Source organism: Pristis pectinata, chromosome 14 (genome assembly GCF_009764475.1).
Source record: "Pristis pectinata isolate sPriPec2 chromosome 14, sPriPec2.1.pri, whole genome shotgun sequence".
Lineage (NCBI taxonomy): Eukaryota > Metazoa > Chordata > Chondrichthyes > Rhinopristiformes > Pristidae > Pristis > Pristis pectinata.
Genome location: NC_067418.1, coordinates 40,345,939 through 40,418,027, shown reverse-complemented (window position 1 = coordinate 40,418,027; position 72,089 = coordinate 40,345,939). Strand labels below are relative to the sequence as shown.

Here is a 72,089-nt window from a genome sequence, read left to right as displayed (position 1 = left end):
GGTCTGCAAAAGTTCAAGAAGGCAGCTCACCCTTGTCAACGGCAATGAACAACAGGCAAGAAATGCTGGCTAAATCCGACAAATAAATTTAAAAAAATTACATACCACTAAACAATCCCTGGGAGTGACCAATATCACCGCAATAAGAAAATGCCTAAGGGAATATCCAAATTTGTTGTGTGGTTTTCCCAAAAAAAGGATGAATATGCATCTGATACAGAAACAGAAAATGCTGAAAACACTCAGCAGATCAGGCACCATCTGTGGAAAGAGAAACGGAGTTGATTTTTCAGGTTGAAGGTCTCAGTTCTGAAGTAAGGTCTTCAACCTGAAACATTATGTCTGTTTCTCTTTCCACGGAGGGTGCCTTAGCTGCTGAGTATGTCCAGCATTTTCTGTTTTTATGCAAATAAAAGGATATTTCAAACACTTATTTGCCAGAAATGTACGAATGCACTCAAGCTAGGTTTTTTAACTGACAAAATTTCTTCATTAGAATAAATCCTTTCACTTCCCATTAAAGATGTAAAAAATAGCCTCTCTTTTAATGCACAATACCTATGATGTTTTTAATTGCCCTTATCCTTGTCTTTGAATGTGACAAGCTAAAAGTGATTGTGTAAGATCCTGTGCAAGACATTTGTAAAATACTGTTTAAGATACCTGCACTGCTGCCTGCAAATCACTGCTTGGAGGATGACTCATCCACAATCCCAGAAATCAACTGGGATATAACTGCACTTCTGCAGTCTTGTAACTATACACTGTGACCTTGAAAAATTACAAACAGAGGCCCAAAATAAAGATCCATACATTAGTTGAAAGTAGCTGTCAATTTGAATAATGTTCATTATTCTTGATCATTATATACTTAATATTCACAATGACATAATTATATATTTTATTAATAAAATTGGTAGGTGTTGTAATCACCCACACAAGTCTGAAAATGGTAGGTTCCAGTTTTCCAGCACATAGCTGGCTCTCCAATATACTGCCTCCTTCCTATCTTGACGATATTGGTGCTGCAGCATCTTCAGATGTTAGGCCAGCTTTTTTTGCAGTGAGGTAGAACAACTGTGGACGTCACAGGGTTGCAGCAGAGAACAAGCCGAATGGTTTGATTCCAGAGAGCCTGAAGGAAAGGCTAAGCAGAAACTAGCAGGTAGGATGACTTAATTAGAAATAATTGGCAAAAGTATTTGATCTGCTGGTGCCTGGCGATGTGGGAAACTGCACTACATTGTCTTCAAATTTAAATGGATGCGATCTAGCTAGCAGAGGTCAGGCTGCCTTATTTCCACACAGAAGCAGTCGGACTGTGGGGGAGGCATTTAGTGGATTAAGCTTCAAATAAAAGGTAAAATCACTCTGTATAATGACAGCGAGAAGCAAGGTCCTCCAGGACAATGGTTACAATGCAATTCATTCTTCAAATGATTTACTTGTTCAAGATGAGTTTGTGGCAACCTTATCTTTTTCCACTGTGCAGATTTTAAGGCAGTTTTATTTAAACAATGTGATTATTTTTGGGAGGATGCTCAGCTGATTTCATTTGAAGTAAAAGATAATTCATTTCCCTTTGTAACATTCAGAGAGGAAGCTCTTCAGAATATGTTTAAAAGAAATGAGCTGTCAATAGACCTTCAAAGCTGCTGAGGTGTTTGTCCCCACTGTTTCTGGACTTGACCTTGAATGTCTGAGCTGCATTATTAAGGGCAATTTCAGATCAATATTGTTGCCCAGAACCATTTTCCCTAATGGAGATTTGGGGATTGCTGGAAGTGAGGATAAGAGGAAAAAAGATAATGCAGGAGATCCTTTCGTTTTTGCTCATTGAATAATGAAATGTCAATCGTCACAGGAGGGACTCTATATCCCTTGCAGATGTTTGAAGGTTGTTGCTCATGGGGAGAATTGCTTAATGGACCACACTGGAATCTTACGTTTGCAGTTTCTCAGACAGTTAGGCAAACATTAGCACATTAGCAGATTATGTAATGTGAATGAGATTTTGGAATCATGGCTTTTGTGTGGCCCTGATTCCAGTGCCGTGCAGATAAATTTGGGAAAGGCAGATGATATCTCAAATGATCAACTTATTTCAAAATATTCTTGTGAGTTCCTTGCCTGTCCCCATTGTGCAGGTCTTAAATTGCATTTAATTAATGAATGCTCACCCTGCAAATCTCAAATGTTGTCCCCTGCAAACTGGTGCATTCACGGATAGGCTGACACTAGCCTTGTCAGCTGGCTTATTGTACTCCTCCACCAGCTATCGCCTTTGTTAAGAGGGGCTGCTTGCAAGCAGTAAACAGCCAAAGTGGTATTGGTTGCTAGGGACCAGGAGGGTTTTATTTCGCAATCTCTAATTATCTCACAGTCCCCTGTGCTATGAGCATTGACACGTTACGTACCTGATTCCATGGAAGAAGCAGATTTTGGTTGATGCCCCAAGTATTTATTTATTCAGCACAAAATTTTTTGCGTCCATGGACATTGTTCACCCTTCAGTTTAGATGGAAGTGGCTCATCCCTTATTATGTTCCCAGTTCGAGACCTCAGTTCCCCTCTGAGTTGAGGTGAAGGTTATGGTTGGAGATAGAGCAGAACCACCCAAAGGGAATAAGGTTCCGATTCCAATTATCAGACCAGAGATCAGAGTGGACCTAGGACTGGATACTGAGGGGGAATCTGATCCTGTCTGGTGGGAAACGCCCTAGATTACCTGCAAATGCTGCTGGTTGCAGTGGTGGTGAGTATTATGCAATAGAACTGGTGTTATCAGCATTAAATGCCGGTAGCAGTTAACTAGCCAGCCAGGATTCACATGTAGGCAAGAGGCTGTATTCCTGCGGGGGAAGTAAGTGAGGAATTTTTGATGACATGTATGGCAAGGGGAGACTGGAACTGAGTTAATCCATTAGTAGGCCTGGAATTTCAGTCCAATACCCCCATTGTTTTTGATAATAACACTGGGACCAGTTCACCTCAGCGTTCACTGGGTTGTGCCTTGCAAGCTCCATTTTATACATTCCAAGAACTCCACTAAGCATTTTAGCTGACTGCATATCATATGATCCTTGAGTATCTTGTGGGATGTGAATAACTTAGCATTAGTCACTCTTATTAGAAGCCTTGTTAGAAAGCAGGAGCCTGGACGCATAATTCGAGTTACACCCACAGTGAATGTTGACAAGCTCTCATTTCACTTCATTGAGTGAAGAGCTGCTATTCCAGTCAGTAGGAGTTTAGTTCCCAAGGCCATTTGGCAGATCCATAGTCGGATAATGTTGAGTATTCAGCAAAGAGGGCCAGATGAAAGTCACATTGCACATTCCCTTGCTTTTACCCAGATCTTTTGCATAAATTATACTTACTTTTAATAGTCTAAGGCCTGCAAATTGTTCCAAGCCATTTCCTTGGGATTAAAACAGCATTGTGGGTCACAGCAACGCTGTTTGTGAAAGTCCTTAATGAGCAAGAATTTAAATTATTGGTTTCCCCTGTGTAATGCCACATTCAAACTGATATTGCTGGTTTTGGCACAGTGCTCCTTGTTGACAGTTCTCCCATATGTAACAATGTAGCAGCACTGACAGGGACATCTCGTGGTACAAGTGACCCTCTGCCAGCTACAAGGGAGTGCTGTGACTAAAGAACGAATGTTGCAGTGAATGGAGGGGTTGGGAGCATCAAAGGGACCCCATGAAATGGGTGAAGAATTGCTCCTGCAGAAAGCATGTTCTTTGTGGGGGGAAACACAGAGGTCCTTCAGAGCCACAGCCAGGGACTCATTGTAAGTAGTTGCCAGGGAGTCTCTGTAAGGATGTGATCGAAGCTGCTAAATACCTGCACTTTGGCGAAGCCTGCCATGCTGGAGAATCCCCGTGCTCACTCTGCTTACTGCTGCAGGCTAAAGAGAATGAGTCTTCTCTCCTTGAGTATAGAGATTTGCTGACCTCTCCAACGTAGTAGTGAGCAGTAGACTGTGTGATACGGCTGAGGTCAGCACCAGCTGGAATGGCCCAACTGCGAGGAAACTGAGGGTGACCCTGACTCTGACCTCCAGGAGCAAAGCATACTGATGAGGTAGTATTTGGTACTGGAGGAGGTCACAAACCTCAGTGAGGGTAAAAACTGCAGTTTAAATGCTGTTCCTTTAAATAGCACAATTTCAGGGGGAATGGCACGTGCCAGGTCAATAAGAACAGTCATTTTTCAGCCCAGTGAAGTTGACAGTCTTTGTACAAATGAAAGTTGTGTGTTGAATTACTATTGACACCAAATGAGGGAGTTTATGCTGCAAATAGAATGGGAGGGAGAACAGAATTCATGTTGAAGAATGATGAAATGAAGTTCTTGGTTGATTCTAAGGCATCCATAAATGTGTGCAATATTATTCTATACCAGTTTAACCCCAACTGTGTGAAAATTTGTTTAGATCTACATTCCTTGTCAATTTGAGGAATTCAGTTGACTCTTTCGTAGACTCTGGTTAGAAAATTCATCTTCATATAAGATGAGGTGGGTAAGAGTAAAACTGAGCTGTAAAGACCAGGAAAAGAAAGAGGAAGGTTTTGCGATGTCTGAAAAATACTTACAATCACTAAAATATACATAATCCAGGATAGTCACCCTCCATATCATGAGGTAGTTAAATGCTCTCATCTTGAACAATGAACAATGATCAAGACATTGCAAATGAAAGAGAGGAAATTGATCAGAGTTCTGGTTCTTATTGATCCGGGTGAGTGAATGTTGATTGATTAGTTGGCCATAACATCAGTCCCAAGACTTAATATGAAGAACAGCCATTGGCAATGCTGAGGGGTGTCTGCCAGCAGGTGTCAGCACCTTTTAAGGGAGGAAGGGGGACCATTTCGAGGACTAATGGAGAATTCTAGTGTGGTAACCAAAGGTGAAAGTATGGCTTTCCTCTGAAAATGTGTGGACAATTTAACCATTCGGATCATGAGGACCTTCGATTCAAAGCGGTTCTCATAAAGTAGAGATCTGTCAATGATCTACTTTAGAAATCAGTCACTTGCAAATGAGTTTGCATTTCTTCCCTGCCTCTTTTTGTTGATAGTTTTCAATGCTTTTATCTAAACGGTTAAAGAATAGGCGTGCATACAAAATAAAAAAAACAGCAAGTGCTGAAAATACTCAAAAAGTCGGGCAGCATTGTGGAGAGAGAAACTAAGTCAACATTTCAGCTCTATGGCCCTTTGTCAGAACTGCACACAAAAGTGGATCCCTTAAGATATGTATTAGAGTACATTTTATTGTAGATAAATAATTTTATTATTAATGTTGCTATTAAGTATGTAGAAAAACAAAATAGCTGATGTAAAACTTGGTTGTCTAATTAGTAAACACAGATAATCTGGGCTACATTAATATTTACAGTAACTGTTAGTATTGCAGTACTGGTGAACTTATAAGTTTTCACCATAGATTTTTCCTACTAAAAACAGGAAGAGTCCATTCAGCCTTCAGTCCCTGTGCTAATCCTTTTAAGACTCTTTTCCAATAGTCCAGCAAAACTTTCCTTTTTAAATTTGTATGCAATTCCCCTTAATACACTTACTGTGTAAATAAATTGCTCTCCAACTCAGTTTGCTTCTTTAACCATTTTTTAAAAGTCTATATCCTCTGGTTACTGATCCTCTTGCTTTTGGAAATAAACGCTTCTTATCAGCTCTCTCAACACCCAACTCCACCTCCCCCCACCCCATAACTTTGAACACTTCTATTATTATGTTATATATCAAAGAATTTTACACCACTTAGCACTTCCTACCTATGCCAGCTCTCTAAAAGAGCTATCCATTCACTCCAATTCACCTTTTCTGTACTCTCATTATTTTCTACTTTACATGTCCATTTACTTGCCTTTTGAAAGCTTTTTTGGATTCTGCTTCCAATATTGTTTGTGGTAGTATATTCCATCACTTCAGAACCACTTTAGTAAAATAAGTTTTTTTCTAAACTTCCACTTTGATTTTTTGATGCTGATCTTAGTTGTACCCTCTCGTCAGACTATTTAAAAGCTTTGGTTTGAAAACAATGTCAAATTTAAAGGCTGGGGAGAAGCTGTTCATACATAATGTGGGCTGTGGTGATTCACTTTTTGACAAGGCCTTTTTGTCTGACTTGCACAGTGTGCTCTGTAGATAAATGTAGTGTGTGGTGTGATATACAAATCAGATGAGCTCTTAGCTCGTTTCCTGGTCTGTGCTGAATATCCATCAGTTTAATAAACTTCAACATCCCTGTAAGTAAAATCATTTACAGTTCCTGTTGTTGATTTATCTCTGATAATTCCAGTCGGGAGGTGTACAAGTGCAACTTCATTGTGTTTAGGTCAATTGGTCAGCTGCTATTCAATGTTTCGGTTTGCATCCGGTGCTAGAAATATACAGCAGTTTGGGAAGCATCTGCAGAGGAAGAAACAGAGCCAATGTTTCAGTGAGACAGTCTTAGAACTGCATGCAAAAATTGGTTCCTTAATATATGCATTGGATGGTTACTGGTGCCCACAGAGTGCACACTGGTGCTTTGGACTTAGACAGAATTGGAGACTATTTAAAATCCATTATGATTAGTGTAATGAAATCATCAATAAAAATTACACTTGATTGCCAAAAATGTTTAGCCATAGTATCAGAGAAATATACACCACACAAAGAGGCCATTCAGCCCATAATCCTGGCGCTGAATCTTTTCAGAAACTTTCCAATTAATCCTACTCTTTCCTAATTGCCCTGAAACTATTTCCTTTTTAAAGCTATGCCTTATTCCCTTTTGAAAGTCACTATTAAGTATGCTTTCACCATCCTCTCGGGCAATATTCAAGAATTCAATGCAAAGATGTTCCTCAGCTATACGTGGTTCTTTTGCCAATGTCTTAAATATATCCTCTGATAACCAGCACTCCTGACATGGCGTATGCTGCCTGCTCTATAAATCACTCCCTTGTAATTTTGAACCTCTCTATTAAAACTTCCCTGCTTTCTCTTCTTAGAAGACTCATGTGCTGATTGATTGTTCTGTCTTCTCTTCTCTCAAGGTTGTTCCATCAAGACAATGGAATATGAGAATTGAAGAGATAACAGAAAAGGAGACCTGTTCATTTACAATGAATACATTTTAAAAAGACCATCTGATAATTTTGCCTTTGTAGATTGGAAAATACTGGGAAGCACACTAGGAAGCTTGAAGGCCAGCCATGGAAACAAGAAACAGATCCAAAGCAGAAGCTAAAGAATCCCCCAAGTCTACCATGACAAAGGCAAATGCTGGTGCTGGGGATAAGAAGGAATTTCCCAGCAAGCAGCCTGAGCCCACCAATGTTCCCAAGAAGCCAGCCGCTGAGGCCACTGCAGTGGGTGAGCCGAAGCCTGCAGGGGATAGCTCAGTGACACTACCCGCCGCCGGCTTGGAAAGCAGCAAGGCAGCAGAGCCCCAGCCGGACACCCAGGGCATCAAGGAAGACGCATCCGACGGGCAGTCCAGCAACTTGTTTGAGAATATGAAGCCCTATATACTGGGAGGGGCTGCCATCACAGCTCTTGCAGTCCTAGTAGGTGTGTTCTTCATCCTACACAAGAAATAAAGAAAATGTATAAAACTGTATATTGATATTGGTTATTTTATGCATGTGTGTACATTGGAGGAATATCTTCTGAACCAGTACTTGTACAACTGTGCTCACCACTATAATCTTGGGTTAACGTGATTGTATTTAACTCACAGTGTCCATGCGCATTGCAAAACATCTGGATTAACTTGTATATTGTAAAAGTTGACTCTCCACCCCCACCCCTCCATCCCCCACCTTTCTGCAGAACTTATGCCGGTGTTACATGAGCCACACTTGTTCCCTTGCTAGCTTCCCACTGAAAATTTTCACACACTGTAGATCTCCCCCCTCTAAGCGTTGAGTGTTTATCTAGTAGGAGGCCTTGTAAAGCTATTCATTTCTCTTGTAGCGAATACAATAAGATGCATTTCAGCAGCATGTAAGACAAATTTTTATCCCCTGGGCCCATCTTGCGTACACACATGCCTCTTTCGCTCGACTTTGCTACAATCATCAGTCTCAGCAACCACAACAAACAAAATAACTTTAATTGGATCGAGGTGATGAACAGAAGCTTCAACACTGTCGGTAAAAAGAAAACAACAAGGCGAAAGCAATAAAACCAAGTTCACCCTGGACTCCCATTCCTTCTAGAATTTACTAGTAGATTCTCTGTGTGATTTGTTCTTGGGCCCACAATAGTATTTAATTCAAATGATGATGTCACATTTACTTTGACTTAAAACAAGCGTATACATGCAATAAAAGTTATGTTTAAAAAAAAACAAATTACTAGTTGAAAGTTGATAATAGGTAGAGTAGCTGTGACCCAGGCTGCTGCTAATGTACCCATCCCTCCTTTATTCATATACTCTGGACACTGCTTGTTATTTTAAGTGTTGTATCAGCTTTTATGTGAACAGTAAGGTTGCCTAACAGATGTGTTGTATGTGTATTATGTATTCTTTATTCTGTACATAATAAACTATCGGTCAGATTTTAATGTCTGGCTACCCAATTGCTCCAAGGAATGTGATTAAATAAAATAACATTTCTGAAAGTTAAATGTCATGTGCTGCTTCCAGGTTTGGGCTGATGTGCAACAACAACAGAAAATGCTGGAAACACTCAGCAGTTCAGGCAGCATCTGTGGACATTTGGAGCATTGCAAGTAGTTTTGGGCCCCACACCTAAGGAAGGATGTGCTGGCATTGAAGAGGGTCCAGAGGAGGTTTATGAGAATGATCCCAGGAATGAAAGGGTTAATGTGTGAGGAGCATTTAATGGCTCCGGGCCTGTACTTGCCAGAGTTTAGAGGGATGAGGGGGGGATCTCATTGAAACCTACTGATTATTGAAAGGCCTGGATAGAGAGGACATGGAGAGGGTGTTTCCAGTAGTGGGAGAGTCTAGGACCAGAGGACACAGCCTCAGAATAGAAGGATGTCCTTTAGAACAGAGATGAGGAGGAATTTTTTTCAGCCAGAGGGTGGTGAATCTGTGGAAATTGTTGCCACAGACTGTTGTGGAGGCCAAATCATTGGGTATATTTAAAGCGGAGGTTGATAGGTTCTTGATTAGTAAGGGCATCAAAGGTTACGGGGAGAAGGCAGGATCATGGGGTTGAGAGGGAAAAATAAATCAGCCATGATCGAATGGCGGAGAAGACCTGATGGGCTGAATGGCCTAATTCTGCTCCTATGTCTTCTGATCTTATGGAAAGGGCAGTAATTCATGTTTCAGGGCTGGGACCCTTCAACTGTTTTTGTTTCAGAGTTCTGGTATCTTTTGTTTTTTTTTTGATTTTGACTTTCATTTATTGAGCTGATATGTGGCAAGTAACCTTAGCATCATACGAGTGCCAGGCAGCGACTGTTTCTCTCTAATCACCTCCTCTTTATATTCATTGACATTGCCATTATTGAATTCATCACCATTAGCTTTATTGAATTCATCACCATTAGCTTTCTGGAAGTAATAAATCATCAGAATTTTAACAGGAACAGCCCCATAAATACCAGGGGAAATGGTACACTGAGTATTCTGCAGCAGTTGACTCACTTCCTGACTCCCTGAAACTTCCTGAACATTCACGAGGAGTGTGATGATTAGATGAGGCCAACTTCACCGACACGGCTGCTTCATAATTCCGCGGACCCAGGTTTGAACCAGACCTCGGGTGCTGTCTTTGTGGAGTTTGCATGTTCTTTCCGTGCCCACAGGGATATGTGCCAGTTGTTCCACTTTCTCCCTGCACTCCAAGGATGTGCTGGTAGGTTATTTAGCTACTGGTAGGTGTAGGTAAGCAGCAAAACATTCAAAAGGGGGTGTTGCTTGGCAGATGAGGGAGCATCAGTTGCAGGGGGAACCAGGAAATAAGGAGAGGGGGAATGAGATCAATGGAGTTGCTCTGCTGGGAGCTGGCATGGACAAGACAGGCCAAGTGGTCTCCTTCTGTGTCATAAGTATGTAAGATCAACACCATGCAGAACAGAACATACCGCTTAATTGGCGCCCTTTCCACCATTAAACATCAACCAAAATACCACGTGGTACACTCAGTGCGTAAACAGTACAAACCATCTGCAGGGTGCACTGCAGCAGCTCACTAGAACTTCTTTGCTGGTAACTCCCAAACCCACAACATCAAAATCTCAGAAGGAAAGAGGCAGCAGATACATGCAAGTATCACCAGCTCCCCTTCAAAGTCCACACTGCATTCCAACCTGTAAATATACTGCTGTTCTTCCATCTTCATTGGTCTTGTATTAGTACTGTGGGAAGACCCTTACAACAGGGATGACAGTGGTTCAAAAAAATGACTCAAACCACCTTCTCAAGAAGATACAACAGAGAACAGTACAGCACAGGAGCAGGCCCTTCAGCTCACAATGAAGGAAAAGTGTTCACTTGCCAGTAATGTCTGAGTCTCATTAATGAATAATAAAAGAAACTGAAATTCACAATCAGAAACCAGTATATGACAGCTGTAAATTAGAAAAATACAGTGGTTCTGAAAATCTGAAATGAAAATGCTAGAAATATGTAGCAGGTAATGTGGCATCTGTGGAAATAGATTTAATATTTCTGGTCAATGACCTTTCTATAGTGCACTATAGAGGGAGTGCCGCACTGCGGAGAGAATGTCATTTTTCAGTCCCATTGCAGAGTTTCGACCCGAAACGTCAACAGTTCCTTTCACCCCACAGATGCTGCTCGACCTGCTGAGTTTCTCCAGCAGTTTGTTTTTCACTCCAGATTCCAGCATCTGCAGTCTCTTGTGTTGCCATTTTTCAAACACTAATTTAAACTGTGGCCTCATTTGGGTGGCAATAAACAATTACTTCAGAGAAGAGCAGGAGAATCCTCCATAGAATCTGGTTCGTGTTCACTCCCCAAAGATCAGGTTATCCGAGTGCTCTCGCGTTGCTGTTTGTGGGACCTTGCTGTGGCTGGCCCAGCTGACACCAGCCCTCATGGGCAGCTGCGGATCATTGCTTCAGTGGCTCGCTCCACACCAGACCGCAACAGCAATGACATCAGTGTTTTGTCGCAGTTGGAGCGCCGGATTGTTGGGACAACAGAGTGCACGATGACAGGATGTCTTTTTTTAAAGTGCATGGGCTTACATACAGTAGCTGTAGGACCAAGAGCACTTTAGCAGATCAGTGCTTTGCAGGGCGGCGCTGGGAGGAGTACCAGTTTATTCAAAAGAAGGAAGGAGACAGAAATGAGGAATCTACAGACTGTTTATCCTAATACCAGCAGTAGGGAAAATATACGGTCTGTTATAAAGAATATAACAGGACATTTAGAAAATATCAATGGGATTAGACAACATGGACTTATGAAAGGGGCATCATGTTTCACGCACCTGCTGGAGTTTTCTGAGGATGTGAGTGATAGAAAAGATAGAGAAGAGCCAATGCGTGTGGTGTCTTTAGTTTTCCTGAAGCGTAGCAACATGTCACGGAGCAAAGAGGCGAGGCGGCAGGCTGCCTGTTCGCCCACAGCCGAGGCCCTGTGCCTTGACAGGCTGCGGCCTGGAGTCGAGGAACAGCACAGCTCCGTGCCGGAAGTCATCTCTACTCTTTTTTAATCCCTCTCTCAGAGCTTCCCTGCACAGCGCTGATTTGTTATGGTGCTCTTGGTCCTTCGGCAGGGAGAGCAGGGAGGCAAAAAATTATTTAGATGCGAAACGCTGGCAAATGTTAGTGCGGAAAAAGGCCTGTCACCGAAAGCAAACATGCAAGTGTAACAACACACAAAGGCACTGGAGGAACTCAGCGGGTCAGGCGGCATCTGTGGAGGGAAATGGACAGTCGACGTTTCGGGCCAAGACCTTTCCTCTGGACTGCTAAGACGCTTCTTCTGGCATCTTTGTATGTGGCTCCAGATTTCCAGCATCTGCAGTCCCTCCTGTCTCCATGCAGGCATAATAAGCAGTTACGATAGCAAATGGTATGGTGGCCTTCATTTCAAGAGGCTTTGAGTACGGGATCAATGATGTCTTGCTGCATTGTACCGGGCCTTAGTTAGACCACACCTAAGATAAGATAAGATATCGTTATTAGTCACATGTACATCGAAACACACAGTGAAATACATCTTTTGCGTAGAGTGTTCTGGGGTCAGCCAGCAAGTGTCGCCACGCTTCCGGCGCCAACATAGCATGCCCACAACTTCCTAACCTGTATGTCTTTGGAATGTGGGAGGAAACCGGAGCACCTGGAGGAAACCCACGCAGACACGGGGAGAATGTACAAACTCCTTACAGGCAGCGGCCAGAATTGAACCGGAGTCACTGGCGCTGTAATAGTGTTATGCTAACCGCTAGGCTCTGGTGAGACGGCATGTAGAATATAGTGTATGGCTCTGTTCTCCCTCCCTTAGGATGGATCTATGCGATGGAAGGAATGCAATGGAGGTTTACCAGTTTAATTCTGGAATGGGGGGGGATGGGTAATTCATTGTATGAGAAGGAATTATGCAGACTGAGCCTAAACTCTCTTGAGTTTAGCAAAATAAGAGGTGATATCAGTGAAATGTATAAAATTCAAACACTCTTGATAGAGTAGATGCAGGAATTATGTTCCTCCTGGCTGGGTTCTCTGGAAAGAGAGGGCATATCCTTAAGATAAGGGTTTAGCTATTCAGGACAGAGATAAGAACAAATTCCTTCAACTGGGGGTAGTGAATCTTTATAATTTTCTGTCGAAGAAGGCAGTGAAAGCTTAGGTGCTGAGTGTATTCAAGACAAGAGTCCAATAGATTTTTGGTTATTATGGGATGTGGGGTTAGTGCAGGAAAGTAGTGCTGAAGTAAAAGGAAAGTCATGCTGAGGTAAAAGATCAGCCATGATCTTCTTGAATGACAGAGCGTGAGGAACAGAGTGGCCTACTCCTGGTTCTAATTCTCATGTCTTAACATTATTGTCAACTCATTTACTGAAGCATGCAAGAGAATGGACCTTGCACTAAACATCTGCCAAATTAAGGTCTTCTACCAACCTGTTCCCACTGTACAACATCATTCCCAACAATAAAGGACCACAATGAGAGACTGGAAAATGTGGAGCAGTTACTACATTTGGGAACCAACTCTCAATGAAGGCATACATCAATGACGTAATTCACCTTTGCCTTCAGTGTACTAGTGCGCCCTTTGGCTGTCTGAAGGTAAGAGAGTACATAGATCAAATTTTGCTTAAAACTCATGGTCTACCAATGATGTCTGCCCTCCTGTATGCTTTTGAGACATGGACTACCTACATCAGGCACCTCTAAATGTTGGTACCACAAACATTATCTCTGCAAATTCCTCTAAACCCACCGTCAGGAAAGTAAGCCAACATCAATATACTTTCCCAGGTGAACACCCCCATCATTGAGGCTGTAACCATGCTCAGTCAACTCCAATGGGCAGGCCAAATCACTCACACGCCTGATACCAGACTCTTGAACAGACACTCGATGCCACAGCATGAAATTACCTGTTAGACAGAGAAAATGATTGAAGGATGTTCTTAAAAGCTTCTGGAGAAAGTGTAAGATCCCAACCAACTTGTGGGAATCCCTGACCCATTACTACTTAGAATGGAGAAGGGCCATTTGGGATGGCACAGAGAACCTTGAGTACTTTTGTTAGGAGCATGAAGAAGCCCAGTATAAATAGCAGAAGAAGTTTACCACTTCCCTTTCAACTGCCATCAAGAACCTTTGGCCTCCCTCTGGTCCCACATTTGCCCCATCATCGACCCAGGAATCAACAGAACTGGTGTGGATGGAAGTCTTCCATGGCCCATGGGAGCGGAAGTTTGAGTGTGACTTCCCTACTCTTAAATTGTATGTCTTGGCCAATAAGGTGTTCTGTTTCTTCTTAATCACATTATTTTCATGCCCCATTTTATTGAGGGATCCATGGACGTATACTCCATGCGCCTGCTGTCTTTCTACACTTCTCAGCATCCTGACATTTGCTCTCTTTGAAGCTTGTGAAGTGCTTTGCTTTATCTTGATGTTATGAAAGGGCCATACATAAATGCATGACTTTTCTTTAGGACACCCTTTTGCATGATCACGTTCTTAAATCCATTTATGAGACGTGGGCTTTGTTGGCAAGGACAATGTTTATTACTCGTCCTTACTTGCCCTTGAGAAGTGGTGAGAGCCTTCTAGTGATGGCACACCTATTGTTTTGCTGGGGAAGGTAGTGTTGTTGGGGAGGGAGTTCCAGGATGGTGAAACAAAAGTCATGCATTTCCAAGTCAGGATGATGTGTGACTTGGAGGGGAACCTCAAGGAACCTGTTCCCTATGTCCTTCTAGGTGGTAGAGTTGCTGTTTCACTAATCTATGTGAATAACTGCAGTGTATTTTATAGAAGCAACACACTGCAGCCAAGGTGCACAGATGAATGCGGAGATGGATGGGACACCGATCAATAGGATGCTATCTAGTAGTGAAGGAAATCACCAAGTTCACAAATTTGTTTAATAACACTGAAACACCATGAACAATGCCCAGCTAACCCTTTATCATTGCTCAATGCCAAGCTAACCCTTTATCATTACTCATTGCCCAGCTAACCCTTTATCATTACTCAATGCCCAGCTAACCCTTTATCATTACTCATTGCCCAACTAACTCTTTATCATTACTCAATGCCCAGCTAACCCTTTATCATTACTCAATGCCCAGCTAACCCTTTATCATTACTCAATGCCCAGCTAACCCTTTGTCATTACTCAATGCCCAGCTAACCCTTTATCATTACTCATTGCCCAGCTAACCCTTTGTCATTACTCAATGCCCAGCTAACCCTTTGTCATTACTCATTGCCCAGCTAACCCTTTGTCATTACTCAATGCCCAGATAACCCTTTGTCATTATTCAATGCCCAGCTAACCCTTTGTCATTACTCAATGCCCAGCTAACCCTTTATCATTGCTCAATGCCCAGCTAACCCTTTATCATTACTCAAACAACTCTGAACCTCCACCTCCAAAAGCTGGGCAAAATACCATATTATGTGACCTCAGACTCACTAAGAACATTTATAACTCAAAGTGACTCCTTTCATTCGTACATTTAAACACCCATCAAAACTGCTTTCTACAATATGAAATATATTGACATTTCATTTGGTCTGAATTTGAAGTTGACTGTCATCATCATGGAACAAATAAAATTAGAGGATGATTTCATCCTTCTGTATAGGTGCTGAGCAATATATGTTTAAATTTAGTTCTTATTTTCTGACTGGGACTTGCAAAGTTGACAAGCAGCGGACTAATTGACTGAAGTGGTAAGATGCCCTTTCTTTCCATTTTATATGGACTACTGGTAGTCTGGAACAGAATTAGATCTTGGAGTATGAAGTTATCAATGCAGACTCCAATATCTAGGCCTAGAGGTTCATTGGCAACATCCCTTTTTCTCAGATGAATACCAAAGTAAGCAATCTGCCATATTTGTTTGGGAGGTTTCAAAGGGATCTTACATGTGTGTTGGACATATGGTAAATGCTGATTAAAATAATTAAATAAGTCAAGTCTCTTTGGAATTCTTTTGTGGTACTAGTCATGAAGTGATAAACTCGCACTCGGTGTTATCAGGTTGCAAGAACCCTTCAGCAGGGTTTATTCACCACATACCAGTAAGTTGTTGGTTTGTTTTTCACTTTAGGCAGTCAGTTACTAGTTGGGCAGGTCTTGGCCTATTTTCTGATTCCTAAAACAATCCTGTTCTTTTTCTAGTGTTGTCCTTTAAACAGTTTTGCTGTGGTCATGTCTGTTACGGCAGTGCTGCCGTTATGGCGAGAGGACGAGGGTGATTATCACATTGAAATGAATGAGGCTGCAATGGCGTGGAACAACACATGAGACAGGAAAGTACAATGTGATCCATGAGAAGAAAGAATGCATTGCACAGCAGACTATACCCACGACAGGGGGTACTTCAGTCACCGAACTTCTCCACTGACCATCAAAGCATCTTCCCTTCACAAAGGGGGCTACCATTAAGCTATGTTAACTGCTGCAGGCATAACTTGGGCCATGACTGTTGAAGACACTGGAGGTATTGAGTCAGAGTGTGGTAATGCCCAGCTAGATATTCTGCAGAGAAATGCTGTTAGCTGCAATGCATGCGTCAACACATTCTGGACTTCCCTGCTGAGCACCGCAGTGTGGAAGGGTGGAACGCACTGGAGGTGACTGACCTGTCACCCTGCTCCTGCGGCCACCGCTGAATGCAGCCCCATTTATTTCAGTGGGGTCAGCAACCTTCATTAAGAAGTAATGTTAGCTAAGCTTATCATTCATTAGTTCATCTTTCCAATTAGCCAACTTTTTAGAATGTTTCAAGTAATCGTATTTTTTAAAGAATTATTCACATTAATTTCAACTGTTGCTAAGATCTGACTATCAGAAGCATTTAAAAACAGTGAAGCAAGCCTTTGACAGGACGACCAGTGCTGGGCCCAAAGCTTCACAATGAGAATCCAGAGGCCTGGTTGATTCTGGCAGCCCAATTTCCTCACAAAATCATCATGGAACCAAGGCCTTGAGTTTGCTGGGAGCTGTGCTTCCACTCAGGATTGGTATTGGGGAGGAAGGGGTGGGGGGGGATGGTGGAGTGTGCGGGGCAGGTCGGATCAAGCGTGACCCAGCCCATTAACTTGTCACAGGCTCCTGTCACATGCAGCAGCAAGTGACATCTGGGAAAGCTAACAGTTTACAGTCCGTTGTGTTGGGGAGATTATCATCCGTAGAATCAGGCAAAGCCGGACAAGAAAGCAATGGGCTTTCATTGCTTTGTGCTGCAGTTTCCCAAGTGTGGAAGTTGTCATTTGAGATTTTCGAGTCTGTTCCCTCTAAAATGCAGATGATTTGCCATCTCAGGCAGAAATGACATGCCTGTTTGACCCATGCAAACAGAACAGCAGATGCCTCTCCTATGTAGCCAGAGTCACCCTCTGGGGGGGTCTGCTTCATTTTCCCTCCAACTCCAGACAAGGACTGGATAAATGGACGATGCAATACGTTATAAGCACCTGACAATGTTGGCCTCCAAGCTGTTGCTAAGCATCCATAGCAACACGGTGAGCTGCCATGGAAACCGTTAAAGACGTCAGGAGAAGATCCATCATGGTGGGTAGATGGAGCGGATGGTTTGTCCCACAAAGGACAAAAAAATGTCCATTATCTGTGCAAAGTCCCAATATAAATTTCAACTGGATTGTTTTATGCTCTTAGCCGTTGTTAACAGCATTTCAGGTGTCAGTCCCTGAGTTTATAGAGGCTAGGATTAGATTATTTGTTGTCACTCACCATGGTCATCACTCATCCCTGGACACTTTTCTGATGCTACAATGATGACAACACTTTAACGGGATGAGGCAGTAAAACACATTGGGTATCCTAAGAGGGTGAAAGGTGATGTGTAATTTCAGGCTTATCTCTGACTGTCAAAATGGATGGCTCCAAAATTGTCTTTTAACCTTCCACATGTCATTCCCTGATGCGTGGAAACAAAATGTTCAGCGACTTCACCTGTTGGTGAGAAAGCACAACAGGAGTGGGAAGGGTTCAGGAGGGAGGGAGGGGAAGGAGTGAGGAGAGAAATTGGGAGTTAGAGGGAAAGAAAGGGGTGAGAGATGGAGGAGGGATGGGGGAAAAGGGAAGGTGGAAGGGGAAACCGGAAGATGAGAAGGGAAGTGGAAGGGTGCAGGCAAGTAGGGAGTTTCCTTGCTCACGTTTGACCTGATGCCATGAGAGTGTACGGGGTCTAAAGTTACTGTTGAGCACTCTGAAGGGTACTCCCTCTCACCTGTTGAGTGGTAAAATGCACCAGGCTCCTTCATCCCAATCCCTGAAGACTCTCTGTCCCACTTGCTGGACAGACCCACCAAAGGTACTGGCACAATAGTATACATAACACCATAAGATATAGGAGCAGAATTAGGCCATTCAGCCCATCCAGCCAGCTCCACCATTCAATCATGGCTGAGTTTTTTCAACCCCATTCTCCCACCTTCCCCCTTACCAATCAAGAACCTATCAATCTCTGCCCTAAATACACCAAATGACTTGGACTCCACAGCCCTCTGTGACAACTAATTCCACAGCTTCATCACTTTGTAGCTGGAGAAATTCCTCCTCATCTCAGTTTTAAAGGGACGTTCCTTTATTCTAAAGCTGAGCCCCCAGATCCTAGACTCTCCTACTAATAGAAACAATCATTGCCACGTCCACTCTATTCAAGCCTTTCTGTATCTGGTAGGTTTCAATGAGATCTCCCCTCATCCTGAACTCCATCGAGTACAGGCCCAGAACCATCAAACGCTCCTCATACATTAAACCTTTCATTCCTGGGATCATTCTTGTGAATGCTGGACCCTCTCCAGGGCCAGCACATCCTTCCTTAGATATGGGGCCCAACATTGATCAGAATATTCCAAGTGTGGAATATACAGGTGAGAGGGGAGTACCCCTGGAGTAGTCAACGTTACTGTCAGACCCCATACATTCTCATGGCATCAAGTCAAACATGAGCAAAGAAACTTCCTCCTAATTATCACCTGCCTTGTTGCTGCAGCAGATTAATCAGTGCTTCCCCATGTAAACAATGTCTTAAAGGATTTCCCGCGGGTGCTCTAGATTCCTCCCACATCCCAAAGAGGTGGGTTACTTGGCTACTGTAAATTACCCCTAGTGTCAGTGGCTGACAGGAGAATCAAGGACGGAGGGTGTTAATGGGCATGTGTGAGAGAATAGATTGTGTGGAAAAAAGTGAGGGAATGGAACTGATGGGATTGCACTGAGAGCCAGCATAGACTTGATGGGCTGAATGGCCTCCTTCTGCGTTGCAAGGGAATATGATGGGCTCCATATGCCACATGCGCATACTGCACCATAGCGCTGTCTGATGACGAAGGTTCACAGTGAAACTCTGGAAAACACGGACCACTTCCCATAACTCAGCAGCCACTCCTCGGTGAAAGCAGACGTTGCAGCTGAAATTCAACATCACCTTCAATGAGTCAGCACAGTCTTTGGTTGACTGAGGAAAAACATGCTTGAAGATTGAGACTTTAGACCTGGCACTAAACACATGGTCAATTGGCTATCAGCAATTCTGCTCTTCTCTATGCTTTTGACACCTGGATCACCCAGGGCAGGCACCTCAAGGCCATAGAAGAATACCAATATGACCCCTGCAAATTTCCTCCTCTTGAAGAATAAGTGAACCATCGTCAAAGTCCTTTCTCAGACCAAGATCCCAGTATTGAGGCCATAGTTAGACTCATTTGGCTTGTTGGGAAAAACATGTTGCTCTCATGCCTGACACCAGACTTTTAAAACACGCACTTTGTTCTTCTCAGAGGAAAAGATTCAAGGATGTTCTCAAAGCCTCCTTGAAGAATTGCCATATCCCCACTGACTCCTGGGAATCTCTGGCCCATAACTGTTCAAGGGAACGCTTAGGACATTACTGAGAACATTGAGTGCACACAGAAACTCTGTGTAAGTGTGGGGAAGAAGCATACCATCTCACAAACTATCCTCCTGCCCTCCTCATCACTCTGACCCTGGCCTATGTATGGAAGAGTCTGTGGTTCCCACAATAGCCTCACATCACCTCAGAACTGGGCTGTACAGTGGCACTAGTGACTCATAGCACCAGAGACTGGGGCTCAATTCTGACCTCGGATGTTGTCTGTGCAGATTTTGCATGTTCTCCTTGTGGCCATGTGGATTTCCTTTGGGTGCTCTGGTTTCCTCCTACATCTGAAAGACCTGCGGGTTGGTACGTTAATTGGCCACTGTAAATTTTCCCTTATGCAGGTGAATGGTAGATTCTGGGGGGAGTTGATGAGCATTGATGGGAGTGGGGAGAATGGGACAAATGTAAAGAGGTGGTTGATGATCGGCATGGACTTGGTAAATTGGTTTATTATTGTCACACGTACCGGGGTACAGTGAAAAATCTGTCTTGCATACCATTCATACAGATCAAATCATTACAACAGTGCATTGAGGTAGTACAAAGTAAAACAATGACAGAGTGCAGAATAGAGTGTTACAGTTACAGAGAAAGTGCAGTGCAGGTAGACAATAAGGTGCAAGGTCATAATGAGGTAGACTGTGAGGTCAAGAGTCCATCTTATTATATTAGGGAACCGTTCAATAGTCTTATAACAGCGGGATGGAAGCTGTCCTTGAGCCTGTCGGTACATGCTTTCAGGTTTTGTATCTTCTGCCTGATGGGAGGAGGGAGAAGAGAGAATGTCTGGGGTGGGTGGTGTCTGTGATTATGCTGGCTGCTTTACTGAGGCAGCGAGAAGTATAGACAGAGTCCATGGAGGGGAGGCTGGTTTCTGTGACATGCTGAGCTTGTCCACAGTTTCTTGCTGTCATGGGCAGAGCAGTTGCCATACCAAGCCGTGATGCATCGGGATAGGATGCCTTCTATGGTGCATTGATAAAAATTGGTGAGGGTTGACTGGGACGTGCCAAATTTCTTTAGACTCCTGAGGAAGTAGAAGCGCTGGTGAGCTTTCTTGGCCGTGGCGTCTACGTGATTGAACCAGGACAGACTATTGGTGATGTTCACTCCTAGGAACTTGAAGTTCTCAACCCTCTCGACCTCAGCACCATTGATGTAAACAGGAGCACGTGCACTGCCCCCCCTTCCTGAAATCAATGTCCAGCTCTTTTGTTTTGCTGACATTGAGGGAAAGGTTGTCGTCATGATACCATGTCACTAAGCTCTCTTATCTCCTTCCTGTACTCCGACTTATCATTATTTGAGATGTGGCCTACTAAGGTGGTATCAGCTGCAAACTTGTAGATGGAGTTAGAGCAGAATCTGGCCACACAGTCATTATTCTCAACTTGGTGGGTTGAAGGGGCAGTTTCCATGCTGTATCTCTCTCTATAACTTTACAAGAACCCACAAAACTGGAGAGGATGTAAGTATCAAGGGATTGCCTGTGAAAAATAGCGTACATTCAGCATAAGGACTGTCGCAGTTCAAGAAGGTGGTCACCTCCACTTTCTGAAGGAAAATAAATGCTTACCTTGTCACTGGTACCCAAATCCAGAAAAGAGGGGAGAATGGAGAAAAGGAGAACGGAAAGGTGGGAGGGGGAAAGGTAGATGAAGAGGTTAAAAAAGGGAGGGGGATAGAATGACTGAAGTAGGGGGGAGGGAAGGACGAGCGGCTCAGGGAGGGGGATAGAATGACTGAAGTAGGGGGGAGGGAAGGACGAGCGGCTCAGGGAGGGGGATAGAATGACTGAAGTAGGGGGGAGGGAAGGACGAGCGGCTCAGGGAGGGGGAAAGAGGAAGGTGCCGCTCAGCCGTGTTATCGCCTGGCGCCGCCAGGGACCGCTGTGGGGCGGCGGCGCCGAGCGTCGTCCGGCCGCGCTGCCGCCTGGCGCCGCCAGGGACCGCTGTGGGGCGGCGGCGCCGAGCAGGAGCGGGGCGGCGCTGCGCTGCGCTGCGATGGCGCGGAGAGTGATGTGAGTGAACGGCGAGGCCGCGGGAGGCGGGCGTCTCCGTGATTCGGTGACTGCTGTGATGTCCGGGCCGGGTCGGGCTGGGCTGAACGCGGGGCTGGTTCTAAGTGGCGATCGGGCTTCGCTTCTCGCCGTGGCCCCGTGTGAGAGGCGGTCGCGGTTGCAGATCCAGGCCGGGAAGGTTAAATTGGGGGGAGGGAACTCTCCGGCCTCAAGACACAGCTCCGTCCCCCCCCCAATCCTCCCCCCGTCCCCCCCCCAATCCTCCCCCCGTCCCCCCCCCAATCCTCCCCCCGTCCCCCCCCCCAATCCTCCCCCCGTCCCCCCCCAATCCTCCCCACCAGTCCCCCTCCATCCTCCCCCACCATCCCTCCTCCATCTTCCTCCACCCACATCCCCCCTCCATCCTCCCCACCCCGTCCCCCCTCCATCCTCCCCCACCCCGTCCCCCCTCCATCCTCCCCCACCCCGTCCCCCCTCCATCCTCCCCCACCCCGTCCCCCCTCCATCCTCCCCCACCCCGTCCCCCCTCCATCCTCGCCCACCCCGTCCGCCCCCATCCTCCCCCACCCCAACCCTCCCCGTCCTCTCTTCCCTCCCCGTCCTCTCTTCCCCCCTCCTTCCCCCCCTCCTTCCCCCCCTCTCCCTCCCCCCCGTCCCCCCTCCCCGTCCTCCCCCTCCCTCCCCCGCCTCCCCCCCTCCCCCCCCTCCCCGTCCTCCCGTCCTCTCTCCCCCCGCCGTCCCCCCCTCCTTCCCCCCTCCTTCCCCCCCTCCTTCCCCCCCTCCCTCCCCCCCTCCCCTCCCCCCCTCCCCTGTCCTCCCTCCCCCCTCCCCCACGCCCCCCTCCCCCTCCCCCCCTCCCCCTCCCCCCCTCCCCGTCCCCCCTCCCCGTCCTCCCGTCCTCCCCGTCCTCCCGTCCCTCCCCTCCCCCTCCCCCCCTCCTCCCTCCCCCCCCTCCCTCCCCCCTCCCCCCTCCCCGTCCTCCCGTCCTCCCCTCCCCCCTCCCCCCCTCCTCCCTCCCCCCTCCCCCCTCCTCCCTCCCCCCTCCTCCTCCCCTCCCCCCTCCCCCCCTCCCTCCCCCCTCCCCCCCTCCTCCCTCCCCCCTCCCCCCCGTCCTCCCCCCTCCCCCCCGTCCTCCCTCCCCCCTCCCCCCCGTCCTCCCTCCTCCCCCCCGTCCTCCCTCCCCCCTCCCCCCTCCCCCCGCTCCCTCCCCCCCTCCCCCCTCCCCGTCTTCCCTCCCCTCCCTCCCTCCCCCTCCCCCCTCCCCCTCCCCCCTCCCCCTCCCCCTCCCCGTCTTCCCTCCCCCTCCCTCCCTCCCCCTCCCCCCCTCCCCCCTCCCCCTCCCTCCCTCCCTCCCCCCTCCCCCTCCCTCCCTCCCCCCCTCCCCCTCCCTCCCTCCCCCCCTCCCCCTCCCCCTCCCTCCCTCCCCCCCTCCCCCCTCCCCCTCCCTCCCCCCCTCCCTCCCCCCTCCCTCCCCCCTCCCCCCTCCCTCCCCCTCCCCCTCCCTCCCTCCCCCCTCCCCCTCCCTCCCTCCCCCCTCCCCCTCCCTCCCTCCCTCCCTCCCCCTCCCCCTCCCTCCCTCCCCCTCCCCCTCCCTCCCCCTCCCCCTCCCTCCCCTCCCCCTCCCCCTCCCTCCCCCTCCCCCTCCCCCTCCCCCTCCCTCCCCCTCCCCTCCCCCTCCCCCTCCCCTCCCCTCCCCTCCCCCTCCCCCTCCCCCTCCCCCTCCCCTCCCCCTCCCCTCCCCTCCCCTCCCCCTCCCCCTCCCTCCCCTCCCCCTCCCCCTCCCTCCCCTCCCCCTCCCTCCCTCTCCCCCTCCCCCTCCCTCCCTCTCCCCCTCCCCCTCCCTCCCTCTCCCCCTCCCCCTCCCTCTCCCTCTCCCCCTCCCCTCCCTCTCCCCTCTCCCCCTCCCCCTCCCTCCCTCTCCCCTCCCCCTCCCTCTTCCCCTCCCCTCTCCCCCTCCCTCCCCCTCCCCTCTCCCCCTCCCCTCCCTCCCTCCCTCTCCCCCCTCCCCCTCCCCCTCCCGTCTCCCCCCTCCCTCCCCCCTCCCCCTCCCCCCTCCCGTCCTCCCCCCTCCCCCCTCCCCGTCCTCCCGTCCTCCCCCCTCCCGTCCTCCCCCCTCCCCCCCTCCTCCCTCCCCCCCCCTCCCCCCTCCCCCTCCCCCCTCCTCCCTCCCCCCTCCTCCCTCCCCCCTCCTCCCTCCCCCCTCCCCCCTCCCCCCTCCTCCCTCCCCCCTCCCCCCTCCCCCCCCTCCCTCCCCCCTCCCCCCCCCCTCCCTCCCCCCTCCCCCCCCTCCTCCCTCCCCCCTCCCCCCGTCCTCCCCCCTCCCCCCCGTCCTCCCTCCCCCTCCCCCCGTCCTCCCTCCCCCTCCCCCCCTCCTCCCCCTCCCCCCCTCCCTCCCCCCTCCCCCCCGTCCTCCCTCCCCCCTCCCCCCGTCCTCCCTCCCCCCTCCCCCGTCCTCCCTCCCCCCTCCCCCCCTCCCCGTCTTCCCTCCCCCTCCCTCCCCCTCCCCCCCTCCCCCCCTCCCCCTCCCTCCCTCCCCCCTCCCCCCTCCCCCTCCCTCCCCCCTCCCTCCCTCCCTCCCCCCCTCCCTCCCTCCCTCCCTCCCCCCTCCCCCTCCCTCCCTCCCCCCTCCCCCTCCCTCCCTCCCCCTCCCCCTCCCTCCCTCCCCCCTCCCCCTCCCTCCCTCCCCCCCTCCCCTGCCTCCCTCCCTCTCCCCTCCCCTCCCCTGCCTCCCTCCCTCTCCCCTCCCCTCCCCTGCCTCCCTCCCTCTCCCCTCCCCCTGCCTCCCTCTCCCCTCCCCCTGCCTCCCTCTCCCCTCCCCCTCCCTCCCTCTCCCCCTCCCTCCCTCTCCCCCTCCCCCTCCCTCCCTCTCCCCCTCCCCCTCCCTCCCTCCCTCTCCCCCTCCCCCTCCCTCCCTCCCTCTCCCCCTCCCCCTCCCTCCCTCCCTCTCCCCCTCCCCCTCCCTCTCCCCCTCCCCCTCCCTCTCCCCCTCCCCCTCCCTCTCCCCTCCCCCTCCCTCTCCCCCTCCCCTCCCTCCCTCCCTCCCTCCCTCCCTCCCTCTCCCCCTCCCTCCCTCCCTCCCTCTCCCCCTCCCTCCCCCTCCCCTCCCTCCCTCTCCCCCTCCCTCCCTCCCTCCCTTCCCTCCCTCCCTCCCTTCCCTCCCTCCCTCCCCCCCTCCCTTCCCCCCCCCTCCCTTCCCCCCCCCTCCCTTCCCCCCCCCTCCCTTCCCCCCCCTCCCTTCCCCCCCCTCCCTTCCCCCCCCCTCCCTTCCCCCCCCTCCCTTCCCCCCCCCTCCCTTCCCCCCCCCCTCCCTTCCCCCCCCCTCCCTTCCCCCCCCCTCCCTTCCCCCCCTCCCTCCCTTCCCCCCCTCCCTCCCTCCCCCTCCCTCCCTTCCCCCCTCCCTCCCTCCCTCCTCCCTCCCTCCCCCTCCCTCCCTTCCCCCCCCTCCCTTCCCCCCCCCCTTCCCCCCCCTTCCCCCCCCTCCCTTCCCCCCCCCTCCCCCCCCCCCCCTCCCTTCCCCCCCCCTTCCCCCCTCCCTCCCTTCCCCCCCCCTTCCCCCCTCCCTCCCTCCCTTCCCCCCCTCCCTCCCTTCCCCCCCTCCCTCCCTCCCTCCCTTCCCCCCCTCCCTCCCTCCCTTCCCCCCCCCTCCCTCCCTCCCTCCCTTCCCCTCCCTCCCTCCCTCCCTCCCTCCCTTCCCCTCCCTCCCTCCCTTCCCCTCCCTCCCTCCCTCCCTTCCCCTCCCTCCCTCCCTCCCTCCCCTCCCCCCCTTCCCCCCCTCCCCTCCCCCCCCCCTCCCCTCCCCCCCCCTCCCTCCCTCCCCTCCCCCCCCCGTCCTCCCTCCCCCCCCTCCCCGTCCTCCCTCCCCCCCCTCCCCGTCCTCCCTCCCCCCCCCTCCCCGTCCTCCCTCCCCCCCCTCCCCGTCCTCCCTCCCCCCCCTCCCCGTCCTCCCTCCCCGTCCTCCCTCCCCGTCCTCCCTCCCTCCCCCGACGTCCTCTCCTCCCCGTCCCACCCCATCCTCCCCCGTCCCTCCGCGTCCTCTCTCCCTCCCCCTTGCCCATCCACCTCCCCTTACCCCATCCCCCCACTGGCCCCGTCTCTCATCCTCTCTCTTGCCCCGTTCCCCCTGCCCCCCTTCATCTTCCTCTCCTGCGCCCCCCACCCCTGTCCCACCCTCTCCCCAGTTCTGCCCACTCTCCAACCCTCTGTGCCCCTCTCCCTGTCCACCGCAACGCTGCATCGCCCACCTCCTCCAGTCCTTTTCCACCCCCGTTCTATACCACGTCCAAATCATATTTTTTTGGGTTTATTGACCAGTTGCCGCTGATTAATCGGATCTGTTGACTATCAGTCCGATCAAGATGTAAATATTACATTACTAGTTGTATTTAAATTGTAAATTGGGTTAAAACAAACTGAGACAGCTTGTGTACATCCTGGGGAAAATTGAGCTGACTGAAGGGCACCAGCTGCTGCTATTCAATTGAGCCTCAGTATACTTGGCCAGGGTGGAAGTGTTGAGATGAGCTGGAGTTCAGTTGCATTTGGTCTAACAAACAACCTGCTGGAGGAACTCAGCGGGTCAGGTAGCATCTGTGGGAGGAAAGGAATTGTCGACTCTTCAGGTTGAGACTGTGCATCAGGACCTGAAATGCCAACAATTCCTTTCTTCCCACAGATGCTGCTTGACCCGCTGAGTTCCTCCAGCAGATTGTTTGTGGATGCTGGAATGTGGATCAACAGTGTCTTGTGTCTCCAGTTGCATTTGGTCTTCTGCTCTGCTGCTGAGCTTGCCGTTGAGCCCAACGGTATAACACTAATGTGTTGAGGAGAGGGTCTGGATGTGCCTTGTGTTCTGGTACAGCTGCCGTTTTTACTGGCAATTCTATTCATTAAAATTATTTTATTTGAAAAGCAATAGCAGGTGCTGAAAATATGAAGTGAAAACAGAAAACATTGGAGATTCCCAACAGGTCAGGCAGCATCTGTGGAGGGAGAAACAGTTAATGTCTTAGATCAGTGGCCATTGGAAATGGAAAACTGCATTACTTTAATGTTTTACCCCATTCATTTGAGTGGTGTCACTAACCCTGTGGATAAAGCTGAGTGATAAATACTTGAATTATTTTACTCTAATTTTTAACCATATTTCTAATTAGTTTTAATCATTTTTAATAACTAATTATTTAAATTGTTAATCAATGTCTTTAATTATCGGTGACCATTAAAAATAGTTCTAAAAGTCTTTGACAGACTGCCTGAGGTCTGCTTGCCTCTTGGAGCTCAATCCATTCTACGGGTTAACTCTCAGTCCACCTACCCCTCTGCTTTGGGGGAAAAGGGCAGGCACTGGAGGCAGTGATTGTGGGCAATAGGTCAAGTCCAGCATGCTCTTGCTCAGTACTAACAATAGGACAACAGATGGTGAACCAAATGGGCTTTTATGACTAATTTGTTTTTAGGGGAAGAAATCTTCTGCCCTTTACCCAGTCTGGAGCACATAATGGGTGACTCCTAATTGGCCTCTTAAAGTATATTAGCTAGCCACTTGGTTGCAAAAGTACTTGGGTGCAGTGTTAGAATAAAACTGGATGGACTACCCGACAATCAACTTTTGTTCACTTTAGCATCAGTTGGTTTCGATTCTCTTGCACTAACATAAACAAGAGGGGCAAGATGAGATTGATTTCCCTTGACATAAAGGGAACTCTTGACTGAAAGTGACACCAAGAAACCATAATAACATTGAAGTCATTGCAGATTAGGGTGCACCTCCATTGGAGCCATACCTAGGCCAATCTTTTCAGCCACAGTTCATTGCCTTGAAAGTTCATTGAAACTGATTGCGGTTCAGCCATCTTAAGTGCTTCATCAGTGGCCTTCTGAATAATGCAAGATAGATGAAGGTTTTTGCTCGTGCTTGTACAGCATTCAATTTCATTTGTACTTTCACACATCATGAAGCAGTGCTCGTTCTTGTGTCTCAGTGTCCAGGTTTGGAGTGGTAAGTGGTGCTGTAAAATGGCCATCACCACCAAGGCAGAGTTTAAGTACTTCGCTGGGTGTGACATGATTATTGTTGTGTTAATATCTCTGTCATTCAGAGACATTTAAAAACAAACTTGAGATAAATGTTTACAAAAATACCAAATTATTAAACATTTAGTTAGAAGCATTTAAAACACTAAAATAAAGCAAATAATTTAAAGAAATAAGTTGTCTTCCCTTTGCCTTCTTATCCTCTCATAATCCCCATTGAAGTCAATGTGGTCTTGAATTGTGCACCAGTCTGATTCAGCACAGGAGTCAAGAGGTAATTTCTCCAGCTCGAAAGTCTACCAGTAGAATGAATGGATTCTAGACTGCTAACTTGTGCATGTGTGATACTTGCAAATTTCATTGAGGATTTTTTATTGCAATTCTAAATCCATCTTTTCTAAAATCAAAGCTACTGAGATTCTAAATTCATCCTTTCTTCTTCCTGCCCCGATACAACTTTCTAAGTGCTCATTGTTTTCAAAAAAAATCGATTTCTTTGATTTTAGCTTTTGTTTGAAAAATTAAATAGTGTATATACGCATTCCTAACAGCTCTGACCTTGATCTTTTTCTGGATGCTACCCCACCCAAAGACTTGGGGGTCAAATTCCATTTATGTGCTGATCGTGCTAAGGCTTTCTCTCCACTGCTGACAACTCCTCCACTGTCTTGATATTGTCAGACTGCTTGTCCAGTGCTCAGTCTTGGATGATAAAATAAGATATTTATTTATTAGTCACACGTACATCGAAACGCACAGTGAAATGCGTCTTTTTGCGTTACTGAGAATGTTCTGGGTGCAGCCCGCAAGTGTCGCCACGCTTCTGGCGGCAGCATAGCATGCCCACAGCTCCTAACCCGTACGTTTTTGGAATGTGGGAGGAAACTGGAGCACCCACAGGAAACCCATGCAGACACGGGGAGAACATACAAGCTCCTTACAGACAGCGGCAGGAATTGAACCCGGGTTGCTGGTGCTGTAATAGCGTTACGCTAAACTGCATCTTTCTCCAGTTAAACATTGAAAATTGAAATTATCTTTGTCCACTTCCATCTACTCCATAAGTTGTAACCGGTTTGATTTCAACTACCAACATTTGTCAACCTTCCCTCCCCAACCCACCATGACCCCTCTCTCCGGTATACTGCGATTCTCATGCATTTGACTATCTTCATCAGAAATGGTTTCTAGTTCCTGTCCTCCTTGCTGTATATATTTGGTTCAAACAAAAAGTATCGCCAGCCTATTTTTGCTGGCTTATGTTTGGCTGTTATCTCTAGTTATGGAAAATGTAGAGAGGTAAGTATAGATTGAAATTCTCCTGAATTGAGATCCCTAACTCAAATCTAATAATCAGCTCAGGCCACAAATTTCCTTGCACAGCCATAATCATAATCGTGCTTGTATTCTGTTGGTCTCCAAAAAGTCAAATTTAACAGTTTTGCATCCTTGTGTTCAACGTCTTTCATATCCTCTCCCTTTGGAACCTCCTGTAGCTCAATAGTCCTTAGATTGGCGTGACTCTGACTTTAATCTTTCTTGCCTCCTTGACTTCCAACTTCTCTCAGTTTTGAATTTACTAATCCTCCCTGTCCCTCCATGTTTTCTGACTTTGCTCTTTTAAGATTCTCTTTCCTCCATAAAACCCTTTTTAACAAAAACTTTTAATTTTCTCTCCTGTTAGATCAGCGTCAATTACTATTTAATGATCTTTATGTAACGCACCTTGGGACAATTTTCCACATGCGTGCATTATACAAATGCAAGTTAGATGTGATGGTGGAGCTAAGTAAGTGTATATCTACAAGGATGCTGATGACATGTCTGAATTTAGTTAAGATAGAGCCAGTTAGCTGTTGATAGATGGAATTTATGGAGAATAAAGTTGGGAATCGAATAGGATGGATTCAGAGGTGATGAAAGTGTGGATTTGGAACAGTGTTCCAAAAATGAAGGTTAGTGAATCTGCAGTTAATAGAATATGGATTTGAAGTGCAATTTGTGATAAATGAAGGGCTAAGTTTGTATTCAATCTGTTTTAGTTTGAATGAATAATTGGTGTAGGGTGGGGAAATAACGATTGGTAGAGATTAGTGTGTTGGATAGGTGAATGAAAATAGTGGCTTTGCTATCCTGATATTGAATTTGGACTTCTTGTTGATTCAAGCTTTGATTCCACTTTGACAGGGGATTGAGTTAAGTGTGGAAAGTGTGGAGAGATATGTATGGATTAGAGTTATCAGAAAAAGAGGTCACTAACACAAGTCTAATAATTGAACATGTTGAGCTCATTGCATAATTTCTACTATTTTCTTTACTTGTTCACGGGATGTGAACAATGCTGGCACTTATTGTCCTTCCTAATCGTTCCTGAACAGGGTTATGAATCAACCATTTTGTTAAAGATCTGGAGTCACATAGTTGGGCAAAGTGGGTGAGGATGGCGGATTTCCTTTCCTGAAAGAATTGGTGACTCCAGTGGGTTTTTACAACAGTTCATTAGTTTCATAGTACTCGTACTGAATCCAGCTTATTTTTAAAACTCCAGATTTATTTAGTTGCTTGAATTTAAATTCCCCAGCTGCCATGGTGAGATTTAAACATGTCTCCAAGACTTTGGGGGCTAGTCAAGTAACTTAACCACTGCATTCCTTATTTCTCTGGCAGCTGATGCTACCATACAGATATGCTAGTTGATCCTGTGGTTAGGCATGCTGTCAGCAAGGGCTGTAGTTGGAACAGGGAGTTCTACTTGTATTAGGAGAACCCAAGATTAAATTTCTTTTTGTTTGAAAGTTAGTTTTCTATTTATTACTAAGTATAATGCCCATGTATAGGTACTGCAGTATCCATATGTGTGAATGAGGGTATATGTTGTTCTCTAACTCTGGCGAGACTACATGACTTGGCGTGCTTTTAGAAGTTGATATTATGAAGGAATTATATTAAAGCAGGGTGGTGTTTTTACTGTTCTAATATTTAGAAGCATTGTTGCTTCTCGATTGAACTTCTGGAAGTTGGGCTTTTGTGAAATAGTAGTGTATAAAACTTCTTTTCTACAGCATAGTTATTGTCACAAATATGTTGCATTAATTATCTAAAGCTGTGGTTTTATACAAAATATTAAATACATAACCTGTAATTCAGAATTAATTAGATGAATATTAGTTTGGTGGAATGCCCCAAAGAGTTTACTCACAAATTTCATGGTTTTGCATGACACCAAGGCAGTAATTTTTTGTTATATGTTAATGCAAGTTAATTTTGTGCTGTCAGATTTTTTCTAATTATTTTGCCTTCAACCCCAACCCACCCTTTCAATGTTTCTCACTTTAAGGTGAAAAATGGATTCTAAAGTTAATAATTAAACAAAACTCTAGCTTTTTAAAAGAATCCAGATGGTGAGAGGCCAATCCTGCAAGTGGAGTATTGCCAAAAAAAGCTTTCAATCTGCCAACTGTTCTGAATTAAACTGTGTATGAACTGAACCTAACTGGCCTCAACCTGTATAGTAACGGGAATTAGTTTAGTGCTCCCTTTTTAATGGATACATAATGTTCATTTAGACTCTTAATAGATAGGTAGTTATCATGCACATAACTGGCAAAACTAAGATAAGTATTGTGATCTGGGATGGAATGCGTGGTAGAAGCCAATTTAATAGTAACTTTTCAAAAGGAAGTGGGATATGCTTGGAAAAGGTTACAAGGAAAGAACACGAGGTCCCTCAAGCCTGCTCTGCCGTTCAGCAAGATCAGAGTTGATCTAGTTGTAACTTCACCTCCACATTTCCATCTGCCTGCAGTAATTTTTCACCCTCTTGCTCATCAAGAATCTATCTCTGCCTTAACATTATTCAAAGACTTCGCTTCCACTGCCCATTGAGGGAGACAATTCCAAAGATTCATGGAGAGAAAATTTCAACACATCTTTGTCTTAAACGGGTGACCTCTATCTTCAAACAGTGACTCCTAGTTCTAGATTCACCTACAAGAGGAACCACCCTCTCCACATCCACCCTGTTAAGACCCCTTGGGATCTCTTGCATTTCACAGAACATAGAACAATACAGCACAGGAACAAGCCTGTTGGCCCACCATATCTGCGCCAACCATGTTGCCAGTCTAATCTCATCTGCCTGCACGTGTGTCTGTCTAAATGCCTCTTAAACATTGCTATCTGTTCGACTTCTACCACCTCCCCGACCAGCATATTCCCGGCTCCTACCACTCTCTGTGTTGTAAAAAAATACTTGCCTCGCACATCTTCAATCTTTCCCCCTTGCACCTTAAACCTATGCCCTCTTGTATTTGACATTTCCAGTTGCTTCTCTTCTGGACTCCTGCAGGTACAAGCCTAGCCTGTCCAATCTTCTTCCTAAGACAACCTACCCATTCTAGGTATCAGTATAATAAACCTCAATTGCTCCAAATGCATCAACATCCTTCCATAAGTAAGGAGGACAACACTGTATGCAGTACTCCAAATGAGGGAATGGAATAAATTAGATAGTTTTTTGAAAAAGCCAGTGCAGGTATGATGACCTGAATAACTACCTCTTATCTATAACTGTAAAATCTGAAATCTTAGCACAATGTTAGAAAGGAACATCTGGCTTCTCAGTGTCTGGAAACAGGACAAAGAGATCACTGTTTTATTTGTAAGATTACTATTGTTCTTATAAAATCTCTTTACCTGCGATGTTAACTCTTTTTCTCTGAAGGCTAAATACATTTGCTACTTAAATTTGACTCAGTCAACATGTTCATAGTGTAAACTATGTTCATAGTGTAACCAGTTTAAATACTTACTGTAAGCCCTCTTTGAATAATCTAATTACCAGTTTACCTTCCACTGTGGTTGGGATTTTTTGTATTGGGATGGGATGGGATGAAGATACAGTAAAGGGGGAATAATGAGAGGGAAAGGTAAACTAATTGCTGGGAAGCAGTGAAGGAATTGACGGCTAGGGTTTGGATTGGAATGAAATTCCAGTCAGGGAGAGGGGTTGAAGTTTTGCTTGGTGAGAAGGGCAGTAAGTAGCGGCTGATACACTTGCTTCATTGGGTGAGAAGTTGTGGGGGGAAGTGGAGGGTGGGGAAAGAAGGAGAAATGGGACAGTTAAGACAGATATTTTATCTGGAGTGGGATGTGATGTGGAGGGAGACTTCCAACTTATCAAAACTGAATGCAGTTCAGTTGATTCAGATAATTGATTGAAAGTACTGAAGTTCAGTTTTGTGAAAATAGCACTTTTTCCATTCTGACAAATAAATGCTGTTTAAATACATTAATGGGATTCCCTCAGCTCCCATCACCCCATCCCTTAACTGTCCTTTGTTACAAATGCATAATCTGGTGGATTTTCTGTGGTCTCAGTCACAGCAGGTAAAAGAGAATGTAATGTTTGTTACTGCTTATCTTTGTATGTTATATCTTACTTTATCAATTATGTTCTGTTTGCCTGAGCACATTTCCTTTGCACTCTTCATTTTAGCTACCAGATGTACAGTCGACACAGGAATCTCGAAGGCTGCTGCATTTCCCATCAGGAACTTCATAGGATAAATGTGCTGCTGATTGCACCCATGTCGTGTTACTGTTCTAGTCTTATTCAACCTGTGTGCTGGCTCCTGTCACTTCAATTTGATCATGCTTTCAGTATTATTTGAAGCTTTGCATTCATTATTTTAATATTACTGTGCCCCTCTGATACCATCCCATTTCTGACTTGTTTTGGCTGAGCTTTCTTCATGTGTCCCTCTATTGCTCTTTCCTTGTAAATCTGTAGCCTAGCCCATAGGTCAGTTGTATACCTTTGCATCAAGCTATCAGATGCAGCCTTCTATCATTGATCTTGCTCATCACGGAAATATTTCTCTTCATAATTCTATGAAAATTTATAATGGTACAGCAGAAAAGTAATTTTGAAGTTTACATTGTTTTAAATAGTTATGACCAGCATGACAGGGCAGTTGGCAGCAATAGGAGAGAGGAACACCAGGCTGTAGATGAGGTGAGGGTTGGACTGAGGACAAAGTTGGAAGTAAGCAGCTGAAAGGAAGAAACTTCATACTGAACTAGGTTGTGTCATAGGGACAATTGATGTTACTGGAGTTATTTAGTACTGTGGTACTCATAGAAGCTACTAACTGGGAGTAGAAGACTAATGGATTGTGCAATGATGGATCAAGAGGCAGGGCATTGGTGGGAAATAAGCCAGAGTTGGGGCCGAAAGGAGCTGAATAACAAAATAATGAACAATTAACAAGGAGTGTCTGAGGCCTTCAACTTGAGGACTCAGTGTTAGGTATTTTAAGCTGTAGTGTTACATGGCACTGTGGAGACTGCAGATAGAACATTTTTAGGATTCATGTTAGAGTGTGGACCCATGGAGGATCAATAGAAGATGTCAGGGGGGAGCTAAATTATATACTTATATTATGCAATCTATAAATTATGTTCGTAGACTGCAACGATACAGTCCATCCTGATGTTCATGCTTCATGGTTTTTCCTCCATCATTGCACATCCAGTTCTGTAAGTACAAGCCTCTGTGCCTTGCCGCTCATGTTCTTACAGCCTTGTACATTTATACCTTTCATCTCAATTGCTCCCTGCAGCACCGAGTTCTACTTCCTCACCACCCTCTTAGCTTCTCAATTCCCTTGGTGGCTGTCATATTGATGACTGTTAAATGTTGTTTTCTAACTCATTTAGAAAATGACTCTGTGTCTACTCTTTCCTGATGAGTATGACCTTGTACTCTGAAGTCATTATAAATCTTTTTTGTTGTATCCTTCCTGTGCCTCTATAGTCTTTGACTTAATATTGTGATCAGAACTTGCACCTAATGCCGTGTGGTCCAACTAAGGTTCAGTACAAGTTTAACATAACATCTACTTTATTCTATCCCCCTTGTTCTTGGTTTGTTTTCATGACCTTATTAACTCTGTTACTCCTTTTGGTGATTTGTGTATCTGGACTCTCAGATCCCTTTGCTCTTTTGTTCCATTTATATTATTTCTATGTAATTTTTGACCTTATTTTTCTTAGCAAAACATGATACCCCATTTAGTTATGTTGAAATTCATTTGTGCAGCAGTCTTACTCAGTATTGACTACTGCTACTAAATGGACATAGAGTCATAGAGCATCTCCAAGTTTAAAAATTCATCTTAATTCTAAAGTCTATACCGTTAACTGTGAACTGCCATGGACTTGGCACTGACTTTGTAAGACTCCACTTTGCTACTCTGAGTAGCTACTCTTCACCAATGTTCTCTTTATTCTGTATTACATCCAGCAAGCTAACCATTCTACTGCATCCCCTGGATCTGTATGCTCTGTTAGCATAGATTTTGGTGATTAAATGCTTGGGATCCTGAATGCGACTGCTGGCATTTACTTGATTTGTGACAGTCTCAAGTACTAATAAGGACATCTAGTTAAAGACGGTAGTCCCAAACTTGGTGTTGGTTGATGTTGTTTGTTTCAAATGTATTCCAATGCTTCATTTCCCCATGGAGTCCAGCTCTATTGTGCTGACATTACATCCAGCACTTATACTGGGAAACCAGCTCTCAGGTCCTGCGCAAGTTAGATGTGGTTCAGCATCTACAAGCCAGTTGATTTCAGTAGGGGTGCAGGGAACAAGGCAAGTTCCTTTTTAACTATGTTTTCAACTATTTAATTTTACTGATATTTAATTTTGGATCTTTTTAAAATAAGTTTACGAATGTTAGCAGATGACAGTGCTGCGGTCAGGGCTTTCCCAACTGCCAAAGCTTTTCAGGTGAGTGTCAGTGCTTCTCCAGTGTGCTGTTGGAGGCACTGCCACTTCTCAGACCTTGACACTCTTGTCTGTGATTTTTGGGCCAGCAAAGTAGGCCCTCTGCATCCTGACCAGGTAAGTTTGAGTGTGGAATGGCCGCAGATAGATTTGAAGATGGCAGGTCCAAGCCAGCAAGGTCTGACTGATTTGTAATAAAAACTGAAAATAATGGAAACACTTAACAGGTCATGCAGCATCTGTGGTAAAAGGAACAGTTAATGTTTCAGGTCGAAGACACTATCAGAACTCTGGCTTATTGTGTTGTACCTAATGATTTGCAAAATATGTTCCTAGGTAAAGTGCATTTTCTACTGACCACTGGTCAGTAGATCCTTGAATATGTTCTGTCCACCATTTTAAACGTGGTAATTTATCCACTGGTCCTTTGGCACTATATTTTTTCCCTAACAGATTATTGAATACGTTTGCTATGCTTCTAAATCGTCATGGAATGGGTTGGGGAGTAGTAGCTATGAGGCTTAGGAGAAAAGGAGTAAAAGCACCAGGATGAGAGAAGAGATTGTATTGAAAAGTATGCAGACTATTAAATTTAAAACATGCTTGAAATGGGAAAGGAAGTATGTCAGGGAAGTTTTCAGAATTTGTAACTTGTTCCATTCTGTCTGCTGAGGGCTAGAGACTGCAACCACATCATTATAGTGTACACATGGCAATGCATTATAAACCATATGTGGATATAAAATATGCTTCAGGTCCTGGGATGTCCCAAACCACTTTGTAGTCAGAAAGGTATTTTGGAAATGCAGCTGCAGTTGTAGTCTAGAGAAATATAGCAGTTAGCAAGTATGTAGAGCCCCACGAACAGTGATGAAATAAATGACTGGATTTCATTTGTTGGATAAGTATTGGGCAGGAAGGCTTTGCCTTATTGGAAAATCAGGGTGATATTATAGAGAAATCAAAAAATGAATGAAGAATGCAGACTTGAACATGATTTATTAATATAAACCCAGTGACAGAATTGTTTGTATATAATCAAATCTCTTTTATTTTTCTACAGCTATCCCCTATATCAGTATGGAAACCCTCAACTCAGGATATTTCGCACCAACTTTTTTATGACCCTTGTGAGACCTGGGAAGGAGCAACCAGAGGATACGGTCCAGTTTAGGATTCCCATGGAGTAAGTAGGAAGGGATGGAACTACACAGCAAAACTGCAGGCTTTTCTGTGAAATTAGGTGGATCTACTATTCTCATTGATTCCCTGGAGCTCTCAGTTCTTGTATTGAGGATGAACTGGTCCTCAACCCCTACCATTTCGGCCCTGTGCTATCTTCAACAGAATGTGATCCTGACTTGGGACATCTGCTAAACTGATTTATTGTAACTGGGATTGTTCTTGGACTGGTGCATTGTAATTACAGCTGAACTTATTGGGGAGCTTTTAGGAGGCTTATACCAAGTAAATACTACTTGATGGTTCCAACATGAAGCAAATTTTTAGATGTTGGTCTGATTGTAGCTGGATTCAGCCCTGCAGTCCCAGGCCTTCTGCACTTATCTGGGCAGATGTGGAGGGCCAATTGAACTGACCATTCATGTCCTGAGAGCAATAATGAGGCATCTGGCAAGTAGGCTTCAGGTGGCATAGTCAAATGAATGGGCATTCTCACCCTGTGCCAGGTTTGGCTGGTGTAGTAGGATCAGAGGAAGGTTCCCCAGTGTATCCCTGAAAGATGGGGCTCCCAGCAGTAGAGTGCCGGATGCACCAGCATTTTTTATTTGGCATGTCCTGGGTGTATAGTAGTTTTGTAAGTCCAAAACTTGGAGTGGAACCACCAGCTGGCTATAACTAGCACAATTTGGCCACTTTACTGTTATTCTATCTTTATTCTACAGTGCTGTATTTCATCCACTAGAGGGCTCAGGAGAGCTGTGCAAGATCTATGTATTTTTAAAAATGGCGAATTCTAGGCTTCAGTTTATGGAATCTGCAACTGGGAGCCAGTTTTGAAGACTTTGGATATAAGCTGATCATCAGTGTATGATATGCCAATAAAGTTACCCAATAATTCAAGTCAGTCAACCAATAACTTGGTAAACATAATGTCCAGCTGGCCATAGTTGATTAACAGTGTAAAATTCTGATTGCAAAAAACAAACTGCTAGAGGAACTGTTCTTAGCTTTCAATAAGTTGATAAAGTCAGCATAAGTTTCTAATGATGGAGCATGGGCTATTATATGACATTGTATGATGTTGCTGTTTTGTGTGACAGATTATTGTAGTGGAAAAGTTCTTGCTTAGATTGTGATTTTTTTAAAGCAATTTTTATTCATTTGCAAAACAAATACAAGTAAATATCTGATGATATCAATAAATAAGATGTTGGAGGAACTCGACGGGTCAGGCAACATCTGTGGAGGGAAATGGCTGTTGACGTTTCAGGCCGAGACCCTTCATCTGGACTGAAAGAGTGGACCCATCCTCCATAAGGAAGGCCTTAGGGCTTTCTCTTTCCATCTAGAACATAGATCCAACCAGTTCCCCTCTGCTAACGCTCTACTTCATCTGACAGAACTTGTGCTAACCCTGAACGACTTCTCTTTTGATTCCTCCCACTTGCCACAAAAAAAGCTTTCAGTCCAGATGAAGGGTCTCGACTTGAAACGTTGACAGATGCTGCCTGACCCTCTGAGTTCATCCAGCAGTTTGTTTTTGCTCCAGATTCCAGCGTCTGCAGTCTCTTGTGTCTCTCTGAAATTCTTATCTGTTTTAAAGTTGGATAATGGTCAGACTCTGACTCCTGGATGGGCAAAAGCCCTTGACATTTTTTTCTCCAAGCATTAACATCGTGATATTCTTAAGTCTTGTATTTCTAACCTGCATTGTACAGGATGACAAAACCTGATGTGAAAAATTATCTGCAAGGCATCTACAATGTCCCAGTGGCTGCAGTAAGGACCAGAATACAATACTGTAAGTAACTGTTAATATTTGTTTAAAAGAAAAGCCCACCTGCTGTGCTGATGAGTCCTCCTTTAATATTGACCAGGTCTGGCCACTTCTGATGTGTGAAAGATTTTGCCTGGTGTTCTAGATCTTCGTCTTTTTTCTATTCAACTCCAATATGCTGACTGCTGGGATACAATCCCATGAGAAACAGCCACCACCACATCACCACCCAGAAGATAGTAGCTCAGCTTATTCAGCTGGTGCGGGTAGACAGGGAACATGGAGCTGAATCCATTCTACATCTGGTGTCATTAAATGATTTTTTTTTTGCTGAACTCATTTGATAGAGTCAGTGAGTGAGAACACTTCCTGCTTTCATCTTTCTGGTTCATGGAATGAAGATCAATTTTAGCTTCCTGTTGCTGAGACTAGCCAATTTAGTCAGGGTTTGAAACTAAGAGTTTTCTTGCTCCCTATAGTTCAGTTCTGTATTAGTCAGTGAATTAGCTAAATAAGCTATTGAAGGGTTATTTTCTGCACCGCCCCCCCCCCCCCCAAAGATCAGCACTGAGTATGTCTCAATAGTTGTCCAGACTTCTACAAGAATGAAGGCTCAGTGTAGAGTAGTGCTGTCCGAAGACTGAGAGTACAGTGCAGTTCAGTGTACGCTTTACTGCTTGAATTGCTTTTACTTAGACCACATTGAAATGGAAACTGTAAAGGAATATTGAGAATGTTGAACAAAATGAAGGAAGGAAGTCAGAGGCTGTGAAAACTTTTAGGGAGTGCGGAAACCTGAAGCATAAAAGGAGTTAACATTGTAATGGGCAGCTGAGTGTTTGGCAATACTAGAAAGGGAAACTGAGAAATCTGTCTGTAAGAAAAGGTAGCTGACTGACACAATAATGAACTAGTTAATTAGATGCCTAACAAAAACAGCACATGTACGGTGCCAGGTGCAAAGACACTGTTCACCTGAGCTTATTCAACACATTGTATAATATTAGTAACTTCTCTTCAGAAGTAATATCCAAGAACATAACCTTTGATTACTTGTTGCTCATAGTTTCTCAAAATTTTTTTTTAGGTACTAACAAGAAGAGAAATCATAAGAATCAGAGGGTGAAGCGGCCTGATTATAAAGTTGCCTATGTTCAGTTAGTAAGTGAATCCAATTTCTCTTCATCTTATTTGCTATAACTCTCAAGTACTACACATGATTGGCATCTCTTCAGCTTTTAATCTGTTTCATTCCTGTTGCTTAATTTAAAATGTTCAGGTTAAATTTTCACTTTTTTCCTTGATAATAAAGGAACATTATGTGCATTCTTCCTTTAGAAGCAAATGCTTTGCTTTCCCATTCACCTCCATATACAATACAAATTAATGATTAACAAGGTCCTCCAGTGTATCTGAGACGTGAGTTACATTTTAACTAAATATTTTGTTTAATTATCATCATGGAAACTAAATTTGTAGCGCTTTTATCCAAGGCTAACCTTGTTGTGAAGTTGTTATTTGCATTGAACTTGTGGGAAGGTACATGGAATATTTGTTTTTTACAATTTTGAAGCGCCTAACATCTTTGTGGACTTAGATCTTCCCGTTGCCTGTTGGAAATGGGGTTTCAGTTTGAATGCTCCTCTTAGCACTAAAGTGCTTAAATTGCATCCATTATAAATAAGTGCACGTCAATCATAGTTGATGCCAAGGAATATCAAAAGCAGATCCCTGTCTCGCTTTCATAACAGTCTTCTCCTGGAAGTAATCATAACTGAGAGTGAACCAATATGCTAGATTTTGTACAGAAGTTTAGACTCATGATCCTATGAAAGTTGGCATTGCCTCATAATTCAAAGTAATCGTTGGTTGCATCAGGAGGTGTCCATGGAAAGCTGACCTCCGGAGGATGTTCTAAAGAATGACAGACTTAGACAAAGAAATGCAATGTTGCAGGATATTGATCCATTTAATTCATCCTAAGATGTTATCCATAGAATAATGGATTTTTTTTTGCTTTGCTTCATGTGCTGAGTTGGATAGGTACTTGAGAAAGAAAGAAATGCAATACCACAGGATAAAATTGAGTGAGGGGGTAATTGGATAGCTTTCAAAGAGATAGTACAGAAATGATGTGATGACTAGCCTTTGCTGCTGTACAATTAGTTGATGATGGACTTATTCCAACAGAATGTGACATCCTGTTCCTCTCCAGTTTATCTAGTCAATTAGAATAATTAAAGATTTTTTTTTCTTTCTGTGGTATTTAAAATTAATACAATTTATAAAACAAAAAGGTAATTTCTTAAGGAAAGATCATTGGTGTTGGTGTAGCCATCTCTAAAAAGAGCTGAAGATGTTAGAGAGTGAAGGAAATTGGGCAGATAAATTGAGAGGTGGTTTGCAAATCCTGCATATCAAGTGGATAAAAGAGCGTATGACCGAAGAATGTGGTGAGCTGTTTTGCTGGACACGACAGTGCTAAATGTTTCTGGCAGATGAATCGGATGTAAATAGAGGCAAACGAATGGATAAGGCATCACGCAAGCAGCTTTTTCTTGGTAAACAGGAAATGTTACAATTTTTATTTCAGCATTTTTTATAAAGACGCACTGAGGTGGCTGGAGCATGGTGTCAGGACAGTAGTGTTATGCTTGTTCGCAAGCTAACAAACAATGAAGCAGAAGAGTTTCAGAGACCATTAAATAACAATAAAATGGGAAGGAGCTGGAGAAGAGTTTTGAAGAATTAAGTTGGTCTAGTGAGTCATTAGTCCTCATTGACTGCATTGGGTACAAAGTTTCTCATAATTCCTAACCGCCAACTTGCTGATTTGGTCAGCAACATTGTTTAAAGGAAGGAAAAATCAGTGGGGAGAATTGCATCTTGTGAGCAGAAATGAGTCACTTTCCTGAACTTTTGACTGTGGAATTGTGCACTTTAATAGGGTAAACCCAAGGAATTGCAGAGTCAGATATTTGCACAGCGGGGAAAAATAAAAACTAGATTTTTTTTGTGGAGCCTTATAATAGCTATCCTGATGTTGTCAGAGTGCTACACGCAGTAATCTGAAGATTTGGGAGCTATTGTTATCTAGGGAAAGTCCATGAGAAGAAGAGAGCATCTTGTGTAATACCTTTCATGTTCTCAGAATATCTCAAAGTGCTTTACAGCTAATGAATTATCTCGAAGAGTTGTCACTGTTGTTATGCAAAGAAGCATGGCAGTCACTTTGTGTTTAGTGAGTTTCCACAGATAGCAGTGAGGTAGAAGACCAGCTTAGTATCATTTGAGTCAAAAATATTAGATAGAAATTTTCCATTACTCCTAGGACCTTTGATTCAATTTTATTCTTTTATTCCTTGGATCTTATATTCCTTGAATATCCCTCTGAATGGGGGAGAAGCAGAGCCTTGGTTTAATGTTCCATCTGAAAAATGGCATATTTAGTAAATAGCCAACCTTCTCAATACCAGCCCTTGACGAGCATTCAACCCCATGCACAGGCTTGTGAGAGCATTTCCACTGGGCTGAGAGGGACAGTTAGTCTTTTATTCTATATTGCTCACTATCAATGTATAGATTGCACATTACTAATTGTCTGCTGAGGAGTTAAACTGGGGATATGTGTTAATAATGTCCTGAATCATGTATAGCCATATTACTTTACATAAAGATTTTTTATTTTAAACAACCAAATCCTTGTCAGAACTTTTATCAGTCACTGATCCCCTATAGTTAATTGCATTTCACTACTAAGTGCCATTTTGGCATAATAATGTGCTTTACTGCAATCTCCTCCAGCTTGTATCCTAATGAAAAAGAATGTAGCTATATCCACAAACAATGACCTTCTTGTGATGTCACATTGTTCCTCATAAGTCATGTAGTTCTGGTTTGGAAGGCATATCTCTATTCACTTGAGCATTTCTAAGAAGGAGTGTGCCTTATGTAAACCATTATTGTCAAGATACTTAACAGCATTTCTATATCTGTTTGTCAGTTACATTTCATAATTTGTTTGGGTATGCAAAAGCGTGGGCACAATATCTCCATTTTCTTCCTTATTAAAGTGAATGAAATCATACCTTTCCACTGAAACTGAAAAATGCATTCTTTGCTTATAGCAGTGTCATGAATTAATTTGAGGAGCCTTGCTGTTGGCATGTGCCGTAAAATAAAACAATTTTATATAGCATCTTTCACAGAAAAGATGTTGCCAGGGTGGTTCTCTGTCAATGATATGCTTGATTATATGGTCCTCCTGCAGTGTGTACAGGAAAGAGTCCCAAATAGGAATAAAATGCTTGAAAGGATTCATTCAGCACAAAAGGAACCTGTTCAGCTATTTGCTGGTACTGATTCTTTAAAAGAGCTTTCTTTCCCCATAATCTTGTAATTATTTTTTCCATTTGAGAATTTATCTAATTCCGTTTTGAAAGCTGTAGGGCTAGATTGTGCACCTTACTAGCCTGCAGTTCTGTAAAGCACACGGGCTGACTGCAGTGACCAGGTTAGCTTGTTCCTGACATCTACACCCGGGCCTTTTAGTGCAGAAATCTGGAATTAGCTGGTAGTTAGCTGCTAAGACATCTGATCTCCTGCTGCACCACCGGTCTCATTTCCCGGGTTAAAATAAATGATGTTTTTCTTTTCCTTATTTTACCTTCCCTTCCTTAACCTCAATGTTACTTAACTTTAAGGCTTCTAAAGGTGTCTTTTCAAGCCAATAGACTCTCCACCTGATGTAGTATGCACATTGTCACTGCCACTCCAAGTTCCCTTCCAAGTCACACATCACCCTGACTTTTAAGTATTATCAGTGTTACTTTATTATTGCAATGTAAACTTGGCTGCACCTTCAAATTTCCTTTAAACATTTTAGAATTAAAAAGCTTTATCTTCCTGTTCCCCCTCACATGAGGACTGACCAAATTTGTGGAAGTACCTGTCATTTATTGTCTGTGTTATAGTGCCTGGAACATCGTTCTAATGAAAGAGCTCATGTGTTACAGCTCAATTCATTAAATTAGTCTGTTCCTTATGAGTTAGGCATTAAATGGCTGTTCATGGTGATTGAGCAATTGCTCCCAGATTGGGGTGTAAAGGTAAGTCTTGTTTTGAAGAAGTAGGTGGTCTGCCTCTTTCCTTTGTAACCTCCTCCTGTTTCCTGATCTCAGATGAGCTAGGATGTTTCTGTAGCGTTGTTTCTCCACATCATAACTTGTTCTCCAAGAGCCCTCCTCAGCCCTTTCCAGATCTGTTGATGCATTCTAAAGCCAACTATATTATAAAATGCATGGTCACCAGGTTCAGAATTTCATGGCTGGAATTCAGTCTTTTTGATTGTTCTTGGCTTTCTTATTTAACTAGGAATACATTGAAAAAGACAGTGTAAATTTCTAATGATGGAGCATAGATTATTATAGCACTTTATATGATGTTGCTGTTTTGTATGACATTATTGTAGTGGAAAAATTCTTACTTAGATTGTGTTTTTTTAAAGTATTTTTTATTCATTACAAAATTAATGCATGTAAGTGTCTGATAATATCAACAAACAAGATGCTGGAGGAACTCGGTGGGTCAGGCAGCATCTGTGGAGGAAAGTGGACAGTTCACATTTTGGGTCAACTGTTGAGTTCAGTTGAAGGGTCTTGACCCGAAACGCCAACTGTCCACTTCCCTCCACAGATGTTGCCAGACCCGGTGAATCCCTCCAGCATCTTCTTTGTTGCTCCAGATTCCAGCATCTGCAGTCTCTTGTGTGTCCTTCTCTCTGATAATATCAATGTCCTTTCAATTTAACTTGCTACATTTTCACGTAAGTTTTTAATAATTAAGTATTTTGGTGACTGCTAACTGAATTGTTCATGTGACTGATTACCTGGAATCGGTGGAAAACCTGTGATCCTCTGGATGGCAGTGTTGCCCTAACAACTGCTTTCCGTTTTAATTTCATAAGTTCTCTCCCTACAGTAGGTGGCAGCACACCATCTTTTCACACTTATAAAGTGTAATCCTACCTTAAATCACCTTGCTGCTGTTGGTACCCACCATTATTAGTGAATCAGGTAGCGAGGTTTTTTATTGTTACTGCTGCTTAAATTCACATATGCTACACTTTCATTAGTTGCTCCATCGGAGAGGTATAACCTGATACTTTTAAATGTTGCTCACCCACAAATGCAAATGAACCCTGAGGTTACTGGGCTTAAGTTATTTTTGGATGACTGTTGCTTTTCTGGATGAACCTGTAAGTTCTTCCTCTACTCTGTTTATGTGTAGTCTTGATGAGTTGAGGAAATGGCTGCTACTTTGACTCTTCTGTTAGAGAAATTGTGTGATTTTGTGAAATACTTTTTGCTAATAAAGTGCATGGAAACCTCTCTGATAAATAAGCAGCAAATTATGAGACCTGTTGTTGGGAGACATGCATGGAAAGAGCCTGTGGCTGGAAGGTTGGGAGACCCTGATATCCACAGAGAGAGTATCCTAGTGTGAGTGTGTGGTGAAAGTTTTTCCCACTGAATGTAAAATATCTCAATCGATGAAAGGCTGTGGAAAACATGAGCCTGCAAATTCATTGCTCATCAATGAGGTCTAAGTAGAATATTGTGTCTCAGGTTTCTTAGGGACTAGTCTCTTTGCTGATGGGAATGCCTTGCTTTCTGTCCTGATGTCCTCAATCCACCTTGAATGGCCAGCCACCAGGCCATAACAATGCCTAAAATAATGGAGTACTGCCTTTGGAGCTGCCACTAAGATACCCTTTGGATAAGTATCTCAGCAGCTCAATGCTCAAAGTTGGAGCACAGTCTGTGGACTTTGGGGTGTGTTTGAGCAACTTGTGGTCACTTATGAGGGTGCCAGTCAGGTCTGCTGATGTTAGTAGGGTGTTCCTTTAACTTGTGAAAAATGCAGCACATTAGCATGATGTGTTCCTAGTTCTGCTGAGACAGCTTCCTTATCGTTGTGTGGAGCTCTCGTCTGTATTGCTGAGGGCAGAAGTTGGAGTTCCATTTCATTATGATGTCATTTGTGTGCCTGACACTGGGAAAGCACCAGGCACCGTAGTGTGAACAGTGCACAGAAGTGTTCAGTTAAGCATGTGGTGCAGTTTATTCTGGACACCATCTCCAGTGTGACCAACTCTGGGTTACATCAAAATTGGAATGTGTAAGAGCCCAAGAAATGGGTGCAAGATGATCCATTTTCTAATTCTTAGATATCAGCTTTGGGATTCTCTGGGTGAGATATTGGAAAAGAGGGTGAATAATAGAATGGTTATGGAAATGTGTTTTCATCCACCCCTCTCTTCCTCCATTAACAAACCTCTTTTAGTAATTAGACTCTGTTTTCGACTTTGCCTCCTATCTCCCAATTCATAAAGATGTGGTACCTCTTTGGTTTGGCAACTTTAAATTATAGGAAGATAAATGCACTTTATAAACAACGATGGACTTGCCAGTTCTTAGTTGTTTTTATACTTTGTCTGGAAGCTGATTATCTGTTCCTGTGTGAATAATTGATGCTAATCCAGTTATGTGCTTGGAACTTTCAGTGCAGCTCTCTAGACAGAATGTGAGAGAGAGGTTCTTACTCAAAACTGTGACAAATGCAGAAGTACACGTTTTACATTTTATTCTTCCAGCTCATTGTGGTAAACCAAAGAAGCAAATGATACAAATTTCATGTGAATAGGATATATAATATGTGCCACCTCCACAATTTCATTTATAGGGCTCTTTCCAAGCTTTTACTCCACTGGGCTGACTGAGACATAACATTCTAATCACTGGAATTATTTTCCTATTGTATAATCATTCTGAACCCACACCACAGTAGTTTAATTAGCAATTGCTTTGACTTCATTTGGGTTGGAATCAAAGCGCAATGGCAGTGTAGTGCACCATCAGACCTATCATTTTAATATCCAATGTGAGCAAAATTTGCAAAGAATTAGATACAAACAGAGTATATGTTAAGAAATGGAGATGTAAGTTTTGAGCTGAATCATAACTTTGCTTACATTACCAAGTCACACTAACTCTTAGATTTTACAGTTGCTTCTATTCTACAATCCTGTATATTTCCTTTTCAAGTGCTAAACTTTTGTATTAAATATCATTTGCATTTTGTAAATTTTGGTTTAAATTTTTTACTATAGCCAATATTTGGCCAGATTGGTCTTCATATATATTCTGCATCAGTAAAGATATTTGTTTCAGTTTTATGATATTTAAATAGAATATAAAGTTTTTTAATATTGTTTAGTTAAACTTTTATAGTAGAAGTTTAATCTTCCAAAACCATAGAAACTGTGTGTTAAAATTTGGGAGGGAAATACAATTCTCATTTGCAGAATGGCACCAGGAACCCTCAGGAGTTGCATATTGTTGATGTGACAACTCTTTGGTTTGTAAAAGACCTCAATTTTTGTTTGGTGTGCCTCGTTATAAATAGCCAAGCTGGAAATAAATTATTAAAATAAAAAAGAGGCTTCACTGTTTGGTGTGGATTTATTTAGCTACTAGTATCAGCCCTGATCTGTTTATAGAGAATTAGTTGTTATTGACAAAATAGCTTACTGGCAAAGAAGCCCAGTAGGCTTTTTGTAGTCTGTTTGGAATTGGAATTTGGCAGCTGTGAGTCAGTATAAATTATGGTAAGTTCTCAATTGACCAAACCCAGCAGCAGGTTCTTCCATTATACTGCATGTTAATAGCAGCAGAGCAGGATTTCAGTCAATATATCTGTGGAACTAGTGTCTTGTGATTTTCGTTTTATGCCCGAGGAAGATAATGGGATGCCCCTTTTTAGTTGCAGAACTGTGTAGAATGCATAAAAGATATGTCAGGTGGTGTCACATGGTTTTCATTGACATTTTAAAATTAATTTATGGAAAGTGGGTACCACTGGCAAGGCCAGCATTTAGTGCCCAGTTCTAATTGTCCTTCAGATGGTGGTGGTGGTGTGCTGCTTTTTTGAACTGCTGTAGTTCTGTTGAAGGTACTCCGGCAGTGTGGGGCAGGAAGTTCCAACAACAGTGAAGAAATGGTGATACATTTCCAACTCAGAATGGTGTACGACTTGGTGGGAACCTGCAGGTGATCTTATTCCCACGTGCCTGGTAGCTTTAGCTTTCTTGGTGGTACAAATTGCACATTTGGGATGAGCATTAGGTAGTCTTGGTGAGAAACTGTTGCACATCTTGTGCATGGTGTACACCGCAGGAAGGGTGTGCATGTGGTGGAGGGAGCAGATGTTTAGAGTGGTGTTTGAGGCACTAGTTAAGTGGGCTGTTTTATTTTGGTTGATAAATTTCTCGACTTGGCAGAGCTGTAGACATTCAGGTGAAGGTAGAATATTCTGTTAGTAGCAGATGAGTGCCCTGTTTTGGAAAATGTCTCACCACAGTGTACTCAGCTTCTGTTCTGCTGTGGTAGCCATTAGAATTTATCTGGCTGGTTGAGTTAAGGTGCTGGTCCTGGTGACCTTTAGAATGTTGGTGATCTGGAGACACAGATGCAGGATTTAGATACAAGTCCTGATGCAAGGTTTCGACCTGAAATGTCGATAATTCCTGTCCTCCCACAGATGCTGTTCAGGCCGCTGCGTTCTTCCAGTAGATAGTTTGTTTCTACTGGTGATGTGAGACTTGCGATAGTAACACAGTTGAATGAGGAAACTTGTTGGAAGTGGTCATTGAGTGATCTAGGTGGTGCAGTTTTAACTTGTCACCCCGTGCTTGAATGTTGTTTAGGTCTTGCTGCATAGAGGCATTGATTGCTTAGTTTTCTGAGGAGTGTTCCTGGAAGCTCATGTGGTATTTAGAATCGTAGAATTTTGCTTTCCCCTTAGTTGTCCTCTAAGTACATACAAAATACCTATGGAGATGCAAGAGACTGCAGATGCTGGAATCTGGAACAACAAGCAGTCTGCTGGAGGAACTCAGTGGGTCGAGCAGCATCTGTGGGGTGAAAGGAATTGTCAACATTTTGGGTAGAAACCCTACATCAGGACTGAGCGACAACAATCTGCTGGAGGATCTGATGTAGGGTTTCAACCCGGAACGTTGACAATTCCTTTCTCCCCACAGATGATGCTCAACCCACTGAGTTCCTCCAGCAGATTATTTGTTGCTTAAAATACTTATGGATTTGATTTTACTTGCCAGTAATTTTTAAATTTCTTTTTGGTTTCTTAGTTTACCTTTTAATTTCACTCTTGCACTTTTCATGTTCTTCCGGACTTCCTGCTGCATTAAGCCTTCCATGTCAAACACTTGTCTTAACCACAGTGCACATTGTCGTAAGGGGGCTCTGGATTTGGCAATCCCACCCTTCTTGTGGGAACATATTTACTCTGAGACTCTTGAATCTCCTTCTTAAGTGCCTCTCTTTGCTACAACACTGAATTACTTTCAAGAAGCTGCTTCCAGTCCATTTTAGCTAAATCACTTCTCAGTCTAATAATATTGGCTTTGGCCCAATTTAGAACTTTTACTGTTGTTTTATCTTTGTCATTTTCCATAATAATGCCAAATCTAACTTAATTATGATCACTGCTACAAAAATGTGTTCCCACTGATACTCCTTCCACCTGCCCTGCATCATTCCTTAAAACAAAATGCAGAATTTCAACCCGCCAGCCCCCTCCGCCTTTGGCACATTGGGCTTGGTACATACTGGTTGAAAACGTTCTGGAGGCAATTTAGGAATTCTATGCCACTTTTGCCTTTTATGCTGCCTGTATCCTAGAGTAATGAGAAATTCAAATCCCCTACTATATATTCACAGTCATAATTAAGACCACCAAAGTAAATTAAAACTAAACTAATCTTTAATCCAAGTAAAAGATTAAGCTCACATAGGATTATGATTGCTTTCAGTACAGGAGGCTATTCAGTCCATTATGTCTGTGCCATCTTTCTTCCAGAGCAACTCTTCCTCTGTAGCTTTGTAGATTTTTCTCCACTATATATTTATCCAATTCCCTCTTGCATCCTGCATCCCACCATATATGTAGGTAGTGCATTCCAGATTCTAACCACACGTTGTGTGTGGGGGACAAAGTTTTTCCTCAAGTCACTCTTAATTCTCTTCCCGGTTATTTCATAGCTCTGACTGCTTGTTTTCGACTCCTCCACAAAAGAGGACAACCTCTGACTACCAACTCTTCTCACCCCTCATCATTTTATTTACTTCTATCAAATCCTCACCTCAGCCTTCTCTTCAACAAAAGCAGTCTAATCTCTCTAATTGATCCTTGTAACCATGGTCTCTCATCCCAGTAACCATTCATGTAAACCTTTTCTGGATCCTCTCTAATGCCTTCGTGTCCTTCCCATTATACAGCAATCAGAACTGAACACACACTGGTTGAGTCCAGATCTGAGTTTTATAAAGCCTCAGCACAGCATCCCTGCCCTCACAAAATTGTGTATGTCTCATTAACCACTTTTTCAACTTGTTGCTTTCAGTGATTTGTGCATACATACCCATACATCCCTCTGCTCCTGCACCCCTTTTCGAACATTATTCTCTATTCTACGTTGCTTCTTTTTTCCTACAAAGATGCATCACCTTGCATTCCTCTGCATTAAACTTTATCAGCTGTGCATCTGCCCATTCCACCAGCCTGTTTATATTCTGCTGCAATTCTCTTCCTCTTCACAGTTCACAATGCGTCATCTGCAAATTTAGAAAATGTGGTGCACAAACAAAAACACCAGCCCAAATACCAAAACTTGGGGAATACCATATTCACTTCAGTTAGAAAAACAGTTCACGACAACCTATATCCATTGTATTCATGTCCCCTTTATTCCTTGTGCTTATCTGTGCTAGGAAACCTGTTTTGTGATACCTTATCGAAAGCCTTCTGGAAGTTGTGCATTGCCGTCGTCAACTCTCTCTTACCTCATCAAAAATTTCTCTCAAATTGGTTAAATGCGATTTTCTTTTATCAAATTAGGGCTGGCTTGTCTTAATTATTCCATTTCCTCCAGGTGACTTAATCCCTCCCCAGATTCATGCTTCTGGAAGCTTTCCCATCCCTGAGGTTAAATTGACTGGTCTGTAATTGCCGAACTAATCCTTATTTCCTTAGAACAAAGAAATAAATTTGGTGTCCTCTGGCATCACCCTTGCATGTAAAGAGTATTGGAAGATTCTGGTCAGTGCCCTGCAATTTCTTTTATACTTCAAAATTCTAGGATAACATCCTGTTTGATCCTGGTGATTTATCTATTTTAAGTTAGCCAACTTTACTAATACCTTTATGCCATCAATTTTTACCTGGTAACTCAACTATCTTCACTATTCCTTTGGAAGAACCTTCCTTTGCAAAGACAGAGGCAAAGTACTTAGGTAATACCTTAACAGTGCCCTCAGCATCCATGTGTAAGTTTCCATTTTGGCTTTCAATGGGCCCTACTCCTCCAAGTGCTACCCTTTTACTGTTTTGTTTTTGCCTATGGATCTGCCTTCCATTTTTCTTTTCTCCCTTCCTTTGTATATGCTGGATTCAGCTTTGGGTCAGTTTTTCTCTCTGATCTTTCCACAGTATCTTCCCTTGTATTCATTTGTCTACGTTTTAAAGTTGTGTTTTTTGATGACCTGCCCTTCCTGTTCTGTAGTTCCCATTCTTATGACTGAGAAAGGGCATTTAAGCTCTGTTAACTGGTATTACTTATGGATTACTAAATCCCATTTTAATTTCACACATTGCTCAGTGAGAATATACCTAATTTTACATTTTTGCAACCTTTGATTATAGAAAAAATATGCATTTACATGGCATCTTTCACAACTTTGGATGCCTTGGAGTGCTTTGAGAAATTGCATGCTTTTAAAATGTGTTCACTTTGTAATGGAGCAAACTCCATAACTAATTTGTGCACATTGAGGTTTTGCAAATAGCAATGAAGTAATGACCAGATCTGTTGCTTTAGTGATGTTTGTTGAGGTATAAATACTGGCCAGAACAGTGCTGTGTGATTATTTGCATTTACTGAAGGAAGTAGATAGTGCCTCAATTTAACATCTCATCTCTAAGACTGCACCTTGAGCAGTGCAGCATTCCCTAGCTTCTACACAACAATTTCTAATGTGGGAATTGAGCTCCTACCTCTCTAACTCAAGATGGTGTGAACCGCGGTGAGACCATCAGTCTATTTTTGTGAATTATATATTTACAGTTTACTTTGGGTCTCATTGTTCTTCATTAACTTTCAAGTAAATGGCTGCTTCATTGATAAAGTTTGGAATATCTTGCAGTATGAATCCTTTCCTTTGGTTTACTTAAACTGAGATATTAACTGATCAAAGCAGCGCGCAAATGAGGTGAGTTTTTCCAAATGCACAGATTTTCATGTGACAGAAGGATTTTGTTTTAAAATGAAATAAATGTGTCGAACTACTATTGGTGTGCTACTGATATCGGTAATGTGTGACTCGGATTGCGAAATAATCCACTGTTTTCGGTTCAGAGTCCTATATGGAGACTTGCAGGATAATTGATAAAACTTGTAGTTAAGGAAAATAAGGCTGTGAGCCAAAAAGGAGATGCGAGAACGCCATACAATTTGTCTGCCCTTAGTTTTTTTCTGTTGTTTCCTGTTCCCACAGGTCAGCTTTTGAATCTTATGAAAGCATATTACTTCAGCTACTTAACTGAGCTCTGGTACTTTGCTCTAACTTCCAATTATTAACTTATGAACCAGACAGTGGAGGGCCAGGTTATTCACCTGTAGAAAATGTCACAGGCAAATGCAATCCTGCCTTTACCAGGTGCCCACATAAGTACATTTACTAGCATTTATTTTTAATTAAGTAGGCAGCAGGAGCAAGATCTGTGGCTCTTATTCCCCACTTTCATAGCACAGGGCACTGGTTGGTAATATTACTACTTTTTTTTGTCCCTGAATTAACCAGGACAAATTGAGTGTTGATTCTGGAGTTTGGTTGTTGTGGTTACAAGGAATGCATTTACTTATCAAACCATGAATATATATTGGGTGACATTATGGAACTGAGGACCTTTTTTTTTACACAAAAATAATTCAGATTCTGCTTTGTGACTTTTAGACAGCTAATTTAGGCAACTAACCGTACGCAGTTGCTTACCAGTTGTCTTGTGGAATGTCACACATCTTTGACTAGTTTGCATCAACATGCTTGCATTTGCTGTTATTTTCTTCCCTCTTCAAAACAGTCCTAGTTTTAATAACACTGATCCTCATACTGTGGCAGGCCCGGGCTTGACAATGGTTATAAATGGTCTTTGGCTTAAGTCCATCTTAAGTAGCTGTGAGTTTTGAAACCTGTATTTTATATAATATTGCTCGGGTTTATCTTGCAACATGTAGTGTGGCTTGACTTTTTAAAAAAAAATTCCCAAAGGTGCTGTGCAAGACCAGCATCACTTTTGAAAATATACAACCAATGCTATTCATAATTTTGGATTCTACTTCAAGGAGACTGGTGGCAAAATATAATTTTAGTTTCATAGTTAAGTGCTTTAGCAAATGTAGCAGACAACCATTGATCTTATTGCGCAATTGATCTGCAGACATTAATCCTGTTCCAAAGAACGTCAGGCAATTTCCATTATTCTTCATTGCCAAGCATCCCTTTGGTGCAAGTCAGGAGTTCTGTCATTGGGGCCAATTTTCTACATGGATCTTCGGACTCAAAATATTTATGATCATAACTATTCATATATCTGTAGCTTCTGTGCATGTTGTTAACATGGTGAGTGTTTCAGAAGTTGCCAATTGTAATTGCATGAAAGATAATTATGTTGTTGGAGAGACAAAGTTAATGGAAAGAAGGCCGGGCTCTGTGTGATTGAATTACAAGAAAGGTATAATTTCCCTTCTCTTATTTTAATGCAAGGAGTCTCACCGCTATGATATATGAGGTCAGAGTGTGGATCAGCACATGGGATTATGATATTGTTGCAATCGTGGAAATATAGTTCAGGGAGGGGCTGGCAGCTCAAAGTTTTGGGTGCAGAAGTTTCAGGTGTAACAGGGGGTGCAAAAGAGGAGGGGGTGTTGCATTGCTGATCAGGGAGAGCATTACGGCAGTACTTAGGATATCCTGTGAAGCTACAATGGGTAGAATTTAGGAATGAGAAAGGGGCAGTCACTTTGATGGGGTCATGCTTTAGTCCTCAATAGCAGGATATATAGGTAGATCACAGAAGGGTGTAAAAGCAATAGGGTTGTAGTAGTAGATTTTAACTTCCCCAATATTGACTGGGATCGCCTTAGTGTAAGGAGCTTACATGGGGAGGAATTTGTAAAATACATTCAAGAGGGTTTTCCGAAGCAGTTTATCGAGTCCAGCGAGGCAGGTGGCTGTACTTGACCTTAGTAAATGAGGATGGGCAAGTGATTAAAGTGCTTGTAGAGGAGCGCTTTGGGAACAGTGACCACAGGTCAGTAAGGTATAAGGTAGTCATGGAAGAAAAAAGTTGCTCCCTGAGTTAAGGCCCTAAACTGGGGAAGGCAGATTTTGATGGTATAAGACAGGACTAAGTAGAGCTAGATTGGGAGCGGCTAGTGGGGAAAACAACAACTGATAAGTGGAAGGCATTTAAAAGCGAGGTAGTAAGAGTTTAGAGTCAGCATGTTCCTATAAGGGTGAGAGGATAAAGATGGTAGGTTTAGGGAACCCTGGTTAAGGAAGCATATTGAAGGTTTGATCAGCTAAAAGAAGGAAGTGTATGTCAGGTATAGGAAATTTTCAAATGATTTTTAGGTTTACAGGGGATGTAGGAGAAAACTTAAGAAACTAGGAAGGCAAAAAGGACCTTGGCTAGAAAGATTAAGGAGAATTCTTATCCTTTTATAAGGATGTTAGAAGCAAAGCATTAGCTAAAGAAGAAATAGGTCCCCTCAGCGACCAGAGGGGTAATCTAGGTGTGGAGCCAGGGGATATGAATGAGGTTCTAAATGAATACTTCTCATTGGTATTCACCAGGGAGAAGGACGTAGAGAGTTAAGGGAGGGGTACACTGATATTCTGGAGCACATCTACATCAGGAAGGAAGAGGTGCTAGAAATATTGGAGCAAATCAAGAGCGGATCAGAAAGGAGAAGATGGATATTGGACTAATGCGGGCAAATGGGATTTGTGTAGAAAGGCATCATGGTTGCCATTAATGAGGTAGGGCATAAGGGCCTGTTTCTGTGCTGTACGTTCTTATGATTCTGTTACCCATTCCCCCCCTACTTTTTAAACTAAGAAATTGAAGTTGTGATATCTGTAATGGTAAGGACTTGGGAGATCAATGTTTTAAGTTGCACACATTGTCATCCAAAACTCTAATACCTGTCTGCTAATTCACACCAAGTCCCATTGATTCATTACTCATGGAGCCCAGTTGAGCTGCCTGATACCACTGCCTTATCAAGCCCTTTGGGTTTCGGCATGCCCCAGACTTTCACTGCAGGCTATGAGTCATTAACAGTAGGCTGGATCTACGATGTTGCGGACGTTTGTAGTCTCTGATATATGTTGATGAACAACCTTAATATTAAAATTCCTTCTAGCTTGTTGCATCCTGTCACTAAAACTGCCACTAGCCCTACTGTTCACTGAGTTCTGGCCTCTTGTGCATCTCCTCCTTCCACCTGCCACTAGTGCCTTTGCGTTGAACTACCAAGAATGTAGGTAGTGGAATTACCCTCCTCAAAGCTCTCTGCCCCTCAACCACACATTTTCTTGTATGGTTCTCCTTATACCTTGTGTTTTTGACTTAGCTTAGCCTAATATCTCCTTGTATGATTGTTTTCAAATAAAAGTGACCCCTGCAGGGGGTTTGCTTTCCCAGAAAATGGACTGTATGATGACTTTCCATAACGCGAGGCAGCATCATCTGTGCAGGCGTCGAGAAATGTGAGTTGAAAAGATTTTGTTTATTTGCTTTCTTCACACAAATTCCATGAAAGCAAATTATATCCTGTATCTCAAATCTTTGGATGTTGACTTTCTGTGAGGGCGGATTTCCATAACCCAAATGGCTGTAACGTGGGGATTGTCTGTAATGTTCTGTGAAGCATCCTGGGACAGTTTGCTAAAAGATACTGTGTAAATATGAGTGAGGTACTGTGTAAATATGAGTGTGCTACTTTGAGTTTCCCTTATGGGAATTTTTAACAAAATATTGTATCCTTTGAGAGTGATGCCACCTTAAAAAAAACATCTTCCATGGCTTTGCCAGCAGAATGCTTTCTAATCCTCAGCATGTCAGTCTGTTTTCAAGTTTTAATGCAACCGTTCGTTGACTTACGAAAGGAATGTGTTCCTGGAAAATGTTTCATTAAACAAAACAATTCGCTGCCTGAAGTGCATTGCACGTGTTTTGCTACAGTGTATTCCTATGCACAGAAAGTGGTTTGCTACTTGTTAGCGTGAAAAATAGCTTTAAGTCGAAGTCGCATACTCTAAAGAGTCATGGGTGTTGTAGCAAAATGTCCATTAGGTCAAAAATTACTGGATGCATCATCCAGGCACAAAGTCAAACCATATTAACAAGACTAGGCAATCAGACATTTCTCACCATTCAGTAAGATCATGACTGAACTTCTGCATCAATTCCACTTTCCCCCAAATAGCTTAAGTCTTGACAACCCTTATTGCCCAAAAATCTATTGATCTTAGGATCAATATATTCAGAGACTAAGTGTCTTCAACCCTCTGGGTTAGAGAATCCCAAAGATTCACAAACCTGAGTGAAGAAGTTTCTTTTTATTAGTTCTTAGTGTCTGACCTTTGCTCCTGAAACCAGAATGTAGACTTGCCAGTTGCTCAGCATCAACCTCTTCAAGCCCTGAAAGCATTTTATATTCCAATATGATCACTTCTCATCCTTCTAAATTGCAGCGATTAAAGGCCCTGTCTTTTCTAACCTTTCTCACAGGAATCAATCCAGTGAACTATAGAGTAGGTAAAGCACAGGCAATCTCTTAAGGAGATTAAAACAGTGTAATATAGACCCTATAACAGTGCAAAGGAGTGGCACAGTAGCATAGCGGTTAGCGTGACGCTATTACAGTGCCAGTGATTGGGGTTCAATTCCATTCGCTGTCTGTAAGGAGTTTGTATGTTCTCCCCGTGTCTGTGTGGCTTTCCTCCTGGTGCTCCAGTTTCCTCCCACATTCCAAAGACGTATGGGTAGGTTAATATGGGTTTAAATGAGTGGCGTGGACTCATGGCAGAAGGGCCTGTTACTGTACTGTAAATAAAATTTTAAGTTTTAAATACTTCAGGTTTGGTTTTGTCAAAAACCTTGTACTCTAGCTCCCTTGCACTAAAAGCTCATGTATTATTTGCCACCCTAATTCATTGATGAACCTGCCTGATGACAGTGATTCGTGTCTGAGAAACTCCCAAATCCTTCTGAATGTGAACACTTAATAGGTTCCTAACTTCTAAAAATATTTTGTTATTCTGTTCTTCCTAAGAGTGTGGATAATTTCACACATCCTGAATTATACTTTATCTGCACTTCCATTCTCAGTCTCTTAATTTGTCAGTACAGATGCCCCCTGTGTTGCGGGGGGGAATACATTCCTAGAAAACGGTCCATATTGCAAATTTTCCCTAAGTTGAAGCCGCGTCATCTCTGCATGCGTCAAGAAATGTGTGTTGAAAAAAATTTGTTAATTTACTTTGTTTTCACGCAAGTTTTGTAAGAGCAAATTTTTATTCCATATCCCAGATCTTTTAGTAGTGACTTGAAAATGTAAGGGCAAATTTCTTTTACCCAAATTGCGGTAACGTGGGGGTCACCTGTATATTGTTGTAGCTTGCTTGTGTTCTCTTTACAACTTATTTTCCTACCTACCTTGATGTAATATAATCTGCATGTAGTTTCTCAAATTGCTGTCCAGTTTTAGAATAAAGGATTCCATAAGGAAAATATTTCAGATGTTAGAAGTCTGAAATAAAGAGAGAAAATGCTGGAGTTGCTCAGAGCATTTGTGGAGGAAGAAACAGTTAATGTTTCACGCTGATGAATGTTTATCAGAATTGGGAAAAATTAGTAATGAACAATTGGTAGGTTGCAGAGAAATGGGGAAGGGTGGAGAGATTAAATGGGAAGGGCTATGAAAGGATGGAAACCAGGAGAGATTGGTTGACACAATCGGTGGTTCCAGCTAAAAGACGGTTCGTGGAGCTAGTGAGTAACAAATGTGGAGTTGTAGAGTCATACAACACAGAAGGAGGCCCTTACAGCCCACCTCCATGCTGACTGTGACGCCTATCCATGCTAGTCCCATTTGCCTGCATTAAGCCTGTATCCCTCTACTCCTTTCCTATCCAAATGCCTTTTAAGTGTTGTAGTAGTATCTGTGTCTGCCACCAGTATTATGCTCAGTGCCTTGGCCTATGAAGGTAAGCATACCAAAAGCCTTTTTCCCTACACGTGCACCTTTCAACGAGCTATGAACTTGCACCCCAAACTCTGTCTGTATATCTGTGCTTGTAAAGTCCCTGCCATTTATTCTATATGTCCTACCAGAATTTGACTCCCCCCCCAAAGTGCATTACCTTGCATTTGTCTGGATAAAGTTCCATCTGCTGCTGCTCCGTCTGACTTTCCAGCTGATCTGTGCCCCACTGTATCTTGGTGTTGTTCTTTGAGCTTTGTTGGAATGGTGTAAGAGGCCAAAGAGACAGATCAAAGTGGGAATTGGGTAGTGAATCAAGTGACAGTGACTGCAAGTTCACTGTCACTGAATGATCCTGACTAGTCGTGTTCTGTGAAATGATCTCCCAATCTACATTTGTTTCCCCAGTATTGAGGAGACCACCCTGATTAGTAAAGGTGATTAAAGGAGGAACATTACTGCTTCAATTTCAGCAGTGTTTGGATCTCTGGATGATGGGAAGGGAAATACTACATTTCCTGTGGTTGCATGGCAAGGTGCTGTGAGATTCCCCTGAGATGGTCAAGTCCATTCTTCAGTTTCCTCTAATGGATATTAGTGGAAACCGAAGAATGGACTAGACCATCTCAGGGGAGTATTTTCCTTGGAATCCTGAAAGGAGAGGGGAAGGTCAATTTTGTCTGGTAGTGATCTTTACTACCCTCTTCCAATCAGTGCTATCACCACTTGTACCATTGAATCTCTTGGATCACCGAATCAGAGACCTTCCCTTTTGTTCTCTTAAACCCTCCCCCATTTCTCGGCAACATAAGACTTGTTTTATTTCTAACTATTCTCAGTTCTGATGAAAAGTCATTGCACTTATCCCTGCAACCGTGCAAAGCACTACACCTGTCCTCGCACCTCCTTCCTCACCACCATTCAGGGCCCTAGACAGTCCTTCCAGGTGAGGCAGTGCTTCGCCTGTGAATCTGAGGGTGTCATTTATTACATCCGGTGCTCCCGGTGTGGCCTCCTCTATGTCGGTGAGACCCGACGCAAATTGGGTAACCGCTTCATTGAGCACCTTCGCTCCATCTGCTGCAAAAGCCAGGATCTCCCGGTGGCTAGTCACTTCAATTCCACGTACCACTCCCATACTGACATGTCTATCCACGGCCTCTTCTACTACCACCTTGAAGCCAGACGCAGGTTGGATGAACAACACCTCATATTCTGCCTTGGGAGCTGCCAACTTGATGGCCTCAACATTGATTTCTCTAACTTCTGGTAACCCCTCCCCCCACCTGTCTTCCCTCATTCCTGTGGCCACCTTCTTCCTCCTCCCCTGCCCTCATGACCTGCCCATCTACTCCCCACCTCTTTTCCATGGTCTATTATCCTCTCCTACTGGATTCCTCCTCCTCCAGCCCTCTGCCTCTTCTACCTATCACCTCTTGGCTTCTTACATCACTCCCTTTCATCCCCCCTCCTCCACCCACCTACCTTCCCCCTCTCATCTGAACTTACCTATCAGCTGCCAATGTGTGCTCCTTCCCCTCCCCCAACCTTCTTATTCTGGCTTCTGCCCTCTTCCTTTGCAGTCCTGATGAAGGGCCTTGACCCGAAACGTTGACTGTTTATTTCCCTCCATAGATGCTGTCTGACCTGCTGAGTTCCTCCACCATTTTGTGTGTGTTGCTCCAAATTCCAGCATCTGCAGAATCTCTCGTGTCTCCATTCTGAAATGTAACTTGTTTCTCTCCTCACAATGCTGCTTGACCTGGGGTATTTCCAGCATTTTTGTTTTTATTTAAAGTACCTCTGTTTTTCATGTTTACTGTTTGAGGTGCAGTTCCATATCCGTTGGAGTTTTGATAAAGCATTGGCTCCCACTTTCACCTAGCTCCAATGGTTGTGAGCATGAGATGTACCGCTGCAAATTCCTATCCTTAAGTAACTGTTAGAAAATTTAATCATTATGGATTAGGTGGCTACTCCTTTTTCAAGAAGTGACTCTGAAAGTGACTTTCAAGGATGACTCAAGAAGAGAAACTTGGTCAGAGTTTATTCATTAATCATTTCAAGAAGTGATTTCAGTTGCTTTGTTATTTGGGCTGATTTTTAGCTTTTTTGCTATTGAAGTTTGTTTCTGATAAAATATGGTAGTTCACAAGCTGGGGACACAGTTGGAGATGATAAACATTATAAGCCCACTACTTATAGTAACATCGGAACATGAAGTCACACTTCAGAACATAGAACAACAGAGGAACAGGCTATTCAGTCCACCATGTCTGCACCAACCATGATGCAGTTCCATAATTTATTATGTTTCTCGTGGGAGCTGACCTTTGGATTGCATGTGCAAAAGTTTGAACCTGTCTTGGGTAAATTATGTAATTATAGGAATTGAGTAATAGGAAAGGACTATTCATTCTCTTGAATTTATATTTTAAACGTTGGAAAATTTGTCCAAACTTCTGGTTTGTTAGTCCAGTAACAAAGCTAAGACAATACTACACTCCTGAAGATGATTGGTGGTACAGTTAATGTTTTCACAATGTTCATTTTAATTCATCTTGTCCTTTTGAGAGCTCAAGATGAAAGTTTGCTGTAACGCAGAACATTTAAAGGGTTAGACAATACCACTTGCTCTCCAAGGATGAGATTTTTATAAATGCAATGCATTATTTAGCTAGCCTTGGGTGAGCATTTAGGACTCTGAAGTGCAGAATTTAAATTTCCAAGTCCAATGTTGTCTTTTGAAAGCCTCTACTTTTCACATCAGCAAGCAGGCCATAAGTAAGTTTTGCTTTCTGATTGCCAGAAAGGTTAGTTAAGTACTTTGTTTAACTAATATAAAACACTGAAATTATTGTAACTTTAAATAGAGGTACTTACAGTATGTCAGTTAATAAGAACATACCTAAAAAAATTCGTTCATGGTAAATTTGACCATAAATATATTTTGTTTTAAACTTTCCAAACTGCCACTTAACATTTGAATAAGGCTGAATAAGGATATACGTAACTGAACATACGTATAAACTCTTAATTTGATGTACTTGTCAGTTTTATGTGGCTGAACTTTTCTTGAATTCTTTACTTTCAATTGTCCCCATTTTTTGATACTTCATTGCCATTATCTTTGCTTTCCTGTAATTGCCTTTGAGAAATTGTGCAGAAATTACTTGGTTTTCTTTTGCACTTCTGTATGCTTCTATAGATTCTCCGAAAGCACATTTATCACATGCTCAAGAGTTAGTAGAGCCTGCATGACTGCAAAAAATGAAGATTTACTGGAATAAATTGGAAACCATTCCAGAATCAGGCTGTTGTGCAATAGCATTAATAATAAAGCAGCAGTATAATTAACAGGGTAGTGACATAAATGCACCTAATGTATTATGTATCAAACCCATTTTAATATATGTACTTCAGCAGGATGAACTGTTATTGATTTACAGCTGTTAACAAAAGCTATCTGTAGTATACCTGAAACAGGAAACAAAAATAGCATCTATGAAATTTGGTAGGCAAGTTCTGTTCTGTTACTGAAATATTCCTTCCTCTTGAATGGATCTGACTGTGGAAGTTACCCGAAACCCATTTGGAGCAGAGACATATCATCAATTACTAATGAATAGAAATTCTATTGGCAGAATGTACAAGTGCTACAGGATTTCATATTGTACAGCACATTTGCGGTTTACCCAGGGGGCTATCTAATTTTTAGTTGAACATCTTTTAGGTGCAGGCACATGACCACTTCTCAACCATCATAAGTTACGACAGAGACAGTATTTACGACAATTTATTTTTTCCCCTATTAGCAGCTTTAAAAATCGGGGAAAAAATACATTGTGAGTGTCAGGCACTTTTGGATGTGAAATGTCTTCAAGTGATCTGGTGAGAGGACGTGGATGTTACTCAACCTTCAATTTGGTATACTTGCCTGTTTTATGTAGCTGAATTTTCCTCTTGTTTGTCCCCATTTTCTGATGCTTTATTGCCATCATCTTTGCTTTCCTGTAATTGACTTTGAGAAATTGTGCAGAAATTACTTGGTTTTCTTTTAACAATCTTGGCACCATCTCATTCCCCTGAATATGCAAGTCAATGGTTTTAATAATTTACATAATATTATCAATGTGTAGCGGTTGCTACCGCGGAATAAAACAAGACTCACTCGGAGGATTGCCAAACAGAACTGGTTTATTTTCCCGCCTTGCGCGGGCCCTTTAAGGGAGACAACTCCCGCCCAAAAAACCGGCAATGACGTAAGTCCTACGTCATCAGGACTTTCCCGCGCGCGGGTTCTCCCCGTCGCTCGGAAAGACGAGGCCCGCCGCCATCTTGGGCCTCATTGCTCCGACACCGCGCGACCCGACTGCCGAGCCGGTTCGCCCGACTAGACGGTGAGTCGCCACAAATGACACTTTACGAGGATGTCATTGACCAAAGTATAAACTAAACCTTGAGACTATTTGGATGTATTACCAAAAGCATGGGCAAAGAGTAGGGTTTAAGATTATCTTAAAGGAGGAACTTTTGACAAAGTTACAAAGAGAATTCCAGAGCCTATGATCTTGGCAGCTGAAGGCACAGCTGCCAGTGGTAGAGTGAGTGAATTGGAGATGGGAAAGAGGCCAAACATGGGCAAATGCGGATATCCAGGTTGTTTATAAGGCTAGAGGGGGAGAGCTGAGCCACTAGAGGAACTTAAAAATCAGAATGAATATTTTAAAATTGAGACATTGCTCAATTGGGAGCCAAATGTAGGTATACATGCAGAGGGTCAAGGGATGGTGTCTAAATAGTGCAAGTTACGTCGCAGAGAACAGAATTTATGAATGAAGCTCTTTTGACTAGCTGTCATATTAAAAGATGTACCGCACTTGTGGTCCCTAACATGTTGAGATTCCGTTTGACACAGTTCTGTCGTCAGGTATGACCAGGGTCTGATCCCGCCTCTGCCTCAGCTTATTTGCTACTTAAATACTGACCCATGCCTTTGATGCTGGCTCTCTTTGTTCTACTTGAAGTCATCCATGTTAGGAATTGCAAGTGCACTGTCCCACCTGAATGTGAATCCTCTTGTGTAGACCTCCAATTTGCTGCATATCTACAACTGTTAGCAATCTTAAAATTAATAATTTATTGGATTATTGGCCCTACACAATCACTTATCATTTCAATGCTTTTCTTTTTCATATAGGCCGAAGGTCAGACTTTCAAATTTCCAGACATTTTTCCTCAGAAGGATCAAACTCCCGAATCAGGCTCTCTGGAAGAAATCCAAAATAAGTTTTTGGAAGATGAGAAGCAGAAGCAGAAAGCAGATCCTCGACGAGGAGGTGTCACTGAATGGTTTGGACTTTGAGAGAAACAGCTCTTTGGAAATTGTACTTACATTTTTTTTAGAAGAGATATTTTTCAGATGCTGTTCATTGTGACGGGTAACTCCTGTGGACATTATACATTCTGATAACTATTGCTCAGCAAACTCTCAAGTAATTTGTGTAGCTTCTTATAAAGCAGTGGTGTAGAGTTCTGTATTGTGGGATTTGAGTGAGTTTTGATTTCTGTTAATTGAAAATTTGGCTTGATGTGCACGCACTGCTGAGCATAGTTTATCTGTGAATGGGTGCCAAACTGCGAATGTGTATGTAAGGTAGTATATGGGCACCAGCAGTTTAAGCTGATTTGTTAAGATGACAAGTTTGATGTTTGGTGGGGGCATATGGAAAAGAAATGAAATTATTCTAAGACCAGCTGTCATTTAAAAGATTATGCTTGCCAAGGAATTTATTGGGTTACTTTGTACACTATATTTTTAAGAGGAAATCAAGTTATGAATTGTATCTGTTCATTCTTGTTCTAGCAGCAGTCTTAAATATTAAATAAAGTTTGAAAGGGGAAATGCATGAGCAAGTCTGTACTACATCCCAGCATGGGTTGTGATAATAGACACATTTGATGTGTTCCAATTCCTCAGTGGTGCTAGATATGCACACCATTATGCTTTTAGGTACGGCTCTTCTTTCCACTCAAAAGGCAAATCCCCTATCCCAGGAATCGTTCTAGTGAACAGCTGTGTCAAGGCAAGTACTTCCTTCCTTAATGGTACATGCTATTTCAGATATTCTCACCAAAGCCCTGTAACTTGGTGAATGAAGGCCAATGCACCCTTTGTCTCCTATGGAATGTTTGAAATATATTTACATGTTAATGTTTCCTTTATGAATTTCCCCCAAGATCATTCTGAAGTCAAAGCCATCAATAGTGGAATGGTTTTATTGAGGCTAATCAGCAGACCAGAATTGGAGAAGCATGGATATCTGTGAGGTTTATGAAGCTGGAGCCATCACAGGGATAGATCCAGCACCATGGAGGATTGGAAAATAAGGATGTGAGTTTTAAGGTCAAGCTGTTAACTAAAGTTATCAGCATTCTTTCTGTTTATAGCAAAAAAAAACAAGTTGCAGGAGGAACACACTCTGTACAGTGACAAGCTAGTAGAACTTCTGCCTCTCAGCTCCAGCAACCCAGATTTAATCTTTCCGTTTGTTGCTGTACGTGTGGACTTCGTATGTTCTGTCCGGGACTATGAGTTCTTTCCACATCCCAAAGACATGCAGTTGGAGTAAATTTCCCATAAGGCCTAGGTGAGTCATACAGTTGATGAGAACTTGAAAATAAAATGGGAATAATGTTGCATGTGGAGGCACTGATTTTAATTTTTGTTTCATTGGTTTATTTGTGCTACATTTTAATTACTGTTATGCTTTCAGATTAAAATAATGTATATAAGCAATCAATTGCAATGAGGTTGGGCTAACTTCATTTTTGTGGTGTGGCCATGGCTGACAAGTTCAGCATCTATTGCCCATCCCTAATTGCCCTTGAAAAGATGTTGAACATCTTTTTGGACCATTGCAGCCCTTCTGGTGGAGATATTCATTTCTACATAACTGTTGGGTGGGGAATTCGTCAGTTTAGACTTGGTGACAATGAAGAACATTTCCAATTCAGGAGGCTCTGCAACCCGGAGAAGAACCTGTAAGTGGTGGTATCATCATAACCCTGCTACCTTTGTCATTGATAGTAGAAGTTGTGGGTTAGGGATATGCTGGTTAAATAAATTTTTGTGTTTGATCAATGCACTATTTTTGGGGCATTTCTTTTGAACAGTGCTTGCTGTATTGCAGGGCAGACTATTGCCCATGGCAGCTTATAAAGTGCAGGTAAATGATGTGCGTAAAAGGTGACCTGGGTGGAACCTCTGTCATGCAATTTGCAAGCTTGGATGAAAAGGTGAAGACGCTGGTGTTTCAATGCTGAGCACAATTCTGGTTTTCATGACCTTATTTTTTGCGGACTTGGAACTATCACAGTTTTGCTTTTGATGTACAGAGGCTCAGGAAATACTTCAATTTTTGGGAAAAAGATGCTTCTATAAAAAAATATATTCTTTGGGCATTGCTGGAAAAACCAGCACTTAATACCCACCTCGAATTGCCCTTGAAGCTGGTGCTGAGCTACCTTAAATTGTAGCAGTCCTTGAGGTGAAGGTTCTCACAGACTGCTGCTAGAGATGGAGTTCCAGGATTTTGAACCAGTGAACAAATGAAAGAATCATATATTTCTGAGTCAGAATGGTGTGTAATTTGGCAGAGAGTTTGCAGGTTGTGGTCAGTGCTTGCTTCCTTTGTTGTTCTAGCTGTTGGGAATGCAGGCTTGGAAAGTTGCTGCAGTGCATTTGGTAGATGGTGTATGCTGCTACCTGGGTGTAAAAGGTGACAGTTCACCTTGGTGAATGAGTTGCCAATCAATTTGAAACTGCTCTTAACCAGCCAAGCAATAAATATTACATCACATGAAGTGGTAAAAAGGTTTTGGGGAGTCAGAAGGAGAAGCAGAATATCTAGCCTATGATATGCACAGGTAACTGCACTATTTACATCCCGAACTGAAATGTCAACTGTCCATTTCCCTCCGCAGATGCTGCCTGACCTGCTGAGTTCCTCCAGCACTTTGTGCGTTGCTCTATTTACATCCTGTTAGGTTTCCTGTTGGTGGTGACCACCTTCTTCCTATAATAAATGTAAGTTTGTCCCAATTAAAAGAATAGGGGGGCTTTGATGCCTGAGTAATGCAGTTTTGATGCAATGTCAATGGACTGTATGGTTTGTTTAAACTGATAATTGCTTTACTCAGCTGACACTTAAGGGCATTAGAATATGGCAGTATCAAATATGTGATTTTTTCAACTGAGACTCTAAACCCATGGCTCCACCTATCCTATCAGATAGGCGTCAAAGTTCTCACAACACTCTTCTGAAGGAGAATCGGGGAATAAAATCGCCAATATCCGTGAATCATCATGAATAAAAAGATTTTCTGGTCATTGTCTCATCACTGCTGTGTGTCACTTTCCTCCTGTATTCTGTACATTACACAGTGGCCATCCTTTAGAATTACCTCATGAACTGTAAAGTGCTTTGGGCCATTCTGAAATCATGATAGACACTATAAAAATGGATTCTCCTTCTCGCCTTTGCACTTACATGAGATTTTGATTACTGCTGCCAGCCTTTGATGGATGGATGGCCTTTTCCTATCAGTAAACTTTAAGGTAGTTCAGCAGTTTAAAATGTGGTTTTGTAATTATTTTCCTAGCAGTTTGTTATGCCAGACTCCCTTGAAATGGGTTTTCAGGATTATACTGCAAGTCTTGCGTTGATGCAGCACGAATGCTTGTCTTCCTATGACCTTACAAAAACACTTTTAAATTGGGCTGAACTTCAGTCAGTGGAATGTAATGTGTAATTAAGTATTAAATGTAGATTTACCCAGAAGTGAATCACAAGATTTTTGAGTAAAGATGAATTTTTAGTGCTGTGTTCAACTGTGTATTGAAAATATATGATGTAAATTTAAAGAACCAGACCTTCAATGTACAAAAAAAGTTTAAATAGGACGGTTGAGAGCCAGTATCTCTAATTACAATTTTTTTTTGAAATAATTAAGTTTTATTTTAGCTATGGTGACTGCAATATAGTTAATGACTCATGCAGTCTTCCAATGGCTTATCAAAGATTTGGAAACATTTTTTACATGGTTGACATGATTGCTGGCTGCATCATCCACAACTGCTAGAATTCCCAAACACCCTTAATTAGGAATGAAAGACCAGTGAGTAATTGTGAAGTGATTAATATGGTGCGTTGCCATGGAGATATACAAACATGCACTATAATAGATCATGGTGACCGTCTTCTCTCATTACAAAGGATTCCCTCTTATCAGTTCTCTATGTTCCGACCACCACAGCAGCTACCAAAGTTGACCATATGGATTATGTTATGGGGCTGAGTGTTGTGGGGATTTTGACATGCAGTCTAACACCAGACAGTCTCAGTTGATAACCCCTCAAGCTTTGAGAACAGCTTGACTTTACAAGTAATGATCACAGTGCCTGGCATGTGCATGCAATCTCAGTGAAAGGCAGATTGACTAATGATCTGTAAATGGTGTCATTAGAAAATTAAGTGAATGCCTACTGGCTTTGATTGACTAATGAAGTCAAAGTAATAACTAACAAAGTGAAGCTTGACATTAGGAAAACATTCTTTTTCTTAAAAAAATAGCAAATGTGTAAGTACCATTTTTGTCATGTAGTTTGTTGCTAAGTTTACTGCAAAACTTTTCTCTCAAGGTGAAAGGCCAGCTAGGCTATTTCCTACTGAAGTATTTATTTTCTTGTGTGTAGCTCTCCAGAATACAACAAACCTGACAGAAAACAGATAAAAATTTTAGGCCATAATCTAGCCAGCCACCAGGACTTCAGGGTGGCTTTGGACACACTAGCTGTGATATAAGTCCCAACCTTTCCATGTCTCTGGGGAAAGGCACCTGAAGCCAATTGGATAATTGGAGCATATTTGTGCCTTGGCTTCCTACCATTTAAGGCTAGAAAATCATTGTTTGAAAAGAGTTCCTGTTCACCAAGTTTTAGTTATTTGGTCAGAGAATTTTACTGGTTATAATATTGTCATTTTTTTGCTACATCCAAATTGCCCTGTAATTGTTCTTACTCTAACAGTGTTAAGCCTGTGCTGCCATTGTGCTTAAACGTGTGTTTGAATACACTTTTATATCCATGATACGTCGGGCAATGTAGCATTCATGATAGCACTGAATTGTTGTACATTTATCAAAAAGCACTTTTTATCAGTTCCTGTGATTTTTAACCAATTATTTAGAGAGAGAATATCAAAATGCTACTGATTTTTCCATGAAAATTTTGAAGAAGTAGCGTTGGTTGCACATGCTTGAAATTTTACTCTTTTGCCCCTTTTAAGGCCCACGTTACACAATGATGTGATGGGGAAATTGTACTCAATACAAGGTAAATGAAAGACATGAAATAGACTTACAGGTGAAAGGTCATCATATGATTTGATAAATTTGAGGTGGGAATGTTAAGGTGTTGAACATGATGTGTGGTTCATGTGCTCTGGTAGCACTGACTGGGGGCATCTTGAATTAGTGCTGTTACAGAAAGGCTTAATGTTTGATAAAACTTAAATGAATCTTGGCAAAATTTGCGGTGGGATTTTGGAGTGTAGGAAAAGTTGTGGGGGTCGGCTAGGAGGGTGGTGACCTGTGGTCTAAATAGAAAGACTGTGAGTTTCATGGCATTCGGAAAGTATTCCAAGAGTTGATAAAACAGAGTGAGGGGGAGAGGCATTCTTTAGATTTGAACTTTTACATCAATGTGGAAAAGAAACAAAACAGATAAAATAGAAATGAATGGATTTATGATTTTAGAAGCAGTAACTGTCATCACTGTTTTAAATTATGACCCCCTGATCAGCCCAGTGCCTTGCCAGATATCAAATGTAATTCCAAAATGTCATTTGGAAACTTGCATTGGGGACAGAATGTTATGTGCCCCATGGTTTGAGCAGGATTTTCCCTCTCGCAGTTAGGCCAGGATTTAGGGAGCCAATTATTCACTAGTTGGCCATATTGATAATGACCAGTCCTTGCCTGTTTTGGATTGTCAATGGCATGATGAAGTCCTGTTGTAGGATTGAATGCAAGGTATTTGTTCGTAATGGCATTTATTGTCCATTGTCCGTAATTGTCCTCCACAATTGTTCACTTGCTGTGGAATAGAAAGTGATTTTCTTTTTAGGCAGGTCATGTTTTGGGTGGTCATGATGGTCTCCATGAATTGAAATGTCTGACTTGCTGTTTATGAGTTGCTGCATCCCATCTAATGGAAATAGGTGTTGGGGGTGGGCCAGGGTTTGAAATGATTGTTAGCCACTGAGCTGGAGTTAATTTTGAAGTCTTAAAGATTACCCTAATTGCAGGCATGGTAGTGTAGCGGTTAGCATAATGCTAATACAGCGCCAGCGACCCGGGTTCAATTCCGGCCATTGTTTGTAAGGAGTTGGTACGTTCTCCCCGTGTCTGCTTGGGTTTCCTCTGGGTGCTCCGGTTTCCTCGCACATTCCAAAGACATATGGGTTAGGAAGTTGTGTGCATGCTATATTGGCGCCGGAAGTGTGGCGACACTTGCGGGCTGCCCCCAGAGCAGTCTACGCAAATGATGCATTTCACTGTGTGTTTCGATCTACATGTGACCAATAAAGATATTTTATCTTATCTTAATTGCTGAAAGGAGACTGTGTGCCAGTGTGTTTTGTATGACAACCTGAGGCCCTGGTAAGCTGACATGCAGACTAGAGCTATTGCAGGAGTGAAGAGGATGGCAGCTTTTGTACCTCATCCTAATAGATATTTCAGAAATGTGATATCGCTGCAATTAAAAGTACACTTATTTGAAACATGAAGCACAATGTTCATAATATCTGACTGACTCTGTCAAAACACACAAAAAAGGTAGCAAAGAGTCCTGTGGTATCATTAAGACTGAACCTCGCCCAATGAAAAGCCAGTTGCTATCAGCTAGCTTAGTGCATTTTCTGTACATTTGCCATGATAATGTAAGGATTTAAAGGGGGTGAAGATCTTCAATTCTTGTCCAGGCTGGAAGAAAAAATTGCGGCCGAGGATAAAAAGTAGGAAAGATGGTTCTTGCAAAGTGGGGGTGGGGTGGGAGTGAAAAAGGAAGACGGCTTGCATCAGCAGGGGGAGCCATTTGGCAACAGGACAATTTGAGTAGGTCTGTGACAGGTGGCAGTGAAGAATTCATCTAAAAGCAAAAAAATGCTTGCATATGTTTAAACGTATGAATTATAGTTAGGAAATCATTTTGATATTTGGAGGAAGTGAGTGTTATTGTGCATCTACAATGAAAGATCTGGTGAGCTGATTCAATTAAATTGTATGCCGTGTGGTCCTTGTAAACAAAAAAAAACTCTGAAGCAGTTCCTCATGTCTCTTCGTGACTCCCTTGTTGGCTCATCCCTCCCCACCCTGCCCACCCTGTTGCCTGGCATTTACCCCTGCAGCTGTAGGAGGTGTAACACCTGTCCCTTCCCCTCCATCCGGGAACCTAAACAGTCCTTCCAGGTGAGGCAGAGGTTCACCTCTCCCCACCTGGTCTGCTGCATTCGGCACTTGGACTGTAGCCTCCTCTACATTGGTGAACCAAGCGTAGAAAAGACGACCATTTTGTGGAGCACTTGTGCACTGTCTGCAGCTCCCATCCTGAGCTTCTGCTTGCGTGTTGTTTTAAATCTCCTTCCTACTCCCACACTGACCTGTCTGTCCTCAGCCTTCCCCATTGCTATGGAGAGGCTAAGTGCAAATTGGAAGAACAACATCCTATTCTGCTTGGGTAGCTTACAACCCAATGGTACAAACACTGAATTTTCTAATTTCAGGTAACTCCCATCCCCGGTGCTCTCCTCCCACACACACCAGTCCACCAAGCTTTCTTCTCCCTTTGTTCACGTCTTCCATAATCCTCCTCCCCCACCTGGTTCCATCTGCCCATCATCCCCTTCGTATCTGGTTCCACCGATCACCTCCCAACCTCTATCTCTCCACCCCTCCTCCAACCCCTTGTACTGCTCCACACTGGCAGTCTTCCTTCTCTCTCAGTCCTGATGCAGGGTCTTGACCTGAAATGTCGACTTGTAGCTTTTGCTTCCACAAGTGCTGCTTGACCTGTTTTCTTCCAAAGTTCTGTTTTTTGCTTCAGATTTCAGCATCTGCAGTCTCTTTTATCTCAATCAGACAAGGTCTGACTGAATGGCTGAACGTGCTTGTGAGTCTGAATGGGTTCCTTCTGCTCCTACTTTACTGTGATCGTGTCACTTGAGGAAATGATCAGAAGCAAAGCTGTACTATTTTATGGAAGGCATAAATGCAAATCACTAATTAGACCCAAAACTGGATTATTGCTTCTGGAGCCAGAAATTTAGGAAGGATCTGATGGCCTGCACGAGAGTGGTTCCTGGGTTGAGGCATTTCAGCTGCAAGGTAGATTGGAGATGTCCTGGTTATTCCTTTTGGAACAAGGAATTTTGAGAAAATGTTTGATATTTTCACAACGAGTTTAGAAAGGGTTAAAGAGAAGAAAGTGTTCCCATTAGGGAATGGTTCAGGGACCAGGGGATGTACATTTAAAACATAGGCCAAAAGAACCAGGGATGCGGAGAAATGGAATGCAAGGAGAAATCCTTCTCGTGCACAGAGTGGTGATGATCTGACATACTCTGAGGGTGGTGGAAGCAGAGTCATTCGGGGCTTTCAAGAGGAAATGGGATAGATATTTGAGGAAAATAATTTGCAGAATTATGGAGAAGGAGTAGGGGAATGGGAGCGAATATATAGCTTGAGAGAAAGGGGTGGACTCAGTGCCTTCCTGTGCCATAACAGTTCTTTGATACTATGTGCATAGTGCCAGTATGTGTACTGCTAGATTATTCTACGGGGAAGGAGGGAGTGTTGGAGCAGACTGCATCTCCCTTCAATGCTGCCTGATTCCTCTCCTGCTGGCACTTGTCTGTAATCGTGTTAGTTAAGGATATGTCTAGAAGCAATGCTACATCACTTTATGAGAAGCCTTAATTGTGTGGAAGGGGAATTTGAGGTGAAAATCTGCAGGTGCTCTCAGAAAAGCAAGTTCTGTTGACAGAATGGTCAAAAAATGTTGCTGCCAAAGATATCTCCCCCCCCCAATTGCAGAGGTTCTCCACACTGTTCAGACTCGCAGTTCTCTCTCCCACCTGTCTCATGTGATGCTGGAAGTCGTATAATTTGTGGCCTAAATTGCTCTGTGTATTGGGTATGGGCAGTTTGGAAACCGGA

At 43.3% G+C, this 72,089-nt stretch overlaps 1 protein-coding gene and 1 long non-coding RNA gene across 4 annotated transcripts; both read left to right on the top strand.

The window, feature by feature from the left end:
* Positions 1-968: 968 nt before the first annotated feature.
* Positions 969-8,654, top strand: LOC127577818 (uncharacterized). The gene is made up of 2 exons (XR_007957444.1): positions 969-1,165; positions 7,076-8,654. It is a non-coding gene; the product is annotated as an uncharacterized LOC127577818 (long non-coding RNA).
* A 12,850-nt stretch (positions 8,655-21,504) lies between these two features.
* Positions 21,505-63,714, top strand: mrpl23 (mitochondrial ribosomal protein L23). Of its 3 annotated transcripts, none has more exons than XM_052029297.1 (5): positions 21,505-21,614; positions 36,503-36,625; positions 38,340-38,422; positions 39,486-39,559; positions 63,010-63,714. In XM_052029297.1, the coding sequence occupies exons 1-5, from the start codon at positions 21,598-21,600 to the stop codon at positions 63,172-63,174; spliced, it is 462 nt and encodes a 153-aa protein (XP_051885257.1). In that variant the 5' UTR covers positions 21,505-21,597; the 3' UTR covers positions 63,175-63,714. The 3 variants fall into 3 exon arrangements, with proteins under 3 accessions (XP_051885257.1, XP_051885259.1, XP_051885258.1); XM_052029299.1 differs by lacking the exon at positions 21,505-21,614 and adding an exon at positions 21,641-21,660; XM_052029298.1 differs by lacking the exon at positions 21,505-21,614 and adding an exon at positions 26,332-26,466.
* The last annotated feature ends 8,375 nt before the right edge of the window (positions 63,715-72,089 follow it).

Excerpts from the sequence above, each read along its gene's own strand:
- mrpl23 (XM_052029297.1), top strand. Across the intron at positions 36,626-38,339 it reads CAGTTTAGGATTCCCATGGA|GATGACAAAACCTGATGTGA; the intron begins GTAAGTAGGAAG and ends TGCATTGTACAG. Across the intron at positions 38,423-39,485 it reads AAGGACCAGAATACAATACT|GTACTAACAAGAAGAGAAAT; the intron begins GTAAGTAACTGT and ends ATTTTTTTTTAG.